Below are 60,948 nucleotides of genomic sequence, written 5' to 3'. Positions count from 1 at the left end.
CCAAGAAGGGTGGGTACTCTGAACTGTCATTCGCCGCATAAGTGCAAACAACAGTCAGGACCCGTTCCCCGGCCCAAAGGTGCAGGGAAATGACCCTCTTATTTACCGGTGAAAACTCTGACATACCGGGGGAGATGCAAGAATACCCACCTAGCTCACCGCCTCCCACTGAGGGCAACTCCAAACTGGAACAGAGTCCAGCCGCTCTCCAGGAGACTGGTTCATGCTTTGAGGTGAGCCCGACTATATCTAGCCAGTTTCTCTCAACCTCACGCACTAGCTCAGGCTCCTTCTCCACCAGAGAGGTGACATTCCATGTCCCAATAGCCAGTCTTGGTAGCCGGGGATCCATCTGCCAGGGCATCTGCCCTTGGCCACAGCCCGACACACACTGCACCCGAGCCCCACGATGCCTCCTGTGGGTGGTGGGCCTACAGGAGGGCAGGCCCATGTCATCTTTTCAGGCTGCGCCCAGGTGGGAACCATGGGCTAATGCCGGGCCACCAGACGCTCTCCCTCGACCTCCCTCCCCAGGCCTGGCTCCAAGGTGGGGCCCCGGTAACCCTTTTCCGGGCAGGGTAAACGGTTCCCTTGTTGACAGTTCCATAGTGGTCTTCTGAATATGTCAAAATGCAGAATGAAACCTTAGGCTCTGAAACTCATTTGTTTGAACTCTTCAAGCATAAAAACACTTTTTTTCTAATGTTTTAATTGCAGATGATAGCGTTTAATCAGGAAAGTTACAGTAAACAAAAAATCCTTCATAAAATAAAATGTCAGCACAGCACAAGATGTAAAAAAATGATATTTCACTGTGTGAAAAAATAGCAGCTTCACTATAATACTAGCTTTATATTATTACATTATAGCACAGATCTCAGTATGAAGCTTATTCAGAATCAACAGGAAGCGATACGTATTTGATGCGCTCCTCGTTTCAGTGATTTTCTGGTTTGACAGGTTTAGTCTCCGCTCTGCCTGCACGTTTTTTAAATGTGGACTTCCTCACATATACGACATCTTCAAAGATGAGTCACAGCTAACGAGCAGCTAACGAGCAGGACCTCAGCGTGCAGCACTCCAGGATCAGGACAGCTCTGCCTGAAAAGGTAACCAACACCTAACAAATGCCTGGTTTAAGAACACTCCTGCAGGGATGAGGACAGCAAAGCAGAGATGCTACTGATTACGACCAAGTTAGAAAAAAACATCAACGCCTTTGTTTGTAGCTTTGCAGAGAAACTTAACCATGCACGATAATTCTGCTCATGAGTCTGGATGAAATGTGGCTCATATTAACCAGTGATAAGCTTTATGTAATAAAGTTTGAACACACAAATTTAAGTCTGCTTGCAGCATCTTTACTGACTATCATGCAGACAGCCTGCATGTGAGAACGATGTAAAACAGCAAGAATCTGCAAAAACACTCAACCTGTGATCAACAGCCAGTGAGTTCACCCTCAACTTTAATAATCCATTTACTAATAATTAACCCTGTGTATTCAATATGACCTGAAACAAGAAGCCATCAGGAACGTGTTCACAGAGAAAGGGCGCCATTTTCACACACTTCTATGGAAACCACAGGTATCGCCCCCTGCTGGCCTTTAAAAAGAATGCAGTTTTGAGGCACTTCTGCAGTGGCAAACTACATCCATTTTTTAATGGTTTCAGGCAATTCTTTTTTTCCTAGCTGTGGTTCAGCATGATGTCAGCGCATAGCCCCACTCACCTGCAGAGGGGAAGCCAATCAGAGGAAAGTATGCTTAAAGGGCGGAAAGGAGCTCGTTTCAAACTGATTAACCCCCCCAGCTTGGCCTGAAGTCTCAGTGGAGCCTTAAAAAGCATGACAACCTGCCTGCAGGTGGCGCTGTGTGCCCAGCTAGAGGAGGATGAACTGCATTTTCAGGTCTGACTCACACAAAGGTACTCTAGCAGCTTTCTTTGGTCACAAACTGCATTTGATGATTTTGAGTAGATTTTAGTTAACATGTTGATAAATATGCTGTACAGATTTATTAATGCTGCTTTCAGCCTCTGCTGTGCCACCTGTTCTTCTGGATGCTTTTCAACTAAAACAACTTAAGAAAAAAAATGTATATAAAGTAAAAGTGAAATCCAACACATCGGAGAAGAATCGACCTCCAAAGAAAATCCGGAGCTACACGTGAAGTCTTATGGTGGAAATCATCATATTTAAAGGAATAAATATGGAGGTGCTGCTACAGGGATTCATAACTGAAGCTAAGCCAGTGACACACTGTCAAAGCACACATTCATATCACGGCACAGCATGTTTACAGTCAGATGTGATTCTTTTATTTCAAGATGAATTCATCATTCGGAGGTCTTGTGTCACCTTCTGACTGCAGACTTGGACCCTAACTGGACCAAAGCCAGGACAGTGTGGGCCCCAGCGTGGGACTGAAGTGTGGCAAAGGACACAAACAAAGGCCTCAAGTCTCCTTCAGCCCAGTTTCCAACAAAATCAGAAATTAAAACATTTCCAAAGATTCATTCAAGTCTTAGAATTCATTAAAAATCTGAGATTCAGGGCCAGGACGTTTGGCACAGAAGAAAAAAGTGTCAAAAAACTTCTGTGAAGATTTACCGAAGAGACACGGGGTCAGGGTTCACTCCTCCAAAAAAAAAAAAAACTAACTAAAGGAGCACTTTTTGATCAGAGTTCAGCATCAAGTCAGTGAAACCTCTGATATCGATGTTCCTGCTCTAACGTTCCTGGTAGGATTAAGGCTGGTCACGGATGCACAGCTGTCCTTGCAGATGTCCGTATGGAGCTTCATGCTTCACATGTGATGAGAAAATCATCACTTGGACTCACAAATCCATAAACTGTAATCTGCCTTTAACACACACACACACACACACACACACACACACACACGCTACAAAGAAGAGGTGCCATGAGTGACGCTGTGAACCTTCAGAGGTTCAAAGTCACTGAGCGTCTAATCAGCTGCTCAGCAACATGAAGGAAGGTGATCCTCACACCTGGAACCGCCCAGCTGTGTTTGAGCTAACAGGATGAAACGTGGATGCAGACAGGCTGAATGCTCAGTGTGTCACTGCTGTCACGTTTGTCACGCTCTCTAACAGCAACACCTGCAGCACGCACCTCTACATTTACCTTAAAGGTTTAGTTATTCTTTATTCTGCAGGTTTATTATTAATATAAAAAATAAACCTACCCACTAATGATGCTATATTACCACAGATTAAGCTCCTCCTCTCTCGATGGGGTGGTCATCGTCTCCTGGCCTGCTGGATCTACAGCCCCACCGATTAACACTAACAGTGCCTTCCTGAGCCTTTACATTCATTCTGTCAGTCAATCAGCTCACACACCGAATCACAAATGATCATTTAAGACATGGTTTAAGGTTTAGTCTGATGCACCTGATGTCTGTACAGCTGAAAATGAGGAAGCTTATATGTAAGAGTCCTCAGTGTTTCAGAGATTCTCCTCCTCCATCAGCAGAAGCAAGAACACGAAGCCGATGAATCACTGCAGCTGCAGATATTCATTCTTTTCTTCTTTCATTGGTGGAGCTCAGTTTCTCCATCGCTGAGCTGCTGCTGAGTGAGCAGAGATGGAAACGCCCTCCTCTGCTCCGTTTAATGTCCTCACACTGAGGAGCTCAGTGGCATCGTGAGATTACAGCATGGAGACCGCCGGGGCTCGTGTCCACGCTCTCTCTGCTCCGTCTCTGATGGTAAATGAAGGATTTTTATTTCCAGCTGTTGTTCACCTGTGTCAGAAACCTCTGCACCGCTCACAGTTTTGGATTAAATGTGGTGACAGAGGCTGCGTTGGCTGTCAGTCCCATCGAGCCACATCGAGTTTGTGGGCGTTAAACTGATGCTAAATAATAGACTGACTATTATAAGCAGCAATGAATGAAATAACAAAAGCTTAAGATCAGAAAGTTTGATGGGGCTTCATCACACTCTGAACAAGTTTCCACCCCTTTGGTCCTTATCCCCTCCTCCCTCCCCCTCACTCCTCTGTGATGGTGGGGAGGTGAGGGGTGCTGGGTGAATTCGGCATGCTCCGTAAATCCGGCCGGACGGTGACGCTGGAGATGGACCACACGTCGCTCAGCTCTGCAGAACACAAACACCCAAACAAAGGGATTCAGTACAGGCAGCAGTTACAGAGGCAGGACTGCAGGTGAGAGCAGCACAGGTACGCCGCTGAGTTTGAGCTCGATGGAAGCATTTACCCTGCAGGGATTATGTTTTATTATTCTCAAACAGCACGCAGGAGGCAAATCTGGATGTGTTAAATATTCATGCAAATCACATATTGCAATATGCAGAGAAGGAATGAATGACTTTCAGTAGGAACTCATTCAGCTCAGAATGGAAACAAATGCTCTGTGCTGGGATTTTAAATGATGTTGGACATCAATGCAGCTAAACCTGAGAAGGGCGAATGTTCTATGATTTCAGCTTATCTTAGTTTTCTAATTCATCTATACTGACTGACAAACAACAGGCCCATCAAAGTCAGAAACCTGATGTATCCCAATCATCATAATCTTCTCAGGTGTGTCCCTGATAGTTTAGTTAGCTTCTGATCCAGCCTGACACGAATTTCACTGACAGATTACTGCTGGCCACGAACACCGGGCCTCCAGCAGTTTACTGTAAGAGTCCTCAAAGGCGGTGAGGTGGCTGAGGGAGAATGCTCAGTGGAAAAGACCTGACCTGTGGTGTGCAGGACTTTTTGATCATCTCCCAGCCTCTTCACCAGCTCTGCCTACATGCACTTCCTTCCAGCTCCCAGCTTGGATTCAGGAGACAGACACCCTCCCTATTTTTAAGATTAGGCTTAAAACTTTCCTTTATGATCAAGCTTATAGTTAGGGCTGGATCAGGTGACCCTGAACCATCTCTTAGTTATGCTGCTAGGGAGTTCCCATGATGCACTTTGTTTATACTTCACTCTGCATTTAATCATTAGTTATTATTAATCTCTGGCTCTCTTCCACACCATGTCTTTTTTTTTACTCTCCCCTCAGCCCCCCCCTCAGCAGATGACCCCCCCTCCCTGAGCCTGGTTCTGCTGGAGGTTTCTTCCTGTTAAAGGGAGTTTTTCCTTCCCACTGTCACCAAGTGCTGCTCATAGGGGGTCGTTCTGACTGTTGGGTTTTCTCTGTATTATTGTAGCGTCTTTACCTACATTATAAAGCACCTTGAGGCAACTGTTTGTTGTGATTTGGTGCTTTATAAATAAAATTGAACAGAATTGAATATAAAAACTAAACCTGGGCACCAGTTTAGCTCACTGGTTAATCAGGCTCTCTGTCCTCTCTGCTCGTCACTGCTGCACTGTCCAATAAAGATGAAAAATGCCCAAAAAGTAAAAATCAAAACTGAAGGACTGTTTGGACCTTTCAGAGGTACGAATGTATGAGCAGAGGACAGCACACCTGCAGAGGGATTTAAAACCAGCAGCTGCACTGAAACCGGTCCAGGGGTGCAGGAGAAGATGATCTCGAACAGGAGAAACTTAAATCAGGTTTTTGGCTTTTATGGGCTCTTTTTTTTAGCAGGAAACACAGAAAGTTGTACAGCATGAACAATATCACGACTCATACAAGGTTCTTGAAGGGATCACATGCAGGGCTGGCATGCAGGAGCTCATGGGTTGAAGACCAGGGGGAGGGAGACAAGGGCTCCAGGAGGAGGGTCAGAGTGAAGAGGGCTCCAACGAACACAGATGATCTCTGAGGAGTCTAACACACAACACACAGCAGGAGATCACTGCATGCACAGATGCTATTCATAACACAGCCACTGATCACAGCACAGCCTGCTGGATAACAAGCTACAACATTCGGGTTCTTCCTGGTTTGGTGGATGTGCTGAGAGTTTCTCTTATTTCTGACTGATCACTGAGCAAAAACCCAAAAAGCTGGATATTCATCATTTCCTCACATCAGCAAACATCCATGCAGGGAAACTGAAGCTGCTCCAGACATGTCAGAGGGTTCAACAGTGAACTCAAACTAACAGTTTGGCCAGGTTGGGTTTGCCACAAAGGCCGGAAATCAAACCAACGACCTGCTTTATCTGCAGAGCCGCTCTCTAACTGACTTTACTGTTCTCTCAGGCAGATAAAAAGGTATGAATAAAATGTAAGTGGATTCAATAAGATGATTGGAGCTGCTGTTTGATGCGACACACAAAGACGGGAGAAGGAAACGCTGCCGTTACCTGTCCTGAACTTGCTGTACGGTCCATTCTCGTGAGTCTGACGGCTGCCGGACCAGAAGGGCAGGCCTCGCTCTCTCCACCTGCGCACACACACACCAAACAGAGATCAGAGCATAACCAGGTGTGTGTCTGTGTCTGCCACGCTGATGCTGCATGCAGCCTTGCGACTGCTTTGATGTGAGATGGACGGCTGAGCCTCGACTGAAGCCGGGATATAAAAAGGCTCAAGAAAGGGCGACGATGAAAGAGACGATGCATAAATAAAACAATAATGCAGAGAGGAGCGTCTCTCTGTGAGGCCTCATCAGTGAAGAGACGACTCAAACTTTCTTTATGTCCTCAGTTTGAGGGCTGCTGGTTAGAATCAAACAGAAGCAGCTTGGAAAAGCTCACTTTAACATTTCTGGATAATCAAAGTTAATAAACCTTTAAAGGAATCTGTTCCAGTCAAACTGAGTGTGACCCATACTGAGCAGAGATCAGTGATAAACCTGCAGTCGGGCTGTGTCAGCATCACTGCTGAAAGAAGCTGAGACTGTGACTCATGTGACACAAACACCAACATAACCCTCTGTGAGTGAATCTGCACACATCAATAATATTTATTATCTATGTTTATTCTCTGAAGCTCAACCGTCATCACAGGCGGAGAGAATCAAGCAAATAATTAGCAAAACATCATAGTAGGGCCTCTTTGACCTTTGACCTCTGAGTGGCTTCTTTTCAAGTAAAAACGTTCAGAAACAGCAGAGCCTCAATGAGCCGTCTCACAGCTGCTCTGAACACGAAGGACGGCGATGAAGCATGACTGAGAAAAAGTCAACAAAATAATAATTTTGACAGTTCACATCACTGCGCTCTTCACATATTTATAGATTTTTGTATCCATAAAGTAATCGTGTGTAAGTCAACAGCAGCCACACTGACTCAGCCCTGCACAGCTTCACCACCCCAACAACACACAACTCACTGTGTGTGTGTGTGTGTGTGTGTGTGTGTGTGTGTGTGTGTGTGTGTGTGTGTGTGTGTGTGTGTGTGTGTGTGTGTGTGTGTTCATACCAGTGGAATATGAAGATTGCAGTGATGAGCACGGCTGACACCACGTCAGTAAGGATCCACATCAGACTGTACTCCTCTGGGGTCTGCACACAGAGAGCACCGATTAGATGATGAGTCCTCAGATTTGTTGGTCAGAGATGAAGAAGAGGAAACTTTAATGTTTTAATAAGAGACTTCAGTCTGTTTATGATCTGCTGCAGGTGACAGGTTTACACAAACGTTCACAGGTACTCAGAGCCTTACCTCATGATAGCTGCTACAAGCCTAAAAACCTACAGTGGTGTTTTCAGTGAGTATTAATCAGCTCATTAATGAAGCATGAATGATACGACACACACATGCTGTAACTCAGAGTCAGTAACCCTCTCCTTTAGATCTCTATCATATCTTCAGTCGGGACTTGAACCTGCTCACCATCAGGAACAGTGGCTGGTTGATGTTGGACAGGATGTGGATGGAGTTGGTGGTCACAGACTGGGCTCCGGCACACCAGGCCAGCGTGTAGAGCCACGGCTGACTGATCACATACAGGTTGGTGCTGATGTTCACTGAGCGGTACTTCCTGGAGAGAAGAGCAGTTATAGAGGACTTCCTCTGCCTTTAGAAATATGAACTCAAAGAAAATTTTACTACTGGGACTCAAACTGGAGACTTTATATTGCAGTAAGTCAGTGAACTACAAAGTTTGGCCCATGCTCTGTGCTCAGATTAAGATGATCAGTCACAGTTTGACTCTACAGCAGCCATCACAGCTGAGCTGTTTGCACTCAGATGAATCAGTGAGGCAAATGTATTTGTGTAAGTTGTACTAAAAACTGTGAGTGACTCATTGCACCATCTTTTTTTCCAGATTGTTCTCCTACAGCTGCTGTTAATGCACGACTCCCTCCCACATGGTTCTGCTGGAAAACTTAGAGCCTCTCAATCTCCTCTCTGCACCTCCTCCACTGCCTCCCTCACTCCTGCAGTGAGGAGCTCTCACACCGCCCTTTACCCTCCCTCTCACACCCTCAAGTTATTCTACGAGCACCGAGATGGAGTCACCGAGGACGCGGCGGCCGTGAGCGTCTGCGTTACATAACAGACGCAAACACCAGAGACCGATTCAAAATGTCAAGTTTCTCTCAGTGGGTATAAATAGGGACGGCTGTGATTGCATAATGTGGAGGTCATTATATCTGCTGGTTTTCTAACAAGATTTCACAGGATTTGTTTGGGACATTATCAAAGTCACCTTTTACACTATGAGTGTTTTTTCTCTGGTGCATAAACAGAAGAAGGAGAACGTCTGAGCATCCTTCTGCTCTGCAGGGCCTCAGAACCCACAGCGGGTGGAGAACCCTGAACTCAGTGAGGCTGCAGAGCAGAACGAGGACGTCCATCACCTCATGCAGTCCAGCACAGTGCAGCTGAAGTTCATCTGCTCAGGCAAAGCCTAAAGCAGCAGCTGATTAAGTCTCTATTTAATTGTCACAAAGAGTACGGCTGCTTGATCAATGCAAAAATCATAATTAAAATTGCGTTGGTTAATATGGAGCGGGTGATTCCTCAGACTGTGGGGGGAAAAGTGGGTTTTTAACTCGTTTTTCTTTTTTTTTAAATTAAGTTGACTTTTATGGCAAAAGTAAAGAAAAAGGAAGAAAGTGAGAATTACTGACACACACAGTGCAGCACAGCAGCAGTGTAATTTTACAGGTTTTCAGTGTAATTGCACAGGCCTGGTACTGTGTAATTATTAATTTAAGGGAACAGAGAAGCATGTGCTTGTGGCTCTGACTATTAGTTTTGTACCGGATCTGCTGCTGAGACATGCTGCTGTAGTGCAGGTTCAGTCTGGTGATGTGTCCGTCTGTCAGCTCCTGGGTGGAAGCCTTTTCTCCAGAGGTCTGCTGCAGGTCTGGATCCACAGCTTGGACCAGATCCCTGCCTTCAGACGGCAGCCACAGCACCTGCAGACACACACAGTGTAGTGAGAACATGCCAATAAAACCAGGAATGGGAAAAAGGTAATTAAGAGGAAAAAATGTGTGTGTAGAACAGCAGCAGAGAGATTTTCAGTGAACCTACAAATATATCCTATAAACCAATCTATGCTGTCTGGAAATGAACCTCCTGTAGGTACATCCACCTGGTTCAGTTACCTGTGAGGAGTTGATGTGGGTCTGGACCACCTGCAGAGTGGTGTTGATGTATGACCGGCTGTACGGGTGTCCATGCGGTGGCCTGCGCAGGTCAAAGAGCACGAGTCTGCCGCTTCGAGCCGCCACCTCCAGGAACTGGGCCAGTGAGGGGATGGACTGGTTCTGGGCCTGGGAGCGGTCCACCGCAGAGAGGGAGGACACAGTACCAAATGGATCCCTCTGTAAGTGTGAAGCAGAGTGATGTGAGAAAAAATACCATTCTTAGTTATTCTGTCAGGTTACAGGAAAGACAAATGACCGCAGACTGAATCTGACCTCTTCTGACCTCTTCTGTCACTGTCAGCAGGAAATAAAACATTTCAAAGCATAACAGACCTCAAATTTGTGGAGGCAAAGTTTGTGACTTCTAAATATTTGGATCCCACTGAAATCTGTAGCTAAGTAGGTCTGAATGCATTTTTCTTCCAACAACATGCTGCCGTTGCTCTGTGTTGAGATGTGCGCATGTCAGTCATACCGATAAGAACCAATCGCCAGCGTTCAGCTGCTGTAGCTCGGCCCAGGTGAACATGGAGGCGTCGAAGTCTGTCCTGTTTGGGAAAACCTCAGCGACGTTGGTGGTCCTCTTCAGGGTGGAGTCGTGCATCAGGAACGGAACACCATCAAAACTACAGACAGAAATATTCAGTGAGTCACAGCACGAGGAGTCAAGGAGGAAAAGTAGGAACCGAAACGAGGGGCAGGGGAGAAAAGGGAAGAGGAAGTGAAGCAATCATTTATATTGACCATGAAAGTGGGCGCACTAACTGTAATGGATTGATTCAGTTCAGTTTTATTTATATAGCACCAAATAACAGCAACAGTCACTTCAAGGTGCTTTATATTGTGGGTAAAGACCCTCCAATAATACAGAGAAAACCCAACAGTCCAAACGACCCCCTATGAGCAGCACTTGGTGACAGTGGGAAGGAAAAACTCCCTTTAACAGGAAGAAACCTCCATCAGAACCAGAACCAGGGGGGGGGGGGGTCATCTGCTGAGGGGGGGGGAGACGGAGCTACACTTTTATTGGTCGTTGTTGATAATATTCAGATATTATATCTGCATATTTTACAAAATACATAGACAGTTCAGATACACAACGACTGCCAAGTAGCCAGTGTAATTCATGCACACCGCACACATCCACCTCATTCTTATGAAAGCACCACCAGACTCCAGCATGGGATTAAGCTAACCCGCTAATGTAGAGCCATGCAGTGCTGCTGATCCTCCTGTTTTCAGGCTCACGGGGGTGCTGTCGGCTAACTGGATTAGCATGTCAGTAATCACCTCAGCAATGAGAGGAGCACACGAGCATCCGATAAGTACGATTAGCTTCAAGGGACAGACTCGGCTGCAGATCACTGCTTCCCCGATGATCTGATAATTTCAGCATTCAGGTAACAGTCAGTGTCAAAGTGTGCAGCAAGTCCAGCCGTGAGTTTTTACAGTCCTGTAATGTGAGCAGTCTTTACCTCCGTTAACAGTCTGGATTTTATGTTACAAGCACGGTTCCAAACTTTTACACTGTTCCCGTGAGATGCACCGACCAGCTGTTTCTCTCTATTACCAGCAAACGCACATTCCCAAAATGAGCCTCACAGCCCTTATTTTACGAAACAGCAGATAAATATTAGCTTGTTTCCTGTTTAGCGTGTGAGGCCTGTTTTAACTGATATGTTTTCTTCATCTCCCTGTTTGTTACTTTGTTTCACTCCTTTCTGTCTGTCTGGCCCACCCTCATTGGTTCATCTGTTTTATCCCCCTTTAGTCCTCCTCATCCTTCTTGCAACCCTTTGATCCCTGTTTCACTGTTACCAGCACATCAGACCTGATGACCTCAGCAGAATCATAACGGTAAATATTCTGCATGTGAAGACGAGGCAGAGGCTGATCTTTCCCCTCAATTATCTACTAATGTAACTCCATAAGCATTTAAAGAGAGTGCAGAGACAATTAATTATGATTATCCTAGAAACACACACACGGCAGTCAGGATCCAGTCGCAGCTGAAATAATGAACTTTACTCATCTTCAATTCATACCTAACATTTAACTGATCACAGGAGAAACTCCCCAGTTCCTGTGTGCATCGATGAGTACACATCCTCCAGGAGCTTATAGGAGGATGCTGGGGTGGTGGAGGGGCTGAAGAAGCAGTAGCATTGACACACCCTCCTAATTTGATGGTCTTATTTCAGCCACACATTTCTCATCCCTCCCTGTATCTGCAATATTACATCACTGTGTGCATAACTGTGTTCATACACACACTTCACATGCTCTGTAATTAATAAAGTAAAATGAAATCACAGTAGGATGTACACACCTGACGGTGACGTCAGTCTCCAGTCCTTCTCCTCCAGCTTCCACTGCCTTCTCAAAAGACATCACAGTGTTCTCTGGAGCGAGCTGCACACAGAAAACCACAGTTCAGACCATCACGTGCACACTTTTACAAACACTTTGAAGAGTGCCACAGGTGAGAATGAATGACACAGGACACTCCTTTAGCTGTGGGTCACCACTGAGCCTTACCATTGGAGCTCCTCTGTGCCCAATGAGAGTGGGGGCAGGTCCCAGAGTTCCTGCCTCTTTGATGCAGGGCGAGTACATTCCCAGAGGAACCAGGTACAGAGAGAACAGCACAGACAGGAAGAGGGCCAGCACAGCCACCTGACGGACTACAAGGCACAGAAAGAAAGAAAGAAAGAAAGAAAATCATGAGACAGGGTCTAACGAGGTCAGGATGATGGAGACTCCTGTCCAAATACTTAAGCTTTGGTCTGGACTCAAAATCTGTGCCTCACTTCCCTCTGCACACAGAACACACACATCCTGCTGTACTCTGTGCCACGCACACACCAACAAATCCAAATAGCAGCAGGTACATGTTCAAGGGTCTGAATTCAGGCTCACACGAGTGCACTGCAGTAGAGACCAGAACTTAATCAGGATAATATCAAGTAAATCTTTCTTGATAGGATCAACATAGAGCTTAACAGCAGCGGCCATATGGCCAACAGAGGAAGTATGTGTGGAGCACAAATCCAAACAACGTTCATGCAGCACTGAGTATGGTTTATCATCAGGTGCTTTCATGGTGTTCCCTGATCAATAAAGGATATCTGACCTGCTCATCTAAGCCTCTGAATCCCCCCCCTACCAGAATATGTCTGTACAACACAGCAAGGTGACACATCAAAGCAGCAGAGGCTGAGCTACCACCAGCTAACACTGCGCATCTTCACAGATAACTGACCTCTGCATCGAAGCTGCTTCCTCTGTGCAACTGAACGTAACAGCTGATTATTTAGACAGTTACTGCACAGTCAGCCTGTAACTGTGTGACCAGTCTTTATTTAATACAGTGCTTTATTAAAAGTGATGCCAGGAAAGCCACATAACCTTTAGTCAGGCTGAAAGAGGGAAACAAAATAAAATGATTTTATTGCCACCCTTCATTTCTTTATATCTTGGTGGGAAAATGAACATAGGTGCAGACGTAAATGGAAATGCAGCATTTAAGGTACAAACAGAGTTTGTACAGTTCTAACAAGCCTGAAAGTCCATATTTAGTAGGACCACCTTTAACCTTCTAACAGGCAGACAGTGAGTGGATGAGCTGAAGGGTCAGATGGATCTCAGGTCTTTGCTGGACTGTTTTCATCTGCTGCTGATGATTAAGGCCCACTCTCCACCCTCCACCAGGGCAGAGATGTGCCAAGCTTCACAAACTCTTTGGTGCTAAATAAATCAATAAATGATGCCCATCACATTGTTATCTTTGGCTGCTGGTAACAAAGTTCCTAAAGGTTAAATGGATTCTTTGCTTGTTGTTTGTTATGTGCAGACACAACACCAGTTCAACCTTTGAGTTAAGTGTCTTTTTATGCTTGCATAATTCACAGGTCAGTGCTCAGATATAAGGACTGGACTGAAGGTGAGTGAAAAAGCAGCCAATGTCCAAAATTAAAGTGTGAAGGAGCTCTGAGCTGCAGCCTTCACTATGTATCATTTTATATCTCTGATATTTCCTGAAGACTTCGTTAAATGATTTTTCACTGAATGAGTTATCAGTATGTAACATATTTAAATGTATTTAAGGGTGTTGGCGGTTTTAAAGTAGTTTGTTTTGGGCATTTATTAACACTTCTCTCTTCTGAGGTCCATTTCTGATTGGGGGGGGGGGTTCATGAAGAGGATACTCCACCTGACTTCCATTCTTAATCAGCTGATTGGACTGTACCATGGAGTGTGGAAGGCAGGAAGGGGTTAACATGTTTTCTTTACTATTTAGATTTGTTACAGTTTTTGCTAGAATGCTCTCGTGCTTTATTTTATCTCCATGCACCTCGAGCCATGTGGCTGCTGTCCTGAAAAGGGCTGTTTTTAAAAGATCTTCAGGAAGTGCAGTTCCTTAGAGCTCAATGAGGGGTGACTCGAGACTTTTGCACAGTGCCGTATCAAATCAGTGAAATGCTGCACAAACACTTCTCAGCTTCTTCTCTGGTTCTTAGTTTTTGGCATGTCTGTCATCAGAGCCTGAAAACGCAGAGTGAAGGTTTGGCCTTTTGCACAGGAACAGGATTAAAGGCGTGACGCGGCCTCTGTGCCGAGGTTACACTTCCACACCGATGAAAGAAAGACTGAAGTTCTGCCTGCTGGGAAATGTCAGCAGGTGCTCCTCTGTCAGCCTCTCACTCTCAGCATGACTAAGCACAGACGCTCCCGCTGCTGCCGTCTGTCTCCTCTTTGAACAACCTGCCCGAAAACATCACGAACCATCATCACAGGAATTTTAATCCTTTCCACTGTTTAAACCAAACCTGCCTCAAAAAAGTTAACAGAATCTGTTTGAGTGCATAAAACAGACCAACTTTAATAATACGAGTCTAAAAAAAATCTGCATTCTTTATCGTGGCCAGCAGGGGGCAGTGACTCTGGGACATCCTGATAAGTTTAAGGCTTTAGAGCAGCGCTAGGAAGAAGAAAACCTTTTGCGCCCCCGGTGCGACTATAAATAGTCGCGGCAGAGCCTGCTCTAGCTGTGAGTAGGCCAAAAAAAAAAAAAGAAAACGTGCACCATAGAGCTTTTACTTATTGCGCACACTGACAATGAGAGTGCCACTGCCACCTACTGTTGTGGATGTGCAATTACACTTTATTCTAGTACAGCAAAAAAAAGCATGTTCCCCAGGGTCAGACGTGCCCCCCCCTGATAGCGCACCACACCCCCCCCCCAAAGGGGGCGCGCCCCACTATTTGAGAAGCACTGCTTTAGAGTTATGGCACACAGCTCGTCCTCGTCACCCGGCTGTTCTTTCTTCAGCTCCCCGCGGATCTCTGGAAAAGGTGGAGGACTTGCTTCAATATTTAAATGCAGTTTTCGCTGTCGTCAGGTCTCGGCAGACCTGTACGCCAGCTTTGAACTGCAGCTGTTGGAGATAAACTCTTCCCCCTCGGTGCTCTGCGCGGTGATTTACCGACCACCGAAGTGCACGAAGGACTTCATCGGTGACTTTGCTGACTTGCTGACGGGTCTCATACTAAAATATGACTGTATTTTAATTGTTGGCGACTTTAATATTCATGTGTGTTGTGAGAGTGGTCCACTGGTTAAAGAATTTGCCTCGCTTATTGACTCTTTTAACTTAACACAACTCGTGTGTGGTCCCACTCATGAAAAAGGTCACACACTGGATCTGGTGTTGTCTTATGGACTTAGAGTCTGCATCACAGGGATACGTGACTGTGGTATATCGGACCATTTTCCTGTTTTATTTACAGCAGCGCTCCCCAGCTCTGGGATAAATAGAGTATCCTCTACACGTCGTGTGCGCTTGGTTAACTCTTCATGCGCTGCTGATTTTGCAGCTGCTTTTAAAAACTCTGACTTAAGCAATTTGGATTTTTGCTTGAGCCTGAATACCGAGGACTTCACTAACTCTTTTATATCTGCTTGCACTGCTGTACTGGACTGTATTGCCCCTTTTACAACCAAACGCACCAAACCTTCCTCCCAGCCCTGGCTGGATGAGACAACCCGCGCTCTCAGACGTGAGTGCAGACGCGCTGAGAGAAGGTGGAAAAAGGATAAGCTCCATGTCTCCTTAGAGATCCTGCGTAACTGTTTATTGAAATACCAGAAAGCAGTAAAATATGCAAAGTCTGCTTATTTCTCTAACATTGTTTCAAGTAACAGTCACAGGCCTCATTTTCTTTTTAGTGTTTTTAATTCACTCGCTGATCCTCGCTGTAATGTGAACCAAGCCAAGGTCTGTCCTGCACTGTGCGAAAACTTTAAGAAATTTTTTGTGGAAAAAATTTCTGCCCTCAGGCCTTCATCACCTCAGGCTGAAACAGACTCATCTGCACCTCCTCCCAGCAGAGCTGTCTTTGAGCAGTTTGAGCCTGTCACACTCTCCACACTAAAGGAGGTGATTCAGAATATGAGACCTGTAAACTCTCCCACAGACTGTGTTCCATCTCGCCTTTTTAAAGAGGCTTTTGATTCAGTGGGACCAACTATCCTCGCTCTGATTAACAGTGCGCTTGCATCTGGTTGTGTTCCAGCTGCCTTTAAACATGCAGTTGTACAGCCTCTAATCAAGAAGAAGAACCTTGACCCTGATGTTCTTTCAAATTACAGACCAATTTCTAAATTACCATTTTTATCCAAGGTTCTTGAAAAAGTTGTTTTTAAGCAACTTCAAGCATTTTTAAGTGAACATGGAATGTGGGAAAAGTTTCAGTCAGGTTTTAGAATGCGTCACAGCACAGAGACGGCTCTTTTAAGAGTTTTTAACGATCTGCTTTTAACTGTGGACTCTGGTAGTCCTGCAGTTTTAGTACTTCTAGATCTGTCAGCTGCCTTTGACACTGTGGACCACGAGATCCTTCTATCCCGCCTAGAACATGAAATTGGCATTAAAGGCACGGTTCTGACTTGGTTCAGATCTTATCTTACTGATAGAAGTTTCTCTGTCCATCTAGGAAACTGTTTTTCTACCACAGCAAAGCTTTCTTGTGGAGTGCCTCAGGGGTCCATTCTGGGCCCAATTCTTTTCTCATTGTATATGTTGCCTCTAGGGTCGATTTTTAGGAAACATAATATTTGTTTCCACTGTTTTGCTGACGACATCCAGGTATATATGCCCATCAAACTGAACAGCAGAGATCCATGGGAACCCCTGCTGAACTGTCTAAGTGACATCAAGTCCTGGATGAGAAACAATTTCCTAAATCTTAATGAAAGCAAAACCGAGGTCATATGCTTTGGTAAATTTGACCCCTCAAGCTACTCCTCTGGCACTCCGAGTCATTTGGCTCCTCACTGTCGTGATGCTGTGAAAAATCTGGGTGTCATTTTAGATAGTAGTTTTAAAATGGAGAAGCAAGTAAGTGCTGTTACCAAAATCAGTTTTTACCAACTCAGAGTCATTGCCAAGGTAAAACCTTATCTCCCACAGCAGGACCTGGAAAAAGTTATTCATGCTTTTATTACTTCCCGCCTGGACTACTGTAATTCTCTGTACTTTGGCATAGATCAATCATCTGTGCGCCGCCTGCAGGTAGTCCAGAATGCGGCAGCTCGTCTTTTAACCGGTTTAAAAAAGCATGAACACATTACCCCAGTCCTGTCATCCCTTCACTGGCTCCCTGTCCGTTTTAGAATCGATTTTAAGATTTTATTGCTTACTTTTAAAGCCTTAAACGGACTGGCACCTTTGTATCTGTCTGAGCTGCTTCACTGTCACACCCCTGTAAGAGCTCTGAGGTCATCGAACCAGCTGCTCTTACAGAGGCCTAAAACTAGACTAAAACAGAGAGGTGATCGAGCTTTTGCAGCAGCAGCACCAAAGCTATGGAACGATCTACCTCTCCATATCCGCACAGCTCAGACGATACACACATTTAAATCTCTATTAAAAACACATTTCTTTTCCTTGGCATTTGGCTGCAGTGCTACCTCCTTTTAGATGATTGTTTTATGGTATTTTATGGTACTTGTTTTAAACGTTTTAATTTTTAATTTTCTTATGTTATTTATTGTTCTTAATGTTTTTATTTATTTATTTTTATTTTATTATTTTATTTATTTATTTATATATTTTTATTTTTATTTAGTATAGTCCTTGGGGTTACAGATCTTGTACAGCACTTTGGTCAACGTCGTTGTTTTAAATGTGCTTTATAAATAAACTTGACTTGACTTGACTTGACCTCAAAGATCTCTCTGTGTGCAGTTTAACTTTGCACCGGTGTTTATCTCGATACACTGAAGAGGACTGAGCCAGATTACACAATCTCTTTGTGCCAGGAGAGACCCCCCCCCCCCCCCCCCCCCCTCCCCGGCATGAGTCTGCATCTTTCTGCCTGCTCAATCCCCATGGCAACAAGAGGCAGTACCCATGGAGACAAAAGATGAGCCACAGAGGTCAAAGCCATTCAGCGGAGAGGAAAGGACATCACGCAAGACAGAAACCAGCCTGAAGACAGGTAAGAGGAAACAGATGGCAGCTGAAGGGGCAGAGCTGAGACACCAATAAAAACAAAGTACAGTTCTAAGGGCAGGTGGGGGGAGGTCTCCAGGTTCATCAGCTCAGGAGGACTGCTGCAGTCAAAAAGCCAGTGAAGTCATTTCCCCTGGACTCAGCCTTTATTTCCCTGACTGTACTGAGAGGCTGCTCCTTACTGTTCTCCTCTCTCTTTCAGAACCATCTGCTATGGTTTTTCTAAAGGGGACGGTCTAAACTGACATAAAGAGTAGCATTTCTTTCTTTATTATATTTAAAAATTGAAAACAAAGTGTGTATTTATGGTGTGTTTTCCAACAAAAGATATCAAATATTTACCAGCTTTTCATATGATTTTGACTTGGATGCAGATCTGCATATGAGATATAATCAAAAAGTTCCAAACCCAGCTAATTAGACTCTCTGTATATGCTTATATATGTTATATTTATGTGATATTTACAGCTCAAAAACATGCACATTAACCACATCGCTTACTTTTCTTGTTCATGCGGAAGAAATGCAACGCTATTGGCCAGGAAAGAACCGCCATCAGCGACACTGCAGCCACGTGCAGGTAAGGTGCCGTGACCTGAAGATGGAAAGAAAATGGTTAAAATATAGAATTTCTCTTCTGATATTTATGACTCCAGTATTAACTGTACTATGTGAATAAAATGCTGTGTTAATTGTGACTCACCTGCAGGGAGAGGAGGAGGGTCTGCCATTCTTTACTCCAGAGGTCAGAGAGGATGGCGGTGGCTGTGACGGAGAACACCAACGTCACCACGATGCCGGACTGATGGAGAGGAGGAAGACACAGAGCTGATGAGGCCCAGAGAACCACAGACCGTTCATGCTTTTTTATATTTCTGTCTTCATACCTTGTGGCTCCAGTGAAGGTACAACCTCTGACCCTCAGAAAGCAGACACACCGCCAGCACCTGAACAGGTGTGTATTCATTAGAAAGCAGGTTAAAGGCACCTTTTACAGCTTTAACACCAAGAACCAACTCGGCTTGTGTTTAACGTCCTCATTGATGTCATTATTAAAGGACTTTTATCTGGACAATCAAAACAGCCAAAGGCTAAAAGATTTATATCAAAGCTGTTAATGCAGATGCTTCCTTCACATGATTTATGTGAAAGTTTAACCTAAGACTTCTCTCTAACAGGCAGACACACTGCTGGGACTCAGTGTGTGCCTAATGCAACACGTTTAAGCTTACAGCAGAAACACAGCCCAACTGACCAGTCACAATTCAGTGCTTTGCTGTTGTTACTGTGCCACCTGCCTGCAGGAGGGCACAGGTAACAGGAGAGCTTTGATAAGAACACTGTCGTAGCTGTTCTGCAAAGGTTTTCTCAGCACTGCCAGGAAATTGAAATGGCAGCCTGTTTCTTTGTTGCTGGGTTTCTGTTGCGTTTCCAGGTTACAGGTGATCTGAAATCTGAAATTGGTGTTCATACCAGTAGCAGGGCGATGTATGTGAAGAGAGCTGCAGCGATGACGAGCAGGACCAGCGACCAGGGGAACCAGAACCCAAGATTCCCAAAGTTAAACCTGAAGAGGTGGAAAAAACAACCTGTAGCAGCAGCAGCAGGAACCACCTACAGCGTGATCCACAGCAGCTCTGGCCTCTGTGAAGCCGTCTGTCCTCAGATAGCCACGAAACAGCAGGTGTGTTTATGTTTGTGCACACAAACAGCACGAATCTGTCAGTGATACATATTTCATGCATGCTGTCCACACAAAGCTGGGACAAAAAGAAGCAGCAACTCAAACCATGTTTCCCAAATCTGACCGAGTAGTTTTTAGTGCCTGAAAAGAACCAATTCATGCATTTTGAACTTCTGTTGAAAACTATGTATTGTACTGAAATAATACAATAATGTGTGAAAGAGAGTGAAACTCTGAGCAGCACCTTTTAAAAAGGGGGAATATTTGTTTCTGGTACATGAGCATGACTCATTGGAGAGCGGCCCGATGAAAAAGTATCCTGAGACACAAACACAACACAAACAATTAAAGGTAATTATCACAAACTGCACTGTCACAACCCACTGTCTCTAATAAATTGGCATCTTCAATTAGTCAGCATGCTTTATGACAGCTACAGCTGGATCAAATATGCTTCACTGAGGATTAAATTTCAACTGCATTTTATTTCCTCTGGCAGCTCTACACCCACGGCTCCATGTTACTGAGACTTTCAGCTAACTGCGCGTTCACACAGGCCGAGAGACCTAACCGCTGAGCAGCTGTGAAGCTGTGAGGAGTGCAGTGAAACCTGGGAATCAGGGCAGTTCTTCAAGGTAAAAGTTGCACCTTTTCAAACGTGTTGGTTTTAGCAGTAAGATAACTTTTACTTTGAAGGAACACATTCTCAGTTTCACTGCTGCTCAGGGCTCAGTTAGTGTTAGTCCATGCAAACTACAGGGGACTGCATCAATGCTAGCCACCAAAGCAGTCACAAGGTTTTCGGTGCAGCACCCTGTTAGTGACTGATTTCACCCAGCAACCACTTGCCAACCGGTTGGGGATCCCACATTCCAGAAGGTCTCCAGGCCTACGTTACTGAAGCCTGACATGAATGTGTGAGCATGTGCCAACATCTGTCAGTGTGCTCAGTGTGAGACGCACCAATCGAAGTCATTGTAGTCGTTCTGGGCTTCACTCCAGAAGTAGAGGAACACAAAACTGAGGAAAAAGGTGAGGATCAGGAGGCCAAAACTGCCACACTCCACCTGTGAAACACACAGACGTCCAAACAAACACCCCATTACAGATTTATCACACTCTGCTGTGGTGTTTACAGGCTTCACATTTAAAGAAGCTTGAAGACAGTTTAAAGGTGAACCATATATTCATAACTAGAACAGAAACTCCCCGATGCTTAGGTTACAATCACCAAGTTTTAAACGCAGCTGACAGAGTGTGTGTGTGTGTGTGTGTGTGTGTGTGTGTGTGTGTGTGTGTGTGTGTGTGTGTGTGTGTGTGTGTGTGTGTGTGTTGTGGTTTGCAGAGTTCTTGTGTGACCTCTGTGTATAAAGACATAAACAAAAACACGCACTCTCGTGCTGACACACAGAGGTCGCCCGACCCTGCGTCACTGTTCTACACAGACACTTAAATGCTCTGAAGTCACTCAGTGTAAAACCTGCAGTTTTGTAATGATCTTTTTCTGTTCTTCTCTCTCGTTTTTGAGGCTCAAATCTCTCCCCAAAAACCTGGATTCCTTCTCAAGGCAAAAGAATGCAAACCTCAGCCTGTAATCTGATTTAACTGAGTCCTTTTCTAATAGTTTGCTGATAGTTTCTCATAGAAAAAGCAGTTACTGACAGCTGGGGTCAGGAGACCAGACTGAGGAGAACCTGCTGGGTAATCAATACTGTCTGCACAAATCAGCAAACTAACCTACAGAGAGTGTGTGTGTGTGTGTGTGTGTGTGTGTGTGTGTGTGTGTGTGTGTGTGTGTGTGTGTGTGTGTGCATACCTTGCTGCAGCAGCACTCTCCCGGCTGGGCCCGGGCTCTCTGGTATCGCCTCCATTGGCAGCCGTAGAGGCCGGCCAGGCAGGAGACAAACGGCTGGTGTTCATACCTGATGCAAAAGAAACCAATCAGGATGCGACACCTAAGTAAAGCATTCAGATGTGAATAAACTCGCACAATTTTATTACACATGGACTTTGAGCAACACATCACCTTAGTGTCAAACTGTGAGTCTGACTTCTGTAATTTACTGTCACAGACGTGGACAGTGACTCAGAGCGGGCTGAGCCTGTGAGCCTGAAGCTCAGACTGCTCTAAACTCTGTTTCAGTTTCAGTATCTTGAACATCATGTAAATGTGTCTGACTCAGCCACACAGGTTCATTTCCACCTGCAGGCCCTGAGAAGCTGACGGCGTTTAAAAAGAGTAAAACATATGACAAACGCATCTATTCAGAGAGAACGTCCAGATCCATGTGGATACGAATGATGAAAAAAACACTTAACCATGCTATCACCACAAACTTGATTTAGACTGAGCCCAGGTAGACTAAAAGCTCAGATCTAAGGTTAATAAAACTTTAAAGGACATCGTGCTGGTTCCTCAGGATTTTACTGTGACCTACACACGGATGAAGGCAGCACAGTTTGGATGATGCATTCAGGTGATCGTGGTACATAAATAAGCTGAGTGACTCATCCTGTGCACACAGCAGTTATTTTCTGATGCTTTAAAAGAGTTACATGAATTTCAGCTGCAGCCCTGAGCGCACTGACAGGTACAAACTCCAGCTTTATGCATCTGGTTTTATTAAACGCCTCTCACCAACAGTATGAAACATTAATGCAGCTCACTCAAGCGCACCCTGTGTGCTAATTACAACACAATTCACCTCAATGATACAGCTGGATCTCTGTCACTGAAAACTGTGTTCTGTCTCTTAACTGAATTCCAGTTAAAGTCTGTAACTGTACAAAGAACCATTTATAAGTTCAGGTGTTAATAACAGCATTTAATTTTAAGCATCATGGCTGCCATCATAGATACAGAAACCTGTATGTGTTCTAACATTTCAAACTGAACCGTCTTCAAACATCAAGCAGCAGTCATTGAGCTGAACACAAGTTATTAAATGACATATTAATGAGGATGTGTGCGCTTTCACTGACCCGGCTCTGACACTGATTTTCAGGATGTAGCTACATCTCCTTTTCCTTTGCTCCCATTACATCATGCTCTATGGGAGGGGGGAGGATGGAGATGTGGGGGAAGTCTTCACCTGTGTCTCAGTCCCTCCCTGAGACTACCTGTTTCCCTCTTTGTCTCTCTCCTGTGTTCAAGTCCCATAAATGATCCCAGGGCTGTGCTGCCTTAGCTTTCTGGGCACATTTGAAGCTTTTAGTAAAGCTTGCTTCTTTTCTTTATTCAGGGTACGTGTCTGAGCTTGGCGTAAGAAAACGATGTGAAGTGTGTGTTTGTGTTTTTACAGTTTGGCACTCCTGCTATCCTATCAGAGTGCGGCTGTGGTACAGCAGTCAGCTCCTTGGTGAGGTCACCCTGCAGTTTGAAGTCTCTAAATACTGAAGAACAGGTTTTCAGTGTTTCCTTTACACACTGGGCCGTGGTCCCATTCACAATAACAGATGATTACTGTTTTCATGTAAATGCTGATGAATGGTGTGTTTCCCGTTTCATGCCATAACCTGCTGATGCTGTGAACTTTGCAGGTGGTGCCAAACCCTGGATATGAAGCCTCCTGCCCTTCTACCTTTGTCTCCATGCTTTGTGCTAGGCTGTGTCTCTGATATAGTCTTTTCTAGCTTTGCCCACCTTGCCCCCCCCGTAAATTGTAGCATCTTCAGCTCAGCCTCCTGTCTTTTTCTCCAAGTCTTTTTCTCTTGCTTTCACTTCTCTTCTCTCCAGATGATACCTCCACCTCTCCAGGCTCTCCTCCACCTGCTGTCACCACAGATCACAGTGTTGTCTGCAAACATCACAGTCCACAGAGACTCCTGCTGACCTCACCTGTCAGCCTGTCCATCACCACTGTGAACAAGAAGGAGCTCAGAGCAGATCCCTGATGTAATCCCACCCCCACCCCAAACCCATCTGTCACTCCTACTGCACACCTGTCTCTCTGTCCTCATACATGTCCTGCACCACCCTCCCATCCTGGCTTCCTCATGCAGCACCACAGCTCCTCTCTCATGAACTCCAGGTTCACCATAATGCAGTTTGCATCAGTTACCTCTGCAGCCTTTGGGATTTTTTCATGAATCGTTTTGACTTTAGTCACAGAAACCTTTTCATTTCATTTACATTTCACTGGGTTGTCCTAATTTATCAAACCTGCATGAAAAGGTGAGTTTTGTAGTTTAACCCCAGCAGACTCATCAACAACATCCACCATCATCATCATGTGAGCACCATCAGATCTCTGCACACCACAGCGTTCTTCTCCCATGTCTTAATTCTCCTTCACACCTTCCCTTGACCCCATGATGTTTTCCTTCAAGGTCAAGGAAAGGTGAATAGGAACCAGGGGTAGGAGGTCATTTTTTTCCTGTATGTCAGGAAAAGTTTTCACATTTAGCTATGACTATGGTGGTGTTATTTCGTACCTTTGCAGCAGCTGCCGCCGCACCACCTTTAGCTTCCCCAGCTTCAGTCTGGTCACAGGCATACAGTCAGCCACAGCCCGGCATCACAGAGAGAGGCAGAACGGAGAGAAGACGTGTGGGCCAGGAAGGAGGGAAGGCAGGATCTTCCTTACCTAAGGAGGACAAAAGAAGACTCAATTTCAAATATATTCACAGGAAAACTGGACTCAGCACCACAGCGTGTGAGTGTCCTGGTTTTCTTCCTGTGGCCTGTTTAAATTAACCCAGAAGATGCAGATCTGCTTACGGAAATATCAAATACAGGTGTATCAAATACAGGTCAGTGTGTATTTCTGCTTACAGAAATACACACTGACCTGTATTTGATACACCAGCTCCAAACGTGTGATTTATATCCTACATGTTTGTGACAACCCACTCTGCCCTGCAACAATGTTCAGCTCATCCATCACTACACAGAGCAGAACAACCGAAGCACAGCCTCAGACAGAAAGGGTCTCTCTCCATCCTAAAGGCAGCATTATGGCGACTGCTGCAGCATCGCTGTAGTGGAGAGACAGCCGACCTCATCCACAGTCACGAGCTGCGCAGCCAAAAGAATGAGGTGACGGATACAAGCATCCTCAGCCATATAAACACATGAAGCACCGTGCACTTTGCTTTGTAGCAGTCGGTTGGTGGTTAGAGGAGCTTCTCGACCCCGGCTGCATCGGTAACCGTCTAAACATGCCAAACAGCGATATTCTTTGTGCTGATTGGGAGTCGCTTTAATAGCTCAGGACTCACTCCCTGTGCACGCCCAGCAGTTATTTCATGTGTCTTCACTTCCTGAATCTCTTCTGTGTGGACAGGCCTTCACGGGTAGAAAAAGATCGGAGTAGAGGTGCTGCTCCTTCATGTCAAATGCAGCCAGGTGAGGTGGTTCAGGTATCTTATCAGGATGGACACCTGCCTTTGGAGGTTTTCCGAGAACCCCAACCTGGGAGGAAACCCGAAGTAGACCGCAAACCTGCTCAATAGATCTCAGTTCATTTGGCCTTGAAGTACATCTGGGATTTCCCAGAAGTGCCTGGAAAATGTTGCTGAGGAGAAGGATGCCTGGAAAACCCAAGTAACCCTACTTTGGATAGAGTCTAAGGATGTGCTTGGATGGGTAAGATGGCTGCTGATCCAATCATGAAGACAGTAGTTCATTTCAGCTGTTAACACTAAGCAGTGAGCACCTTTACAGCTGCACCACTGCAACCCTGACCTGTAAAAATGCTGCCTGAACATCTGGTTTGAAAAACCACTGTGCTCTGTACTCTCCAGTAATGTGTGCTGAGTCTTGGTGCCCCCATACCCAACATGTCCCATCTTTAAACCTGTGCAGTCCATTCTGTGCTTTTTGGTTTCCATTTTAGTTTTGTGACTGAAGTCGGTACCTAGACAACCAGCAAACTTATCACACAGCTCCCATGGCAACCGTGACATCAGATATTATTACTGCAGTGAAGAGGATGATGGAAGGTGAGGCGAACAAGAGGGGAGCAGATGGAGTGATAAAAGGGAGAGTGAGGAAATGACAGGGTGAAAGTGTGAGAGGAAATCACGATGAGGCGTCATCAAAGCTGTTATGTATCAGACACGAAAGCATGCAGAGTCCTCTGTCCCACACTCGGTGAACGGTGCGGCTCGCGTGGGAGCACGAAGTACACGACCAACAATACAAAAACAGGAAATGTAAATATTTGGCGAGCGATTGCGGCGCTCACATGCTGTCACTCAAGCAAAACTCGAGACAGTGAATGTGCTGGAAGCTTCCTGTGAGGGACAGTCTGCCTGCAGACAGGCTGAGTCTGCACATGAAGGTGGTCTTAAAAGAGAGAGGCGGACAATGAAAGCAGGTGAGAGCCGTGGAGGAGGTGTGGAGGGTCTGGGTGGTTGAGTAAAGATTTCAGCAAACATACGACCACTCTGTTCAGTTACTGCCTCTAAATAAGGAGGGCCAGACGTGCCTGGAACAAAAAAAGGCTCTGGCCTCTGCAGCACATCTGCTCAGGCTTTAAGTTCCAGCTGTGGCTGCTTTAACTGACAGGAAACAGTGCCACACTCCTTTGGTGATGCAGCAGGGCACCCTGCTTTTATCTGTGCAACTTTAGATCATCAAATGACTGTTTGTGTCTGCTTTCATTGGTTTCAGTGCAGTTTTAACATCGTTTCTACTGATGTACATTTTTATTGTGCTTTTCATTACAGCTAATGGGAGTAAAAATACAAAAATCTGTCAATAAATAAACAACAGATCTGAGGTGATGTGTTCTGGCTGTGAACACCCGACATCACTAAAACACCCCACTTTACACAGTTAGCACCTGCAGCTGCCTGTCTTCACTCTGCAGACCGTGTCTGTAGACTTATATTTCCTCCACCTCCTCCCCCATCACCCATCCGTCTGCCGGCTCCTCTTCCTTTAGGACTCTGGCCAGTCCTTCAGCTGCATCACTGGATGGCACTTTAGTCAGCCAACAATGAGCTGAGGCCACCTCACCTGCCCACACACTCTGCTATTTATATTTCAGCAATGACACCAACTTTTTCCTTTCCTAAGAGTTTCAGCACTTCAGGTGTTAAAATAAAATGTAAAAAGGTGAACAGGAAAGCTCCACAATTAACTGAATTTTAACAGTTTTTTTTCCATCATTTGTAAAAAGATTAAATAATTATTATATATAATAATTATTACTGTATGTTTGGTTTCACAGTGATGCCCCAGCTCTTCACTTTTGTCAGTCTGTCAGACTTTTTATGCATTTTTTAATTTGTCAATTTCATTTCAGTCTTATTTAATGTGGAAGCTGCAGTTTCAGTAAAGCATGAAGCTGATGTTGCCTCCCAGAGTACGGCTGTGCTGATGATGGAAGATGCCAGAGCAATCACCAGTAGTTTGATTTCCCGTTTATGCTTTAAATCAGTAACATCCTCATATTAAACTAATATTAGATTCACTGCACCCTGCTGTGTCACAGTGGCATCGCTGCAGAGACCCGGCACCACATTTTTTGGCCTAAACGAGAGGAAACAGAAGGAGGTGCTTGTTTTCATTTTTACTGCAGCTGTGGCATCAACAGCTGTAACCCCTGCAGCCCCACAGGAGCAGCGTGACGCAGGTACGAGTCTGTGTTCGACACGGTTTCAGACCGGCAGCGACAGCAGGTAAGGTGGTGCAGTCTGAGGGGGCGGAGACTCTCTGAGCCACAGTTTACACTGAAAACCTTTGGTGCAAACACAGAAATGAGGTTCCTGTCTCACTGATAACGTCGATGTTATGATACCTTTGAGTGTCTCGTGCTCGTCAGGCTTCATTTCAGCTGTGCAGGGATTAAAGGATGAACACACTTTACCCTGCATACACCTGCCTCTTATCCACTTGTTAAGTGATGCTGTATGGACCCTGTTTTAAGGGTCGGAGCCTCTCCTGCACTGGATGATGCCCTTCTCTTTTTATCTCTTACTTGTTTGAACAGACACGAGCCCCCAAAAGCTGCTCAGGGTTCAGTCTCTCCAGCTTTTATTAGCACCTCTGAACTCTAGCACAGCTTTAAGTTCTGAAAAACTCTCAGTGTCCACTGAAGGCGAAGGAGCATGGTGACCTGGACATCACACATCTGAAAGCTTCAGAGAAATCTCAGTCGTGGGCCGACAGATTTCAGCGTGGACGTTAAACTTTATCATAACGTGCTGTTGGTTTTACGGGAGCTGAAAGAATCTGGAGCATGTTTACCTCTCAGAGGTGCCTCAGTGTTTGGCTGTGGAAAATGAAGATGCATTTGGATCCGGAAACACCTCCTCCTCCAGCTCCTGATACATTAATGTTTGAGCCAGACACACATCAGTCAGTTGTTCTGTCTGTGAAAACTCAGGTGTGTGTTACCTGTCACACCAGAGGTGAACATGTCATCAACCACTCTGCCAGACCCATGAAATAATAAGGTTTCAAAACTGTGACGACACTGAGCATGAGGGTTGCTTAGGAAACGGATGTGGATGTTATACAATCCCATTTAAAGAGCAGGCCTGAAGCCCAGCAGCTCTATTATTTATTGTTGCTGTAACATTTCAGACGAAGCAGCAGCAGCAGCAGCTCCTCACTGGAGGAAACGAGCGATTTGGAGAGTTTTTCACCATTTTCTAAGGTTTAGAAAACAAACAATTAGCTGAAAGTCTTTAAAAATATATATATATTTAAACTAAACTCTCTTTGATTTCCTCACAATTGAACTCATAACCAGTTGGTTTTAATAGGACCTCATTATAAAAGTGACCATAAGCTACAGACCGGATTTTATGATATCTTCACTACAGAAGAATTTCATGAAGACCCAGCAGGAGAAAGTATATGCCATGATTAAATAAGGACTGATGGATTACATGTGAACCTGGCAGGTACAGCAGGTGCTGCTGGCACAGGAAACTAAAAGGAAAGTGTTCAGGAAACGAGGTCAGCCCTTACCTCTGCTAGGACCAAGAACATGAAGATATTTAGAGCAAACACAAAAGACCAATTTATCACTGAAGGTTCAGAGACGTCTGACTGTTGCCTTCATACTGGACACAACAGTGCAAATGTATCTGAAGCATGAACATTAGCTTATTTGACTCCAAAGCATTTTGTATTAAGATGCTTTCTTTAGACAACTACAGCAGTTAAACTGGCTCATAATTAGTTTATAGTTACCTGTAACTGTTAGTCGGAGTTTAACCTAAATTAAACACATGTTCAGCCCATAAATGTTCCTCCTACACTTATTGATAACATGCATATCTGAATGTTTGTCAGCTGTGGTGCTTTTCTGAGACCGGGACCTGCAGCCATCAGCTCAGAGTGACAACAAAAAAAACCCATTAGATTACATTAGATTCACAGCTTTATTTTTCATAGAGGTCCCTTTATATTTATGCTGACACAGTCAGTCATTCAGTGTCTTCCAGATGCAGAGATTCTAAAATTGAAGCAGCATCTCAGAAACAGCAACGTGGGCAGGGCTCATTCATCACTCATAATTCATCTTTGAAGCAGCATCTTTGACATGAAAGCAGGTTTGCTACAGTGTAACTGAGTGCATGTGTGATCATCTCCAGGTGATGTGAGGTCGCTGGGTAGAGGTTAGTAATCTATTGTGTTTCACTTTGCTGCTTGGCACATTACGTCTGACAGCACTGCTGACTGCTGTCAAAGATGAAATTATAGCCCCACAGGGCTGGGTAACTCTGGCAGTATGGAGCCTATTCACAGGGACCGTGCTCTAACAGCATCCAGGAAGATGAAGACTAATGCACTGAAACCAGAAAGATAGATTTACTGCTTAGACTTGACGTCTGGACGTGTTCTTCAGTAACAAAGATGGACTAAACCACAGACTGGAGCCTTTTATATTTGATTGCAGTGCAGGTGCAGGTAATTAATAAGGACAAATAATAACCTGGAGGGCAGCACAGCGGTGTGGTGGTTAGCACTGCTGCCACACAGTTCAAATCCACCATCTTTGCATGTTCTGCCCGTGTCTGCATGGGTACTCCGGCTTCCTGCCACAGTCCAAAGACATGCAGTCTGTGGATTACGCTACCTGGGGATTCTAAACTGGCCTTATGTCTGAATGTTTGTCTGTCGCTCTGTGTTAGCGCTCTGTGTTAGCGCTCTGTGTTAGCGCTCTATCCTGCCTCCTGCCCTATGGCAGCCCCCCCCTGAATTAGATCAGAAGAAAATGGATGGATGAGTAATAACCTGCCTGGGGCACCAAAACACAGGAATATTTTGTGTGAGCTGAATCAAAAATGAATCTGATTATAAACTAACTGGATATATTAATCAAAAAGCATGCACCGCATTACTGAGGTCAAAGAGTTATTAGATGAAGAACCAACACGGCCCTCCTGTTTGATCTGAAGTGCGGTTTAAACCGCCTCTTAATGAACGCTTGTTGACCCTGTAACAAACAAACACACTGAATGCACCACATTAAACTTCAGTGGTTATTTAAAGGGACTGCGCATCAGAAACCACTGAACTACTGATACCAATGACACAGTCAGCAGCTTCCCTGGACAGGAAACATCAATGTGCTTCATTTACTCAAATACAATTTTGTATCTGAGTCTTGCCTCGCCGTCGCTCACCGCCCCCCCCCCCCCCCCCCCCCCGGGGGTGTGGGTGCCTTAGGGTTCTAGAGCGGGGACGGATGTTTTGGGGTGGGTACCTGCTCCCCTCGGGGTTGTGGTCTGGGGTGGCTTTGGCCTCTTCAGCGTAAGGGGGGGGGGGGGCTCTGTGGGGTGCTGGGCGGTTCTCGGGCACCTGGGGCCCTGCTGCCAGCCTGTGCAGGGGGCTGGCCTCTGTGGAGAGCTGGCTTGCCGTTTCCTCGGGTACTCTGGTGCCCTTGCTCCTAGGCTGGGGGGGCTCCATCTGGAACCTCCCTCTCTCTTCTCCTGGGGTGGGCGTGCAGTTGTCGTTGGAATGTGTGGCCGCGGGTCTTCGTTGCTCTTGATTGGCTGCGGATGGCCCGGGTTTCCTGGATCTCTCTCTGCCTGCCTCTGGCTTCTGGTGGGCGGAGCTGCGGCTTTCCACCCTCATTAGGAAGTACATTTCACGACACAGGCACTCACATTCACGCAAACACAACACAACAAAATTGTTGGTTTGTGTAGCCACGCTTCATTTCTGTTTTGTTTTCCCCACAGTTTTTTATTTTACAGGTGCAGCTGTCGATGAACATTATGGTTTATTTACTTGTACTCTATCATTTCTATCCTCTTTTTCTATTTACTCTCCTTTCTCTCTTTTTTTCTCAGTCTGTCAACTAGGGCTGCATAAAACGATTATTTTAGTAATCGAGTATTCTATCGATTATTCCAGCGATTAATCGAGTAATCAGATAAGAAATACTTTTTTTATTAACAGTTTATCTGCATATTTTAACTTCCGTAATGCAGTTTCTCGCCATGTGAACAAACAGCGGTGAATGGAGCAGCTACAAAGTTCTCTTTTCTTCACCTTAACACTTGCTGATCAGGTGCTTGATGAAGGACCTCCAGCTGTTTCACAGATTTAATGGTGGTTACTAAAAGAAAAAGCTGCTGTTTTGGACGCTGGAAAAACGTTTCTTTTTTCACTACTTGAGCTCACCGTCACAGCTTCGCCTCTTTGCGCTTGCGCAGTTAAAACCGCTGCCTGCTATGAGTGTTTTGAAAAACTAGTGGCTGCGGGAGCCATGGCGCATGTGTGAGTAATGGTGTAATGCTTTGTATTCACAAGCATTCTCGAAAATACGTTTCTACTGCAGGTCTATATTTAGTCACTAATAAGGGATTAAAGTATAAAAAATATTTTGAAGGAGCCTCCCGGTCCTGGGGGGCGGGCCTTCCGGTACCGAACCATCGCTAGTGCTAATGGCCCGCGCTCGCTAGCAAACCAGTTCTGGTAGCTACAGCTGAAGTAAAGACAAAAATAGCAGCTGAAATTCTCAGCGAGCACAACACACACAGACACACAGAGAGCAGTGGAGGCGTGGAAATGCATGTCAGCGACAGTTGCCACCCGTCCCGTAAAGTACGGAACACGGCATGTTATGGAGCCGTATTCCACGGAGTCCCGTAACATACGGGGTTCTGTATTTTACGAGACAGGTGGCAACTCTAGTGATGATCCACTCTGTGTTAAATAAAATCCATCGCAGCGACGGAGAGCTTTTTAGAATGTGTGCTTGTGTATACGTGAGTGATTCACACTCCAGTCCAGTAGGTGGCGGTAATGCAGTTCTATGTTGGTTTGCCAGCCCCCAATAAACCCACAAAAAAACGTCAGCACTAATGCTGCTAATGCTAGTGAGGAGCGCCGCTTACACCGAGACAGCTGAGCGCTGCAGAGTTTAAACGAAGCATCGACACAGTAAATTTGTGTCGATAAATTTTTAGAATCGATTTAATCGAGTTAATCGATGAATCGTTGCAGCCCTACTGTCAACTCTGGCATCACTATAACACAGGTATATGTATGTGAATACTAACACAAATAAATAAATGAAATAAAAGGACAAACTTTAACCAGAGGGTCCTATAGAGAATCTATGGCGCTCATCCTGGAAGAGCAAATATGTTTGGCACAACATTCAGATCATAATGCTGTTTGCAAAATCTGCCAGACATGAGAGACTAAAAAGAAAAAGAAAGAATTTTTTTTGTTTGTAAACACTTGTGCTAATAAGAGACCCCAGACTCTCACAGCTCGATGCAACGAGGTGACTGTCATGTTGTGTGGTTTTACCTTTCAGGACGAGCTTTTTGTGTATTTTGGTTTTCTTGTTGAGGAGTTTGATGGTTTTTGTTTCTCAGTCTTTGGTTTTATTATTACTGTTCATAGTTTTTTAAAATTAATGTCAGGTGGATTTTTTTTCTTTCCATTATTATTCTTGTATTATGACTTTATTTTTGGTTATTGTTATGGGTTTCCTCCCACAGTCCAAAGACATGCACTTACTGGGGTTAGGTTAATTGGCCACTCTAAATTGCCCATGAGTGTGAATGAGAGCGTGAGTGTGGATGTTTGTCTGTCTCTCTGTGTTGGCCCTGCGACAGGCTGGTGACCTGTACAGGCTGTACCCTGCCTCTCGCCCCATGTCAGCTGGGATAGGCTCCAGCACCCCCGTGACCCTGGACAGTTAAGCAGAAGTGAATGGATGGATATTAGTTTGACTCCCCCCCCATGTTATTGTCGTTAGTTTCACCTGTGGCCTTTGATTACCTGAGTGTGTATTTGTAGCGTGTCTCGTTGTGTGCTCACTGCCTGCAGTTCATTCAGCTGCTTTCTTCTGTGGACGTTTGTATTCCTGGATTCTGCTTCAACCTGCAAGTAAAGGTTTGCTGTGTGTTGTGCCTATCTTTGGATTCTGCATTTGCATTATGATCAGTGCAAACTGTGACTGAAACAATGACACAAATGGTGGTGAATCCACACACTGTGGGATATTTGAATTGTTTCCTTCATGCTTCATGAGAAGAGCTGAGATTTTCCTGCTGCTGCTGACGGTCACAAATGGAAGACTTACTCTGAGGGCAGCTCGAGTTATTCTACTTAGCTTTTACACAGAGGCAGGAAAAAGGAAAGGAATGTTACTGTAACACTGTTTTGTCCTCCTATTTTTGGCTGCTGGAGCAAATATTTGTGGATTTTCCACACAGCTGTATTCACATGAGGCAAAACTTTGGTGTCAGGATCCTGGATCTTTGACCCGTGGTTTGGGGACTTTATTTAATTCTATGGAGATTCATGGTTTGCTTTATCATTATGTTGTTCTTTGTATATTTTCCATTTACGTATATTAATCGTGTCTTCAGTTTCTACTGCCTTGGTTTAGTTTGGTGTCCCTTCCTCATGTGTCCTGTCCCCTGCGTTAAGTTCATTCAGGTGTCTGTTTCCCTGTTTATCACTTCCTGTTTTATTTTGGTAGTCTCCTGTCTCATGAACGTTGTATTTGGTTTTGCTTCCTGTCTTCCCCAGTTGGTTGCATCTGTGTTCCCCCTGGGTCCACGCTCTGCCTACCACACAGCTCAATAATGCATGTTTAGTCAGGTAGCTCTAGCTTAGCACGAACCTGCCAATAGTTACTTTGCAACATTAGCTGACTATGTAATTTGAAAATTATCAGTTAAGTTACCAAAGCCCCAGGAGCTTAGATGAATTAGCCAACTTTGCTACATGAGACAGCCTGCAAATCCCTCCGTCTTAGCAGCCAGAAAAAAGCTCCGGTTTGAAACAGCTGGCCGGCTGAACGGCTGTGCTGGGACCAAGTCATCTGTTGACTTAGCTTACAAATGGAGTACACAAATCACTAACAGTGTTGCTCACTGAGGCAAGGGACTCACAAGCAGGCACAAGGAAAACACAACCTAAGCTCCTCACATAGAAATGAGTTCACAGGCTGCTGGAGACACCCAAGACACTTTTAAGCTACACTCGCATCCGATCAGACAAAAAGCATTCAATACATGAAAAAAACAAACTGAGATCAAGTGTTTCATAAGAGACAAACAAGGAAATCCTGTCTGCTTCTTGCTTTTCATTTGAAATGACACAAAGTAAACAAATGTGTTACTGCAGTCCCAATGCTCAGCGCTTTCTGCTGGAGGCACGCAGCAGCAGACCCCAGAGCTGACTGCAAGCAGTCCAAGACTGCGGGTAAACATCGAGGAGGGCTGGTGGGGATCACAGAGCTGGAGGCTGCCTGTACAGAGTGACTTCATCTGTAAAACATGATGCAGCAAAACACACAAGACTGGAGGAGGAGGAGGAAAAGCACTGCGACTGAATGTGCAGACAGTGTGGAGGCGAATGTCAACATGTTCCTGATGGAGACATCTGCACATCTTGTTCTTTCTAGATTTTCATTTCCTTCCTCTCATCCTGATTCCTCACAAACTGCCTGTGACTGAGTTCAGCTCTGTGAAAGAAAAACCTGTTTTACTGCAGCCGGTGTCTTAGTGGGGCTCTGCCATATCACATCATTTAAATAATGCTGCAATCAATTTTTACTCCATATAATAGTGTTATAGCAACATCATGCGTTTATATTCCCTAGTGCACACAAGACCAGCTGGACATGTCTGAGAGCGAGAGCTGTACCTAAAAAGGGAGCTACTCCAACAAAACTCAGCACTCTGCAAAGTATACAAGAAATGCTTCCTGTTGTTTCACCACTTGAGGAAAAAACACACAATAGATTACAACCATTCGACAAAGGAGGAGATACTAGCAGCTGGTGCGACCCAAAGGTAAACAAATGGCTCCTCTGAGTTTGCTAGCCGCACTCCGTATAACAGGAAGCGCAAACTGGATGTAAATTACTGATGCAGTGCAGCTTTAAGCAGCTGCTTCAAAGGCTTCACCCACGATACAATAAATATTTTTCAGCTTCATTATGTGACCGCACTGTGCAGCTACTGAAGAGCTCCAAGGTTAAGTTACTTTATTAAAGTGTTAAGCTGTTATTTTAGACCTATGCACTATCAAAGCTACTTCTGTGCTTCCATTTGACTTTCAGTTCAATTTTATTTATATGACATCAAATCACAACAAACAGTCGCTTCAAGGTGCTTCTGCTGTGTCACTGCATATAATGCTGTGACACTATTAGACTACAGTGCTGCTGCTGGTGGCACCTTGTTTCAATCAACTGACACTTCAAATTAGGGCGTGTGTCATCAGTGACACGGGAAACAGATGGAAAATCAATCACGTAAACTTATAAATGCTGCTGCCTGCAAGCATCCACTGAAACGTTCAAAACCTGCAGCATTTTTTCTATACGGTCAAAAAAAAAAATCATTTCTTCAAATATTATTTAAATATTTTTTAAATTTATTTTTTATGTAATATACTGGAATTAAAACATTACAAAAGGCATTTTAGGGTGTTAAAAAAATCAAGGGGCTGAGAAAGAAAAATCAATATTAAAGTTGTATATTTGTGAGAAAAAGTGGCAAATTTACAGGAAGAACCCTCATAAATTTGTCATTTTTCTATTTTATTCTCATAAATTTGCCACTGTTAATTTGCCAGTTTTGTAAAAAAAAAAAAAAAAAAAGTGTTTTGAAAACCCAGTACACCATAAATTTACAGAAATACATCCTATAATAAGCACCTAAAAACAGCATGTAAAGTGTAAGACGGCACAAATGCAGTACATCCATCCTTAGAGGCTGCGTGTGGCTGATATTAGTGAGTATTTGTACATGTACACACAGAAAAAGAAGATACTGTAGCTCAGCAGAGGAGCGAGAAGGGGAGACCACACAGATAACACAAAGCTGCCCTCTGTGTGCAGCACAATCAGCTGTTCACTCATTGTCCAAACACTATCACACCGCAGCTACAGCCACCATCAGCTACAGCCACCATCAGCTACAGCCAGATGAAATTGTGGGAATTATTCTAGAAAACATATTTCCAGAGTGACATTATGAGCCTTCTTTCTTGGATGTTAGCACTGACACGTCTGTCCACAGTGTGATTACACGGCAGCTGAACGGCTGCAGCCGACATACAGCCGATCATTTTGTACATCGAAACAATATAGGACCCTCTATTTAATTTGTTGTACACTCATGCAGTCTGTCAAGGACTTTTATTGTGAAAGTCAACCCCTCCTGATGAATGTTTTTGTACATTTGTGAGGGATTTGGATGTGCAGCAGTAACAGTTAACTGGTGTTTGATAAAATATAAATAATGAATTTAACAGACTGATTTTTACTGCTGACTGGTGAGATCAGGAACACTTAATCGTTTAATCGACTTCCACTTAGCGTCTGCATGTCAGCACAAACAGCATTATTCTGCTGATAATATTCACTCTCAAATTAAAAGCTGCATCCAGCTCAGAGTGAGGGGCATCTTGTCGTCTTCTGGCTCGTATGTGAACACAGAGCAGACATCATACCAGTGAGGTTTAAAGAGCTGGTCCACAGCAGTGTCAGGCTTCATGTATGTCCTCCTCTGTGCACTCGTTTCATTGTTTTTAACACTGTTTCAGCTCTTTGTGTGGAAGAATTTCACTCTGCAGCTGACAGACCATAAATGCCACTTCAGATTCACATTAAAGACCCACTTCAACAGCGTATCATTACACATTTACTGTGAGGATGACCACCACGCCCACCAAACAGCCTCAGTGAGATCACAGTGTTTTTAAGCTGTGGGAATATTCACGAGCAGTAATCAAACCAATCTGATTAAAGTGAAACTGTAGGCCAACTGTATGACTCATAATCTTCTAAAAACTGCAGTTTTAAATAAAAAATATTATATATACCCCCCCTCCCCAAAGCGATGCCATAATAAAGAATCTGTATACAGCGCACACACACACACACACACAGACACACACACACACACACACACAGAGCAGGATTAGGTGCTTATCGAGGTCTAGTACGGGTTTAACCGGGCTTTTTAGGTTTAAGATAGTGGGTCACCATGGTAACTTATGCTGCAGACCTAACCCGCTCCAGTGCAGGTCACACTCGAGCTTAGAGACCAGCAGGTACGAAACCACCTCCTACAGACTGATCCATCTCTGGACAGTAGCTCCACCACTGCTAGCAGCTCCCACTGAGCTCGGTGTGCAGGCTGAAGTCTTTGTGTTTCCCTGATGAGCTTCGGGAAAAAACACACACACTCTCAGAGCTGCAGCTAAAACAATTAAACTTACACACATCTGAACATTATTTTAGTGTAATCTCAGTTTTCCTCATGTCTTAGTGACAGAGCTGCAACGGTCTTTATGTAATCAGCATTTCTGCAGGATTTCCTTCCTGGCTTCAAACAGGCCAGACTTTATTAATCTTTCCCAGCCACACTGCCCAAAGCATCCATTCATACAGCACTAATACGCTTCCTCTCTCTGTCTGCAGCAGCCGTATCTGTGTTTGTAATATTACAGTTTTATCTAACGTATCCCTGTATACCTGTGCAGATGCTGCCAGTGCCCTCTCTCTGATGTGAACAGGCTCAGAGCTCGATTGATTTATAGTTTCTTCTTCTTCGTGTGACCCTTTTCGCCTGATTCTGATGTTAGGCTGAAGCTGGATTAGAAACTCATCCTGCACAGGTTACCATACACTCTATTCATAAAGCACTTTTAAAAACAACAGCAGGGCTGACCACAGTGCTGCATGGTTCAGTTTGCTTTGCTAGACAACACTGCATCCCAAAACAAAGACAAATCTGTGGTCATCCTGTGACGTTCAAAATGTCCTCATGGCACACCTGTGTGTGTGTGTGTGTGTGTGTGTGTGTGTGTGTGTGTGTGTGTGTGTGTGTGTGTGTGTGTGTGTGTGTCTGACCGGGAATCCTCACAAATCCAGGAGGAAAGGCTTCATTTCTCAGTTTGTATACCTCTGATCATGTGACTGTGATGGTTAAACAAACATCATAGTCTATGAAAATGATCTGTAGCTCCCTGTGGCAATAATAAAAATTAAAGCATGCCCTCTTTCATGTCCACGGGTCTGCTGACCACGAGAGGGTGATAAATACATAACTGTGTATCAGATGTGTCTACACGTGACTTTAAATAACAGTCCTTACAGAACAGCAGCTGATCCTGAACCTGTACTGAGCTGTGCCGACCGCTGGGATAACAATAAGCCATCACTCACAGCAGCGTGCCAGCCAATCAACCATCAAGAAACGCAGCTGATCAACACCGACAATAACTACTGACATGTTTGTCCACCTGAGTCTCAGGTGGACAAACATGAACATACTTCATGAAATCGTGTCCTGTGTAATCTGTACAAGTTAAAGCCAAATGAAGCTGTGCTCTTAGACGGCTTCAGATTTCACTAATTCATAAAAACAGAACTTAATGAGAAAAACCTGCCTACAAACATTTGTTTGGCTATTAAAACTTATTAAAAATAGCCTCGACCCGCAGAGACATTATAAATGCTCCTGCCGTGGTTCCGTTGGCTCTTCTAGTGTGAGGCTTCAGTCATCAGCCTCATTCCGCCGGCTGCGCCTGAAGGCGCTCCGTCACTGTTTAATTGAGCCCGAGATTTACGGTGCGCGGCGGCCGCTGACGGTACAGAGCGCGGTCACATCCCGGCGCTGCTAAAATCACACCATGGACGTGCTCCTACCTGAAGGACGGCAGTTTCCCCGCTGCGGTCCGGTCGGACCGGTAGTTTTTCCGGAGGCACGAGCCGAATGCGGCAGTGGTCTCGCGCAGCAGCTGAGCCTCTCTCAGCCTCTCTCACGTGCGCGCGGTCGCCTCCGCGTGCGCCGATGATGGTGACGATGACACCGGGGTGTACGGCGCGAGCTCTGCCTGGGAAAACAACAGGAGTGCAGGCACGCGGCGTGCGCGAGGGGCTCCGGTCAACCTGTTGCTTACGTCACTGCCGCGTTCCCCGTTTTTTGTTTTTTTTTCGACTGAAAGAAAATCAGTGATTCAAACACCCACGCAGGCCTGTTTGCATATTTAATGAGCTCTTCGGGTATTAATTAACTTTCTATTGTATTTTATTTACATTTTCACTTCCTTTATTTTGCTATTGATTTTTTATTGATTCCTTTCTTTAGTGTAACCTTTACCTCCCTGAGCTGTTATTTTGGGATATTGATCTCTCCTGCTTCAAAATATGTTGGGACGCGCTGTTTTGCTGTAACATGAATTTGCCAACTAACGGGATTCGTTTGATGTCATTTAAAATGCGTCACTTTGGATAAAACGCGGCTGTTTCCCACTAATTTCTTAGCTTATGATAATTAATCATTCAAAGTATCAGCTGCAGGCCTGTGTAGATGTGATATAGCAGCATGTTAACATTTGAAATGCCATCTTTAATATCTAGATTACCTTTAATTTCATCGTCTGTAAACTACATGTATAGAATCAGCAGTCAGATCTGATCAGGTTTGCTGATTTTCCCTAAAGCAGTGGTTCTCAAATCCATACTGAGGAGGTAATTCAGCCATTTGATTCAGGTGTGTTGGATCAGGAACACCTGCAGGACACCGGGCCACGAGGCCTGGATTTGAGAACCACTGCCCTGAAGGAAAAGCTTTTCCCAGGAAGCGAGAGTTGTTCCATGAACTTCAGTTCGGGATTCCCTGAGTGCCATGGCCCCAGAAAGGTAATCTTCACAGATGGACGGTCTCTAAACAAAAGTCTGCACACAGTCCAAAAGTATATTTTTATGTTTTTTCTGTCTTTATTTCTGGATAAAAAATGTATTATTTTTAAAAACAACTCAAATGATCAGTTTGTAAATATATTTTCCATTTAATCCAAGGTTAGTGCAAGAAAAGCGCCACTATTCTCCACTCACTGGTTTATTTAGTTTATCACCAAAAAGCAGGTTAGCCTACAGGAAACACAACAAGAAGAGCAAATGTGAATGATTTGTCTCTTTTACTGTTAAGTCAGAGGCAGCATCAGTCTCAGAAGGCTGGACATGAACCCAAATACTGTAACACAATACTGTAACACATTCAGCCTAAAAGGGTCTGTATAAAAACATCGTCACTGATAATCTGCAGGGATGAAGCAGCTCAAACAGTGAAGCCAAAATGTAAATGTTACAATGTTTCACTGTATTCAAAGTCTTTCCTCGTGTGTGTGTGTGTGTGTGTGTGTGTGTGTGTGTGTGTGTCACTTCAGTTCTCTGCACAGTACAGTTTAGTGTGTGTCCCAACAAGCGCTGACTGTCTGGAGCTTGTTTCTGTTTTACAGTAGGGGAGATCTGTGGTGGTAAATCCACGGCATGAGGCAGGAGCGTGCTGCCTCCCTGCTGACAGCAGAGCAGAAGACTCTGCCAGACATGCACAAATGTCAGACTACAGTTGTTATTATGTAACCACAGCTCGGCCTCATCTGAATTTCAATTTCCCATCTCAGGAGTGTATCTGCAACCTGAAAACATTGAGCGGAGCAGAGCTCTGAGAGCTAGTTTATCTTGTTAGTCACAGAAGAATCCTGAATAATGAGCATTTCAATAATTAATTATCTTTTACATTTAGACAGCTGCACATAAAACTGCAGCTCTACAGTGAGAGGGAAGTTGTGGGACAACTTTGCATAAAGATACCAGTTTATTTTATGATATAACCTTTGTTTATGAAAAGTTCAACCAATGCAGAGGTATATTAAACCTGCATTCTTTGAAATAGCCAGAAGGGGGCGATTCTACAATTTTCAAGGAAACCGTTTTTAAAAAGTCTTCGCTCGGCTCGTTTGGGCTCGGTCGCTGGTTTCAGGTTATCTGATCTTCTGTGTCTTTCTCTTGGCTGCTTCCTTTAGGGGTCAGCTGCTCATCTGCCTTCATCTCACTTTATTCCCACCATCCTCTCCTGTCACACCAACCCTCTGCATGTATCGCCTCCACTGCATCTATAACCTCACAGCTCATTTACAGTCCCTACATTTACAGTCCCTACTCTGCTCAGACTTCCTCTGAACACGCCACCCTCTTTCCTCCTCCTTTGTCTTCGGCTAACAGCAGCATTGTTTCCTCTGCTGGTCACCAGCACTGGCGGCAGTGATTAATAACCTGGGCCTTGACCAACCCAGTATGTAAATCTCATTCTTGATGACCTGCATATCCATCCATCCATCCATCCATCCATCCATCCATTCTCTTCCGCTTATCCGGGGCCGGGTCGCGGGGGCAGGAGCCTAAGCAGAGAAGCCCAGGCTTCCCTCTCCCCAGCCACCTCCTCCTCCTCCAGCTCATCCGGAGGGACCTCAAGGCGTTCCCAAGCCAGCCGAGAGACCTGCATTTGATTTGGTATATTCTATTGAGACTGTGCCCTCTCCAGGGGAACCATAGCAGGATGGATCGAGGACATTACAGGAGATCTGGAGCTTTTCTCCTTGGCTCTGGAGGAGAGCTGTGATGTCCTCGATGCAGCCCAGTTACTCACCTTTGTACATGAGTTTGAGATTCAGGAGGAGCTCGCAGCGCCACGCTCGGTGAAAGGGACTGCGGTCTGTTGCGGGAGGTAAGTGCAGGCTTGGATAGGCCGGGGCTGAAATGGGACAAACTGGCAGATGTTACAACCTGTGGCTGTCCAAATGTGACAGGGAAAAATGTGAGGCTTGTAACGCAGATGATAAAGTGACTGATATTAAGCCAGAACTGAAATGAGTATTTTTGCACTGTATTATATAATCAGGAGGTTTTGTATAAGTCAGTGCTAAAAATGAACCATGCTTTTGATGTTGTAGCTAAAATAGTTAACTCCATCAGGGCAGGAGTGCTGAATCAGACACGGAGGAGCATGAGACTGCACATGGTGGCATAGGCCACCACACAGCTGTCACGGCCTCAGCCTGGGCACAGTGCTGAAAGTCTATGGGCCCTGAGATAGTGAAGAAAGGCAGGGACAGTCCCGAGCTCTCAGATGCAGAATGGAGGGCAGATTTGCTGCTGATCTGACATCATTCAGATTTCTACCTCAGACGCTGTACCGGACTTTAATGCACCGGTTTAAGCCCCAAACAGCCCAGATTTCTCTCACTGAACATGAAGTAATTAAACTATAAGCAACAAACAAAGTTAGATGTCTTTGAAAGTTTGCAAAAACATGCAAATTTTCTTCATAGTTGTTTTTGTGAATGTTGATTAAATAATGATAAAATGTTGGTGTTTTTAAATGAATTGCCCGCCCCTGATTTCTAATGTCTCTGGGAAAACTCTGCCAGAGGTCCAGCATTTAGCCCTGGGGGGCTCAGACTGTCCCTGTGCTGCACCTTTATCTGTGAGTGTGTTCATGCCTGAGGAGCTGAAGCAGCAGCAGACTGGTTAAACTGGGAAGCTCCCAGGTGTCGGTGTGAGTAGTGAATGTATGACTGTAAAGAAGGAACACACACACACACACACACACATACACACACCACTGGGGTCTCTTCTCTCCGATTATGTAACTCCTACGCAGAGTGTTGCCATGACGACTTGCTGCACCTTTAATCATAATGCATCGAATCTGGTCAACAAGGCATGGGTCGCCACGGTAACAGAATCATTACAACACTGGCATGCACAAAGGAGACACCGCCCACACACACACACACACACACAGGTATTATCACACTGTCAGTGATGATGGCCAGTAACTGTTCACATCCATCAGTGACCTTTCACATCCCAACTCTGATATCCGAGGAGTTCGGTCGCTGCTCGAGAGATCGAGGAATCAGCAGCCCCACGCAGACTGTTGTCAGGTTAGCTGTTCAATCAACATGTTTTACACTGTTAGATGTTTAAAATTAAATTATGTAAGACGAACTGTATAAAAACAATAACACAAGCTGGAACAGGCTCCACCCCCACCCAACCCTGGATGAATAAGTGGGCGGATGTTAATAACTTTTCCCAAGTTTTGATGTCACTTAAAAATGAGTCCTTTCCAGCTCTAACAGTCTGTGTACTGATTACAGTGTGAAGGACTCTTGTGGGATTTTCTAATGAAATCTAAAGGAAGTGATGCTTAGGCTCACTCACCAACTGTTATCAGCAACTAAAGCATAGTAATGGAGTCCCCTAACAGGACAGAGATGAATAACTAATGATTAAATGCAGAGTGAAGTATAAACAAGAGGTGAATGAAAAGAAACACTCAGTGCATCATGGGAACCCCCCAGCAGCCTAGGCCTATAGCAGCATAACTAAGGGAGGGTTCAGGGTCACCTGATCCAGCCCTAACTATAAGCTTGATCATAAAGGAAAGTTTTAAGCCTAATCTATTGGGGTGATAGCTCATTGTATCGTGTGACATACAATCCTAACTTTTGTATAATGTCAATAAGTAAATCGTGGAATGGCACAAAGAAAAGACTGACATTTGCTTTCTATATAGTGAATATGGGGGCAGTTTTCCAGCTAGCTATAGGTGAGGTCCCAGTCACATGCCTAGAGACCAGCTGGCCACCACCTGGAAACCACTGGTTGCTAGGAAAAAACTGAGTAATCCCCAACCAGTTGTAAGTGGTTGCTGGAGTTTGCTGGCAGTCACTGTGAAATCGACTACTAAGTCAGGTCACACAGGCCCAAAGACCAGTCAGTGACCCCATCGTGGCCACGGATCGTGAGGGGAAACTGTTCACTCTCCAGTGGTTGCTGGAGGTTGCTAGGTGTTGCAAGGTGAAACTGACTACAAAGAGGCAGACAAAGAGGTTTTTGGTGCAGCACCCTCTTTGTGACAGACTTCCCCCAGCAACAGCAGCAACCACTCACCAACCAGCCAAAGAACACACATTTTCCCTACTGACCAGTGACTGCCAGGGGCTCGCCCACCAGTCCCCTGAGGCCTAAGCTACAGAAAACCTGGCACTGGTAGCTTCATCATGTCTTAGTCATCACACTGACACTCAGGTATACAACATATACACTGGTCTCTCAATTATTCTATACATGATATGCAGCAGTGCAGCATAGCAGTGAAGGTCAGTGCTAGACTGCACATGAGCTGTGGACAATCAAACGCAATGCTACAGTTCACTTAGAGGCCACAGATGTCATTAATGCCTTTCTGAGGTCACACAGAGCTCTTTAAGCCTAAAACAGAAAGGCTGTGGTGCAGAATAAAATAAGGCTGCTTCTCCATGTTTTGACTGCTCATTTTGGAGCGAGGCCCAGCAGCAGTACTTTGAAATGTTTGCTGTTTTAGAGGACAGTGGAAACACCCTGAGAACTGCTGCAGTTTGATGACTTTTCCTGGACCTTCTCAGGACCACGAGCCTTTTTTTTTAAATGAGATGAAATCTCAGCCCCAGTGTTCACACCAAGAGTATTACTGGATTAACTAAAACTCAAACAAAAACTAAAAGAGTGAAAGCGTTTTAATCTTTCGGCACTCACAAACACAGAACGTGGCGGGGGCACATGTACCAGTTACAGTCTGAGCCGTGCATTCACAGTCATTCAGCCAGTTTACTGCTGTAATTCAAAGAACACGTCACATCAGGTCTGGATGAAGTTTTGACCTCTCTCATTATCTAAATCTAGCTGCAAAATGCCTCCTGGTGTATAATATCATTAAAATTGTGTGTCCTTTTTCACTTTGCAAAGATGGGCTGGACTGAAGTCTTTGGTGAGCCGGTTTTGGCCCGTGGTGCATTTGTACTGTTCATGGATCTGTTGCTATTATCCTTACTTTGTCGCTCTCCTGTTGTTGAATATTGTTGTCCTTTCTCCTGTGCTGTCCGATTAGCTTCAGCTGCTCGTTATTATCCTTCCCTGAGTCTCCCTGAGGTTCGATACACCAAGATTTCTCTTGGCTCTTTGTGTTTCTGGATTTGTCTTATTTGCCCTTTTCAGATGTTTTTCCTGCCATCATTGTGCGACCCTTTTTGTATACATGTTTTTTGCTCTTTTCTTTTTTTAAAGTTGAAAGTTTTAAAGTAGTTAAAGAGCTACTATGAAGCCCCGAATCGCTCTCAGCAGAAAATACCTGTCAGCTCCGCTTTTAATGACTGGCTTTGATTACGAGGACATGCTTTCATCCCACCACACTGCTGTCAAAGAAACCTTTGGTTGTCTGCACTTACTGGGTTTCAGCTGGATTTTCAATCATTCATTCCTCAAGGTTGTGATGGAACAACTGTTTCCTGAGCACAGCAGTCACCATGACACGTTTAATTGTGCTTATGTAAGATCCTGTGCTGCTTTTATTGCTACTTTATGACCCGCCTGGCTGAAAATAAAGTGAAAACTAACTTAGACAAGTTTGCAAAGGCTTAATTGTTGTGATCGCCCAGCTGGATTTGTGCTGTTGGAGCCAGTTGGAGCATTTTCTGCTGTGTCTGACCAATATCTTACCCTGTGGTAGACTCTCCAAGAAGTTTGTGCTTCAGTTTTGGGGAGTAAAATTCAAGTATTTTATTAGTCTGTTATTTAAAACAAACTAGCACGTATCTGTATCAGTTTGATGCCCCTGGACAGTTGATAGATGCAATTTGTTAACTATGCTTGCTAGCATAGCGTTTAACTTAACACTCTGTTGTCTAAACATGCTGCCTTCTGGCTCCAAAACACCTGGCTATGTCCACAGGTTCAAGTTTTCATGTGATTATGATAATGATGTCACCGGGATGGCAGGAAGTGAACCCAAATGCAAAGAATCCAAATAAAACGGATAAACTCTAACCACATATCTCAATGGTAGAAAAGTTGTTCCAAAAATACAAAATCCACAAGTCCAAACAACAAGAACGCCAAGAAATGACAGGAACAACAAGAGTAGCAAACAAGACACTCAGACAAAGACCAAAGACAAGGGCAGGGCTATTTATACACACATGACACTGTGGGCTAATCAGGGGGACGAGGCACGGGTGAAACTAATTAAAACAATGACAGGAAATAAAACTAAATGCAAGACACAGGAGACAAATGATTACCAAAATAAGACAGGAAATGAATAACTAAAACACTGGACATGAGTGAGCTTGACACTGGAGGAAACATTTGAAGGTACAACTAAACTGTAATACAGCCAAAAACTGAACTGAATACCTAAGACTCAAAATACCAATGAACATACACGAGAAAGAAAATCAGACCAATAAACAAACTTGGAACCAAACAGAGAACATAAATAAACTTGAGTTTATTCATAGACCCCGGACCATGAGCAGAGTCCACAGGGTTCATTCTATGTACTGTGGACGCTTAAACCACATTCACTGACTACACTACAAACACAGTATGTGAAGCCAACACTTTGCTCATGATTGGCTAATCTGCAGCAGTACCACTGGTGATGCTGCAACAAACCACATGAAGACTTTTAAGCAACGTTGCAGAAATGTTAGAGAACAATGTAACTATGATGATATATGAAAGTCCAGGTAAGTTATTTTACTACGTTATGAAAGGTAACATTTCTAGAATGTGAACGTAACATATTCACAGCATTGTTGTAGGATGCTGCTGGGATGAGGTCCTACATGTTTACAGTACTGTCACATAATTTGAAATGTTAAGCACAGTAGAAAGAACAGTAGAGGTTGTTTCTACTGTGGCTCAAACCAGATGTTTTGTAGGGCATCCATTCAATATATTTTAGGCCATTATAAGTTTGTTTCTGTGGCACTGCTATAGAAATGCAGACTCTGAGCGTGTTAGAGGCTCAGTTCACAGTGGATTACAGTGAGATTCAAATCATAATCTGCTGCCTCTCAGGCAGATCATTCAAATCAAACTAAACTTCAGTGTGTGCTCAGAAGAGACTGAAAACGATTCAGCTCTCAGCACTTCCTCACTCATCTGTCTTCTTTAATCCTCAGGTGAAAATGAAGAAAGAAATCTCTTTTCATCTCCATGTTTATTATTCCCTGCACTCTCCACATCTTCTTTTCTGTTAAATTTCTTTCCTCTTCCTCCCTCAGCCTCATGCAGAGTGCCTGAAAAGCCCATTAGGCTCCCTGCAGGCCACATGTGGAGCAGTAAACAGAGACATATATATTCTGGCCCAGCAGCACTCAGCTGCTCAACACTTTGCCTCAGAAAAGGACTCAGTTAAATCAGATTACAGGCTGAGGTGCCTCAGTTTGCATTCTTTTGCCTTGAGAAGGAATCCAGGTTTTTGGGGAGAGATTTGAGCCTCAAAAACGAGAGAGAAGAACAGAAAAAGATCATTACAAAACTGCAGGTTTTACACTGAGTGACTTCAGAGCATTTAAGTGTCTGTGTAGAACAGTGACGCAGGGTCGGGCGACCTCTGTGTGTCAGCACGAGAGTGCGTGTTTTTGTTTATGTCTTTATACACAGATTCACACAAGAACTCTGCAAACCACAACACACACACACACACACACACACACACACACACACACACACACACACACACACACAGTGTGTTTATCTTTCAAATACAGCATCTTTGAGATGCATGTGACGGGTTCAGGGGACGGCAGCTACATACAATAATAACCTGAGTTTGAGTCTTAAGAAACTGTGTGTGTGTGTGTGTGTGTGTGTGTGTGTGTGTGTGTGTGTGTGTGTGTGTGTGTGTGTGTGTGTGTACCAGCACTCCTCTGCAGTGATCTTCCTCTGCAGTGGGGGCTGTTATATAACACAGCAATAAAAAAAAAAGGGGGGGGGGGGGGTGTTCCACTGCAACACTGAGGAACTCAGTGAGCGCACACACACACATCCACCCCCACCCCCACCCACACACACACACCGGAGAGAACATGGTAATCAATCATCACCTACTGCTGTGGTTAACCTCTGCTGTCTGTCTCTCACTCTGTGAAGCAGTTTGTGTTTCATGCAGTCACTCCCAGCAGTTTATAGTTACACTCTGTGTAACTATAAACTGATGTCTTCATAGGGTAATAGTACATAATGATCTGTTTGGACCATATCATGGTGATAGCAGCCCAAACAGGGTATTCCAGTTCCTTTACCCTGAAAATTTCCCCCTTAATGTGGAGTGGTTAGTGATCCTGTAGTCCTGGAGCTGTGCTGATGTGCTGCTCTGCTGCTACACCTGCAGTGACAGGCATTGGGGTCATCTGCTATGTAGGTTGGGTGATAAAGACATGGCTCTGGAGCATCTTGACCTCCAGCTTGGGGACCGTCCCTTCCTTCCTCTGGCAGTTGTTGAGCTGAAATCAAAAACGTCCCACATGTTGCAGGGAAATATGCAGAAAAGTAGCAAAAGAAAATGTAACGTGTGTTTATTATTGGTGGGACTGGTTTGGATTTTGGATCAGTTTTCTTCGGATTTTAATGCCTCAGTCACTCAGGCCTAGAGACCGGTAGGCGGCCCCCTACCAACCTCTGGTCACTAGGGGAAAATGTGTTTTTGAATGGTTGCTGACCGTTGCTAGGTAAAATCAGTTGCTGTGTTTGCTAGCAGATTGCTGTGCTCAGCTGTGGTTTGCAAACACTCAATAAGTAACCAGAAAATGGTAGTGACACAAACAGGAAACGCCACTGCCTTCAGAATAAAAGCTGTGACTTATTGCTGAAACAACACATTTCTAAAAGTGTAACTTTTACTTTGAATGTGGTCCCTGGTTCTGGTTTGAGTCTCACTTTCCAGTTTCAGTACTGTATTGGGAGCATGTCTGTGTAGTTTCTCAGTCATCCAGGTCATAGTATCTGTGGAGCTTGAAAAAAGGGCAACTGGCCTTCTTTTTGTTTCTTGAAGATGTTCCTCCTCTCATCCCAAAAGCTTCTTCAGTTCTCAACCAAAGGTGCAGAGACCCAGGTATTTAAACCCAGTGGGCGTAGTTATGGTTATGACCCTCTATTGTTCATGTGCATAATCACATGTGCCGAGGTGTGGGTCATTACAATCAGTGGTTCCAGTTGATGGTTGATGGTTGTTCACAGTGGACATAGATGCTTCTTTTACTCCTCTTTCAAACCGTCTGTCTTCCCGGTCCAAAATGGTAATGTTGTCCAGTTGCCTTTTTTCAAGCTCCAGAGACCACTTTGGGAGTATTTTGCAGAATACATATTTTTTCCCTGGCAACTGGTGGTTGACGGGGGTTCGTTGACCCGAGTTCGTTGACTGGTCTCGAGACCTGCGTGGCCGGGGCCTATCGAACCTCAAAAGCTTCAGATGGAAGCAAAAACCAGGTGGGAAACATAAGGACGTGAGAAAGGGTACGCTCTCTTTACTGCTTTGGTGTTTGTGTCCAATAAAGTTTATGAGGATCAGACCATCCCACAGCTGCTGTGATGTCACTCCATCTTCTTGTTTTAAAACCGGATGTGACGAGGGAGAGATGAATACTTGTCAATCACAAATCAATAGCCAATCAGGATACCTTGTGTAATCCTCCTTTCTGAAATTTATGGATGGAAACACACCGAGTGCACTCATGCATCCGGGCTGCCACAATAACAGGTCTGCACTTTCATTTAAAACAAAAGAATAATGATATTATCACAAAACACTTAAAAAGCAAGTTTATTCTAGCATTTTATTAGCTTGCTGCTTCGTAATTTTGCTCTCCACCCTCTTGTCCAAATGTGGTCACAAAAGCATGGATGTGGACAAAATGGTCCAAAACCAGTGGGTGACCTCCATCTTTGAAGTCTGTGCTGTCTCTGCCATTTTTGTTTCCTGTCTTTCATTTTTAATCCAGTCCAATCCAATTTATTTATAAAGCACATTTAAAAATAACCAAAGTGCTGTACACGGGGAAAATAAGATAAATAAATACACCAAACACACACACACATCTAAAATATATCTAAGAAATCACAAGTTTATCAAATAATACAACAGCCCAAAAAGATAGCTCTCACTCCGATTTGAAGGACGAAGAATAAAAGTAAACTTTAAAGCGCACTTTAAAAACATGCAGAGTGGAGGCTGACCTAACATGGGGGGCAACTCGCTCCATAGTTTAGGGGCTATGAAAGTTCGGTCCCCCCTGCCCTTAAGCCTAGTTGTAGGAACACTGAGCCGACCAAAGGATCTCAGTGATCTAGAGGGAACGTAAGGTGTTAGGAGTTCGGTGAGGTATGATGAGGCCAGCCCATTTAGAGATTAAAAAACAAACAAAAAGATCTTAAAATCAATCCTAAAACACACAGTGAGCCAGTGAAGGGAGGCCAGCACAGGGGAGACGTGCTCAGGTTTAGGAGTTCTAGTAAGAAGGCGAGCGGCTGCATCCAGGACCAACTGAAGGTGTGAGAGAGAGGACTGGTTTATACCAACATACAGGGCATTACAGAGGTCAAGCCAAGTAGAAATAAAAGCATGTTTCAGAATTACTAAAAGAAAAGAAGGGCTTGGCCTTAGAAAGAAGCCTGAGTTGGTAAAAGCCTGATCTCACCATAGAGTTTATCTGTTGCTCCAGCTTTAGATCACAGTCTGTTTTCACACCAAGGTTATTTACTGACATAAGGATCCAGTGGGCCCAGGTCCAACTTTGCAGTACTGCTCGAACTACTGGGTCTAAGTATGATGACCTCAGTCTTGCTTTCGTTAAAATGCAAAAAGTTTAAAGCTATCCAGGCTTTAATGTCATTAAGACATTCAAATAATATTTTCAGAGAGCTGCCATCGTTTCCTCTCAGGGGCAGATAGATTTGGGAATCGTCAGCATAGAAGTGGAAGGAGATACCATATCTTTTCAAAATCGATCCTAGGGGAAGTAACTATAAAGAAAAAAGGATCGGCCCCAAAACAGAACTCTGTGGAACTCCACGTAAAATTGGGGCAGAGGAAGAAGTTGAGCCTCCAAAACTGACTCTAAAACTTCTCTCAGACAGATATGACTTAAACCACGTCAAGGCTATGCCTTTAACCCCCACACAGTGCTCAAGGAGAGAAATGAGAATACTATGGTCAGCAGTGTCAAAGGCAGCTGTGAGATCTAAAAGCATTAAAATAACAGAATCCCCAGAGTCTGTAGCCAAAAACTCTTAAAAGAGCTGATTCTGTGCTGTGAAATGCCTTAAAGCCAAACTGGAACACCTCAAGGATCTTATGCGTATCTAAAAAAAGGTTGAAACTGCAGAAGAACCACTTTCTCTAAATTCTTAGAAATAAATGGGAGCTTAGAGATTGGGTGAAAATTAGAAAGGACTGAGGTGTCAAGATTTGTTTTTGTTTTTTTTAATCAAAGGCTGCACCAATACTTACTTATAGTATAAGTGAACAACACCAGAAACGAGACTACTGTTTATAATAGACTGTATATTAGGCCTGATGGTGTCCCAAACTTCCTTGAATAAGCGAGTCAGGATGATATCAGTGGGACAGGCTGAGGGTTTTAGCTCAGAAATTATTTTCTCAAGAAAAGTGAGAGACACCGGTTCAAATTGAAAACAGCAGGGCATTCAACAGGAATAGACGGCTCAACGGTTGGAGCCGAGATGTTTGTTCGGATCATAGTAACCTTAACCACAAAGAACTGGAGAACTTTTTCACAAGAGGCTGAAGGAAAATTAGGAGATGCATATTTAGGGAGTTTAAGATAAGAGTTAATTGTATTAAAACACGAGGTTTGTGAGAGTTATTTAAGATAACTCTAATTGGACACACCCCGATTTCTTACACCTCGCCCGGGGTGGGGGTCGGGTGGTTCCTTGGGGACCGGGCTGGCGGCGTCTTGGGGTCACTGCTGGCCCTGGGGTGGTTTCCACTTGCCCCATCTTCAGAGGGTGGGTAGCTATGGATGAATGTGTGTCTTTGTATTTGTCACAGTCTTCGTGAGTATGGGTGGGCGAGTGGATGTGTACGTATGGTGTATCTCTGTTTATATGTGTGTGGGTGAGTGTGTTTGTGCATAAAGGTGTACACGGGTGTGGGTGTGGTTGTATGTTTGGCTGGACCTGGGTCTGGGCCTGTGCCTTGCCTCCTGGCCGCTCCTTACTGGTTTCCTCTCCCCCCCTGCCCCCCTGGGGTGTGGGTACCTCCGGGTTCCTGGGTGGGGCTGGATGTTCTGATGTGGGTGGTGACCTGCTTCCCTGGGGGCTGCGGCGCAGGGCTGCATTGGCTTCTTCGGCGTGGGGGGGGGGCCTCTGTGGGGGCTCGGGCGGCCCTCGGGTGCCCTGGGGCCCTGTTGCCGGCCGTGCAGGGGGCTGGCTTCTCATTGCCTCAGATTCTCTGGTGTCCTTGCTCCTTGACTGCGGGGACTCCGTCTGAGACCTCCTCCCCCGTCTGCTGGGAGGGGTGTACGGTTGTCTTTGGAATGAGTGGCCGCGGGTCTTCGTAGGTCTTGATGGGCTGCTGGTGGCCTGGGCTTCCTGGGATTCTCTTTGCCTGCTTCTAGCTTCTGGTGGGCGGGGCTGCGGCTTTCTGCCTTCATTGGTAAGCACATTTCATGACACAAACACATACACCCACATAATAACACAAAATGGTTGGTTTGTGTAACTATGCTTATTCTTTTATTTTGTTTTCCCCACACAATCTTTAATTTTGCAAATATTGTCAATATCTTATGTTTAACAAGTGACGAACTATTTGGTTTACCTACTTGCACTCTTTCCTGTTTCTTTTTTCTATTTTCTCTTTTTTTTCCCTCCTTTCTTCTTTTTTCTTCTTCCTCTTTCCCTTTCTCTTTTCTTTCTTTTCTCTTTTCTATTTCTTAAGCCTGTCATTTCTGGCACAATTTGTTAAATAGCATGTTAAAAATAATTCAAATAAAATAAAGGGTCACACAGTAACAAGAGGAGCCTATAGAGAACCTATAGAGCTCATCTTGAAATAGCAAATATGTTTGGCACAACAATGCATTCAGATCACAGTTCTGTTTGCAAGATCTACCAAACATGACAGGCAAAAACAAAAACAAAAAAAAAAAAAAGATAATACCAGTGAGATGCTTCATTTTTTCAGCCTTCACAGCTTTCTGATAGCTATGCCAGCTTTCTTGGAGAGCATCATGAGACACTTGTAGTTTTTCCTTATTGCATTTATTCTGCCTTCCTACATTCTCGTCTGGCAGCACGAGTTATATCAATTAGCCATGGCTCAGGTTTTGGCCTAAGCCGTATGGTTTTAAATGGAGCAGTTGTGTCAAAGATGTTTTTACAAGATGTGAGAAACAAGGAAGTTAACTCCTCGGTATGTAAACACAGGGAGGGCCTCACGGTTTCCACAACAGCCTTAAAAGATGCAGTAAACTGAACAGCCGTTGTAGTTTAACCATACAACAGGTGCGAGTACACTTATTAGGAATGAAGCAGGGAAGTGAAATCTCAAATAAAACTTGGTTATGATCCAAGAAAACAGCTTTGGAAACCGCAACATTGCTAACAGACAGGCCATATGATAAAATGAGGTGTAACATGTGACTGTGTTCATGTGTTGGACCAGTCACAGTCCTGTCTCTGTCAGATTGTCTGTTTTCAGCCGCCTTTGTGACTGTTTCTCTGTTGAGTTTATGTTTTATGGACTTGTGTAGTTTCTCCACTGGTTTATACCTTTTAGGACTTCCTGCAGTGCTTTTGGCCCTGTGACAGACCCACCTCTCACCCTGTCGCAGCTGGGCTAGACTCCAACGACCATGAAAAGGGTAAATGGATGGATGGATGGATGCAGTCCTTTTACAGGTTTTCATTTCTGAGATCTTTAAAGTTGCTTTTAGAGTTTGTCACCTGTCACTTTTTTCCTTGCTGTGCTCACTAGTCATTTTTTACCAAGCTCTTCATCATTTCCAACTTTTTCTCTGCGTCAGTTTTCCTTCGGTTTTGCCCTCTGCGTCCTTGTCGTCGATGTGTCACACTCTGTCATTCGCCCTTTTTCTGCCACCTCAGCAGATCTGAGCCTCATTACTCAACATGCTGCACCAGCAGAGGAAGATATATGACTGGAGAGTGAAAGTTTTTTTTTTTTTTTAACACTGGGAAATAAAGGCGATTACAGTAGACTAACGCTAATGACAGCTCAGTGTCTGTGAAGGATACATTAGACAACCTGAGCAAAGAGAAATTACACAGCATGAAATGTGCATGAAGTATTTTATTATGTCTCAGGTTCAGGGATTAAAAATGACTTTTGGTTTTAGGTATTAAAAAAACAAATCTTGGGTAGCTTCAGGCATGAACTGCAGGCTTCCTTTAGAGGTGTCCACAGAGGATCATCTGCCTCCATCTCACCCTATCCCAGCATCCTCCTCTGTTACAGCATCTCTCTGCATGTCCTCCTTCACTGCATCCATGAACCACCTTCAGCCAACTGTAGCACAGTTTAGGTTTACACGTTCAAAATGATTTGGTCTGGTTTAGGATATAGAAAGTGTTGGGCTGGGTTTAGGAACAGTCTGTAGTTTGGCTGAAAATAAAGTTTTCACAGGTCTGTATGCAGTGCTGCGACACACTGAGCACACCCTCACTGCTTCCATTGGAGGGTGAGTAGCAGCCACGTGCTGCTAATCAAATGCATTTGATTAAGTGATCATCAGCAAGTGTGAGCACATCTTTAAAAGCAGAGCTTTTGGCAGTTTGTGTGTTAACACAGGGCTACAGTCTTCCCAGGAGTGGACGTCCCAGCAGATTCTTCCCAAGGTTAGACTGTGCAAAGCTCAGAGAAACTGCAAAAAACCCAAAAGCTTTATCTGAGACGCTGCAGGCCTCAGTTAGGATGCTAACTGTTATAGTAAGGGCTGCCAGGAGAAAGCCTCTCCTCTCTAAGGGGCTCGACACACGGGGAGCGACGTCGCTCGCCCTCCATTCATTTCCTATGGAGCTTGTGTGCTGAGGCGACAATCGCTTGCCCTCCTCCAGCTAAGCGACCGGCGACATTCGTGCATGTGAAATTTCGAGCTCGTACACGTAGACGTGCACACGTGACCAGGCGACGCGACATGGAGAGCCATTTCATTCAAAATTAAATAAATGGGAACGTGTTGGCACCAGACTAACGTTAAACAGACATAGAGAGGACTTTTGTGCTAATATAGGATGAACGCGTCTTTTTCTTTTGTAGAGGAGCCTTAACAGCAAGGTTTCTGTCAGTTCCAGTAAAATCTTCTGACTCCTCATCTTTATTGCCGTGTCTGACACGGACTGCTTTGAAAATGTCTAAATCCCTCCAGTTTCATAACCAATCACATTTCTTGGAGAAGAGTGACGTGAGAGCGTGATTCGCAAAGCTGCGTCGCTATCGCCTCCCGTGTGTTTGGTTTCACCCCAGTGGCGATGCGACCCATTTGTCGCTGTCGTTTGTCGCTCCCCGTGTGTCGAGCCCATAAGAAGAGCAGCAGGGCTGAGGTTTGAAGAGATGCATCTGAACAAACCACAAGACTTCTGGAAAAACGTCCTATGGAAACCCAAACACAGCATATCAGCACAAACACCTCAGACCAGCTGTCAGCATGGTGATGGAGAGGTGAGGATTTGGGTTTGTTCTGCAGCCACAGGTCCTGGACACCTTACAGTCACTGAGCCAACCATGACTCCTCTGTATACCAACGTGTTCTAGAGTCAATGTGAGGCCATCTGTCTCACAGCTAAGCCTTGAGTCCTGCTACAGGACAGTGATCCCGATCAGGGCGGCTGAAAAAGAAAAGCTGTGCTGCAATGGCCCGTCACAGTCCAGACCTCCAGACCCAACTGAACTGCTGTGGGGGGACCTGCAGAGAGCTGTGCATAAATCAGTGGTTCTCAACTCCAGGCCTCGTGGCCCAGTGTCCTGCAGGTTTTAAATGTGTCTCTGCTTCAACACACCTGAGTCAAATATAGAAGTCATTAGCAGGACTCTGGAGAACTTGACTGCATACTGAGGAGGTCATTCAGCCATTCAGGTGTGTTGGATCAGGGACAAATCTAAAACCTGCAGGACACCGGCCCTCGAGGCCTGGATGTGAGGACCACTGGCATAAATGACTGTCTGCAAACCTCAATGAATCAAAGCAATGCTGTGATAAAGCCTGGGTCCACATTCCTCTACAACAATGTTAGAGCTAAAGTTACTGCTGCTAATCTACAAGCAAGAACCACAGGCTGCACACAATCCTCTGAAAACTCTCTCATGACTTCCTATTAAAATATATTACAAATTCATGCTAATAGGAAAACATTCATGCTCACAATTAGAAACCAATCAAATGCTTCTTTGTGACTGTTTTAGGTTTTGCCATGAAGGCAGGTGGAAGGCCAACAGCAGATGGATGTGCACGTGGAAGCGCACAGCAAGTGTCTTTGTTGACTTTCTGTGTGTCTTTCCATCTGAGCACAGCCAGCAGGCCTGAGCTCACTCAGCTGAAACAGGAATGAAAGTTTAATATTATGCAACAGCGAGGACTGAATCCAATGTGGGGCCACTGGGGGCTTAAAACCAATTCACACGCAGCTACACAGCCTCATTTGCACTGAAAACTCTTCTATGAACAGGAAGATGAAAGGGGAGCTTGGGAAGCTGGCAAACACTAATTACCACTTTTAATTAAAGGAGAAAGAAAAATAGGCGGGATCTAATTTCACAATCACGAACAGCAGGGAGGAAGGCTGCAGGCTGTCGTCACAGCGAGACAGACTTAAGCTCATTTCTGCTCCAGGCGCCGCCAAAGAGTTTACAGAAATGAGAGGCTTTAGAACTATTAGGAAATAATGTCAGAATTTAAAAAAATTCTTATTATTTAACACTGAGACTCAAGCCTCACGCTGTGCCCCACGCCACTGTTGGGTTATGAAATGGAAGTTTTCCTAATAGTTTTTCCTTTAAACTGGAATTATGATGTTACGGGATATGGATTCAGTGAGGTGGTACAAACTGGTCCTAATGAAAGCATGCACAGATCACCATTAGCAGCTCCTGCCTGCAGTGCACCAGTGAGACCTGCCACCTGATAGTTTTAATACCGAAGAACAGTGGATGATACTCAGGGAAAAAGGCCGAGGAGATGTTCTTTGATTTCAAGCAGATTTAATGACAGTTTAGTCCCAGATAAAAACAGAGACCCCGAGGAAATGATATCCTGTTTGCACAGGACCTTGGTCCTGTTTTTATAAACAGGGTTAAGGGTCAGTTCCACACACACACACACACACACACACACACACACACACACACACACACACACACACACACAGAGTGATGGCTGACAAGGAGAGAGGAGCGGTGTTGTGATAGACGTGGCAATCCTGGCAGCAACATCAGGAGCATGAAAAAAACAGAAGTACCGGGGCCTGAAGGAACAGCTGGAGCAGATGTGGACGGTAAAGTCCAAAGTGGTCCCTGTGGTAATGGGAGCATTAGGAGCTGTAACTCCTAAACTGGGAGAGCAGCTCCAGCAGATTCCAGGCACAACATCCGAGATCTCTGTCCAGAAGAACGCAGTCCCAGGATCAGCTAAGACACTGTGCAGGAACCTCAAACTCCCAGGCCTCTGGTGGAGGACCCGAGCTTGGAGATCACACACATACCACCCCACAGGGTCTATCTAAACCCCCCCCTCGCCCTGTGGGTGGTCCTCGGGTCCTCTACTTAAAGCTCCATCTTTGGTGATTATATTTGAAGCTAACATATCCATCTTCAGTCCATGGGCCCAGGTTTTGCTTACTGGGCCAAATTTAGCCCCAGATGGATTCTCTAATATTGCCATGAAAAAAGACCACATCCCACCAAGAAAAACTTTTCCAGGCGTCTCAGCAGCTTTAATAAAAGTATTTTTTCAGGTTTCACGTTTAAACCAAATATTGGCTTTGTTTATGTGCTGGATCTTTGCTGGGTGCTGTGTGCTTCAGGGATGAAACTGTCCAAATTAACCTAAAAATTTTTTTTATATAGCTCTGTTATGTCTAAAAATCAACTTTGGCAAACGTCCCAACAACTTTAAAAGTTTTTTTTCCCTCATAGTTTAAAATATGTTTAAATGATAAAATATTAACCGCTCACTGGTCACAAAATTTTTAGTTTTCAGCACTTATGTGATGTGAAATTTATGCACTAGCATCCAGCTGCTGCCTCGATGGCGCCCTTCTCCAAACGATGACAACGAGACGTTAGAAACACGGTTTAACCTCTTCACATCCACCAGGTCACCAGCAGTCCATCTATGGTTAGGGCTAATGTTTAAGCATGGTATCACAGGTGGACAATGACAGCACCCAGATGTTACCCCTGACCACAGGTGGGCCGTCGGTGACGTGGTGGATGTGAGGAGGTAAAAGAAACCTGCAGGTAAGCAGCTGGTTGTGAATTTCTCTGATGCAGCTCGCTTTACGCAGTGAAGTGGCTTATGGAGCTATGACATCTCGCCCAACAATGGTACCATCCAAACCTCTAAATGATCTAAAAATGGAACTACGTTTACTTTCATGACCTTCTATCCCTGCTATCAAAAATATCTTGAAAGTTACCAGAAGAACAACGTTTACCCCACAAAAGTGCCCCATCCATTGGGATGATTGTCCGAGCACCCCCCACGAAACAGGAAGCCCAAAGAATGGGAGCTCTCGATTATATCTGAAGTGTCTCTTAACTTGATGTAAACAGATCCATACATGCAGCAGCTTAAAAAGCAAAAGAAAAAAACAGGCTGGGTTTTCAGTTTTTGTCGTTTTATTTTTGAGTTGTTCCAAAAAACCAAAATGACTTAGAAACAGAAAAATTATGGCTCTGATACACGAAGGAGTGAAGACTTCATTTGACCTTCATTTGGATCGTGCCAAGTCTGAAGAGCTGCTGTGAGGACAGAGTCACCTAACACAGCAGAAGTCCTTCATAGTAATGAACTCAGAGTTATCTGCCATCAGGTAAAAAGAAGGATGCTGCAGCCTCACAGACAGCTCTGAGAACTACTCTCATTTTTTAGTGTCACTGCCTTTGAGCAGTGTTTATTCAAGCTTTAAAGTGGACCTATTATGCTTCCGCTCATTTCCTGTCACATTGTTCCAGTGTGGATGCTCATATTAAACGTGGACACGTGGCTGAACTCTGCAGATGGGAGCTGCCCCACCCCTGCCACCAAAGAGCCAATCAGCAGCTCAACCGGACACCATATCAGCCAATGAGGAAAAGGCACAGCCGTATCTACTCATTATCACAGTACAGATGCAAGTGTACGGTTTCCTTTTTCTTGACTTTCTGGAACGTGAATGAACACGGCGTTTGCTCAGTGCCCTCCTGCAGGGAAGTTATTAATGTCGCTCTGAATTGAGCCCTCAATGAAGAAAGCAGAAGATGTGGGAGGGAAACAGCTTTTTAAACCTTATTTGGGGGAAAAGTTGCCAAATTCAAACTATTTTTATTTGACTGGTGACTCTGTACATGCAGTTTTTAGCTCCCACTGACTGCTTATGCTAACGTTACATCTCTCCTCCCACTGATTTAAATAGCAGCTTCAAAATAAGATGGCTGCGAAGGGGTTAGTATCCGTTCCTTTTATTTATTTGCATTCTATTATTTGCTATGTTCTTCATTTCATTTTCACTTCAGCCTTCAGTTTCAGACAGCTTTTTTCTACTTTTGGCTCTGTATGACATCATAGATATTCCTAACATGGTCACCTCAGATGCAGAAACCCCACCCACCTGCTTTTTAAACCTTCTGTTTGTGGGGGGTGACCAGTCAGAGGAAAAGGAGGGTGGACTTTCAGCACAAGGTTTTCCAAACCGGTGTTAGTGCAGCTGTCCACCCAACAGTCGACTTCTAACTAGCCTAATGTTTCTGTATCTGTTCTCTGTTAGCGACCAGAATCTAAGTACGATAACATGAATTATGTACAAATGCTGAGCTAAAAGCAGCTTGAATGACATTTAAATGTTCCATGCTAGGCAGATTTGACATTACACTGACCCACTGCACCACCTTGTGGTTCAAAGTGGTATTGCAAAACAGTACAGCTCGGCTCCATTTCAATTTCAGTTTATATCGTTATAGCACAATACACAGACATCCGCGACATCACATAACTGTTTATTTACATTCTAGTCACAGTTTGTTCATTTTAGAGGGTTTTCAAACTTTTTTAGTCACAAGGTTTTACAAAAAGTACCTGTAAAGGGGAGAGGATTGAGCGAGGGGCTGCACCAAGGCCCAGAACACGATAAATAAGGATTATTTTGAACAGTGGATCATGCAAAGCTGCTGCAGAGAACAAGGCTGAAAATATCAGGCTGGAAGTGAGCATGATAGGTCCACTTTAAAATCTCAAATCAGAAGAAAACCCACAGAACAGCCCTTTGAGTCCAGCTGTGTCGGGTTTCAGACCAGCACACACAGATACACGGCGGCGGCAGTTCACAGGTTTTAGATGCTTGGTTCAGTGCCTTGCTTAACGACACTTTGGCAGCCATGTTCCAAATCTGCACCCTCAGTAAAGATCGTTAATTCGTGAAGACTTTTATGAACAAAATGGTGCAACCAGAGAGGTTTTTTCTGCGGTCGTGTTGGAGAAAGAAGATGTCTGATAGTTTTTGATGTGTTATTTAGTATGAATGTTTTCTTGTCCCCTGATTGCCTTAGAAAACAGTTTAAAAGCCAAAAATCACAGATTACGATAACACACGGTTACAAAACTCATCATCAGTGCTGACTTAATCACGACCTTCTTAAAGAAAACCAATCAGACCATATTTGTACTGAGATGAACATGCTTTCACTTATTTCAATGTTGCACAAATTTACAGATGAACTAAAAAGAATAATCAGCAGATTATTCGCACCCCTTGAATGTTGCCGTGTATCGTTGCCATCAGTCTGGGACAAAAGCAGTCCTGCATCTTTGAAACAGTTTAAGGCCAGAGGTACATTAACAGTACATAATAAAAAAATCTGACAGTTTTGAATAAATGTTTTGGAAACGTTTGCTGAGTGTTTATCGGAGCAGCCGTGGCTGCTGATGGACGCTTTGGCTCTCGCAGGATCTGAAC

The 60,948-nt window shown here is 44.5% G+C and overlaps 1 protein-coding gene across 1 annotated transcript; it reads right to left on the bottom strand.

Moving 5' to 3' along the window:
• Positions 1-705: 705 nt before the first annotated feature.
• Positions 706-38,898, bottom strand: LOC115789927 (glycerophosphodiester phosphodiesterase domain-containing protein 5-like). Its single transcript, XM_030743513.1, has 17 exons — positions 38,791-38,898; positions 24,122-24,273; positions 21,504-21,609; positions 20,651-20,754; positions 19,477-19,570; positions 18,891-18,950; positions 18,707-18,805; positions 18,505-18,598; positions 12,026-12,171; positions 11,817-11,899; positions 9,963-10,113; positions 9,446-9,664; positions 9,096-9,253; positions 7,719-7,866; positions 7,305-7,387; positions 6,246-6,325; positions 706-4,127 (listed from the first exon to the last, which is right to left on the bottom strand). Exons 2-17 carry the CDS (start codon positions 24,181-24,183, stop codon positions 4,021-4,023), a joined length of 1,794 nt encoding a protein of 597 aa, XP_030599373.1. The 5' UTR covers positions 24,184-24,273; positions 38,791-38,898; the 3' UTR covers positions 706-4,020.
• Positions 38,899-60,948: the final 22,050 nt, after the last annotated feature.

Source organism: Archocentrus centrarchus, chromosome 13, assembly GCF_007364275.1.
Source record: "Archocentrus centrarchus isolate MPI-CPG fArcCen1 chromosome 13, fArcCen1, whole genome shotgun sequence".
NCBI classification, from domain to species: Eukaryota; Metazoa; Chordata; class Actinopteri; order Cichliformes; family Cichlidae; genus Archocentrus; species Archocentrus centrarchus.
This window is presented reverse-complemented; position numbering and strand designations above follow the sequence as displayed.

What these genes read in the sequence shown, in the direction of transcription:
- LOC115789927 (XM_030743513.1), bottom strand. Translation starts at nt 24,183, where the DNA reads ATGCCTGTGACCAGACTGAAGCTGGGGAAGCTAAAGGTGGTGCGGCGG. An exon ending in ACCTTCACTGGAGCCACAAG is followed by an intron (nt 18,806 to 18,890) that starts GTATGAAGACAG and finishes CCTCTCCATCAG; the next exon opens with TCCGGCATCGTGGTGACGTT. An exon ending in ATGTCTCAGCAGCAGATCCG is followed by an intron (nt 7,867 to 9,095) that starts GTACAAAACTAA and finishes TCTTCTCTCCAG; the next exon opens with GAAGTACCGCTCAGTGAACA.